The 72,089-nt window shown below is 46.2% G+C and overlaps 3 annotated features.

Moving 5' to 3' along the window:
• Positions 16,923-17,423: an enhancer, noted in NCBI's record as "H3K27ac hESC enhancer chr5:173571770-173572270 (GRCh37/hg19 assembly coordinates)". NCBI's record gives its function as "activates a minimal SCP1, AML or CMV promoter by ChIP-STARR-seq in naive H9 embryonic stem cells {active_cell/tissue: H9 hESC(naive)}" and the evidence as "EXISTENCE:reporter gene assay evidence [ECO:0000049][PMID:30033119]".
• Positions 18,028-18,228: a silencer, noted in NCBI's record as "peak5582 fragment used in MPRA reporter construct". NCBI's record gives its function as "represses an SCP1 promoter by STARR-seq MPRAs in K562 erythroleukemia cells {active_cell/tissue: K562}" and the evidence as "EXISTENCE:reporter gene assay evidence [ECO:0000049][PMID:32103011]".
• Positions 31,266-31,767: an enhancer, noted in NCBI's record as "H3K4me1 hESC enhancer chr5:173586113-173586614 (GRCh37/hg19 assembly coordinates)". NCBI's record gives its function as "activates a minimal SCP1, AML or CMV promoter by ChIP-STARR-seq in primed H9 embryonic stem cells {active_cell/tissue: H9 hESC(primed)}" and the evidence as "EXISTENCE:reporter gene assay evidence [ECO:0000049][PMID:30033119]".

The raw sequence follows: 72,089 nt of genomic DNA on the forward strand, positions 1-72,089 counted from the left end.
TCTCATATCAACAAATTACTGATACCTCTGATATATATAAAACCCCTACAAATCAATTAAAAAGAAAAGAACTCAATAAGAAATTAGGCAAAGAAGATGGACCGTTCCTTCACTGAAAGGAAAATCCAACTGGCTAAACAATATGTGAAGAGAGGCCCAAACTCACTAGTAATGAAGGGCACAAAAATGCGAACGGCAATGAGATAATCCATTTGGATCTATGAGTTTGACAAACATTAGCATGTGAACAACACCAAGTGCTGGTGGGGATGTGGGGAGACCAGAGCTCTCCTACTCTGAAGCTGGAATATAATTTGGCAGAGTCTTTCTTTTTTTTGTTTTTTTGATTTTTCTATATATATATATTTTTTTAATTATTACACTTTAAATTCTAGGGTACATGTGCAAAACATGCAGGTTTTTTACATATGTATACATGTGCCATGTTGGTGTGCTGCACCCATTAACTCATCATTTACATTAGCTATATCTCCTAATGCTATCCCTTCTAGAAGGTGACCTGTAACACTTAGCAAAATTAAGCACACCTGTGCCCTATGTCCCAGTTAGCACATTCCTAGGTATACAATCCGGATCAATTCTTTCCAATGTCTGCAAAGGAAGATGTACTACGGTAGGTGTTGCTAGGCTCTGTGTGGAAGTGGAGGAGAGCGTTGAAGTCAACCTGGGTGTCTGTCATTAGGGGCAAGGACAAGTACAATGTGGTGGATACACACTGTGTGGGATACTATGTAACAGCCAGAAACCATAAATTAGGTGTACACACAGCTGCATGGAAAGGTCTCCATTCAACAAAACTGGGAAGCAAGTAGGAAATCCAATGAAATTAACCCCATGGCACAATGTATCTAAATTAAATACATCACACACAAAGCTATATTACCTATTTCATTAGAATCAATGCATATTTAAAGATGTGTATGAGACATAGTAGGCTGGGTGCTAAGAGAGTTCAGTCTAATAAAGAATCAGGGAAGGCTGGGTGCAGCGGCTCATGCCTGTAATCCCAGCACTTTGGGAGGCCGAGGCGGGCAGATCACCTGAGGTCAGGAGTTTGAGAACAGCCTGGCCAACATAGTGAAACCCCATCTTTACTAAAAATACAAAAATTAGCCGGGTGTGGTGGCAGGCACCTGTAGCCCCAACTACTTTGGAGGCTGAGGCAGAAGAGTTGCTTAAACCCAGGAGGTGGAGGTTGCAGTGAGCTGAGATTGCACCACTGCACTCCAGCATGGGCAACAGAGTGAGATTCCATCTCAAAAAACAAAAAACAAAAAACAAAAACAAAAAAAAGAATCAGGGAGGAAGGAGAGAAATTTAAAATAAAGAAACAGAGCGTCTAGGCAGACACTTGGAAGATGTCTGACCACAAGTCTAGGTAGTAGAGACAGGAGTGGACTGGGACAGAGAACCCAGTGAGGGGCTACTAGAAAAGCCTGGGTGCAAAAAGATAAGTGGCTCACGTCTGTAATCCCAGCACTTTGGGAGGCTGAGGTGGGCAGATCGCTTGAGATCAGGAGTTCAAGACCAGCCTGGGCAACATGGTGAGATCCTGTACCTACAAAAAATACACAAAAAATTAGCCAAGCATGGTGGGGTATGCCTGTAGTCTCTGCTACTCAGGAGGCTGAGGTGGGAGGGGAGGATCGCACAAGCCTGGGAGGCGGAGGTTGCAGTGAGCCGAGATCACACCACTGCACTCCAGCCTGGGTGACAGAGTGAGACCTGTCTCAAAACAAACAAACAAACACACACAAAAGAAAAAGAAAAAGAAAAAGAAAAAGAAAAAAGATAAGACTTGAGCCAAGTCTAGAAATAACGTGATTCCAACAGATTTAAGGGACACGTGGGAGGAGGCAGAAATGACGGGATGAGTGATGGATTGAATGTGGAGGGTGAAGGAGAGGGATGCATCTAGAATACTTCTTGTGTTTCTGCACACCTAAGTGGACTGTGCCGGCATTACCAGGACCGGGAACCCATGAGGAGCACCAGATTTGGTGTGAAAATAATGAGCTTCCTTTGGATTGTCCATAGAGGATAAAATTATTGGTGTGTCCATGACGAAGTGTGTGAATGTTTTACTGCAAATAAACATTTGGGCAACACACTTGAGCAGGTTCCCTAATATTCCACATGCTGCCATGCTAAATTAGCCTTTACAAAATGGCTAAGATGACTTAATGAAATGAATTTCTGGACCCAAGAAGAAAGCGAATAATATTTATATCTCAGTGAAGGCCAGAATTCGGGCTGACCCAGACTGAATAAAAGGTTTTCGTTTGAAGTTTGAACCGAAATACGGCAGTTTATTTTTAATCTCTGAGTTATAAACTGGGATTTGTGCAAACAATTTGATTCCCTGTGGACTCCAAATCGTGATGAATATCAATACTTTAGGGCTTTCGTAATACAATACCAGAGTTTATTGAGGAAAATAAATACTCATGACAGCGACAAAGATTTCATTTCCCAAACTCTCAATTCATGTAGCAGTTGGCCACTGCAAGGACCAAGGCCTGGGAATGTATCTATTTGACCTACACAAAGGCTCAGAGAGGAATAAGACTCATCTTTAGATGTTATACTGAACTCCACAAGGTCTCACTAGAGGTCTGAGCAGAAAAGAGTGAAAATGAGATGAAAGGTGGGGCAGGGCACTGAACTCACAGCCAAAAAGCCTGGGTTCCAGTTCTGCCACAGACTCGTCGGGGGGCCTTGGACGAGTCACCTCTGTGTACCTCCCTTGGGTTCTTCTGTTGCTTCATGGATAAAAATAAGCCTGTCCAATGATAGGATCTCTGAGTTCTTTCCCTATTTGATTCCAATACTCTGCTCTGTCCCAACCCTCTGTTTCTACAACCATGTTCTAAAACAAACAGGCTCACTTATGTTCTGTTTTTTACCAAAGATGTTCCCACTCCTGATCACTATGGACCCCTCATCATTATGTCCTTCATGTTTTCCTCTTTAAATAAACTCTTTAAATAAAATAAAACTTTTTACTTAAAAAGTTTTAAGTAAACCTCTCTGGTCCATTTTAAAAAAGTATGAAGTAAATGGTAGTAGATATGCTCAATGATACGGCTGAGATAACAGTAGCGTTCGAAGGCACCGATATTACCTTTTGGTCTGGTAGTTGGGAAACAGATCAGGAAGGTGACGGGCTGTCCCAAGGAGCCTTATTTGCAATCGGCAGGCAGCACGTACAGGGCTGGGCCCCACTTTCTCAGTGAAGGAAGTGGTGCTCAGAAAGAAAGCAATTCCCGAGACTGCACAGGTAAAAATCAGTGTGATCAGCTGTCTCAGCCTGCCTGGGACTGTCCCAGTTTGAACACCGGAAGTACCACATTCCATGAAACCCTTCCCTCAGTTTGGGACCATTGGGCATCCTAGGAAGGTGCAGTCTCAGGGGTTTTACAGTCCTTGAGTAAAGATCATTGATTCATAAGAATCAGCAGGAAGGTGGCAGCTCTTTGGAGTCAGGCAACAAACCCCACCAGGTACTGTTTTGACGAGGCCTTAAAGGCGAATGCTTGTGCTTAGAATATGTCAAAAACAGCTCTCACAGGTCTTTAACTTTTCTTCCTGGCCAGCATCAAGGCTGTATCTTTTGGCCTACAGATTCCTGCTAATTTGGGTCAAAAACAACTCTGATATTAGACACACACGTCATAGGTTGAATTGTGACCCCCTCCCCAACCCTGGCCAAAAAGATTTGCAGAGGTCCTTATCCCTGGCACCTGTGAATATCATCTTATTTGACAAGAGGGTCTTTACGCATGATCAAGTTAAAATGAAGTCATTAGGATGGCCGTAATCCAAAAGGGCTGGTGTCCTTATAAGAAGGGGAAAATGCCATGGGAAGCCACAGGCCTGGGAGGGGAGAACTCCACGTGAGAATTGGGGGTGAGGATTGAAGGGTGGCAGCTGCAAGCCACTGAATGACAAAGGTTGTTAGCAATTAGCCAGGAGCTGGAAGAGGCCAGGAAGAAACTTTCTCTGCAGGTTTCAGAAGGATTTCCCCAGAGCCCTGCAGGCACCTTGATTTCTGTCTTCCAGCCTCTGGTGCTGTGAGGCAATACGTTCTTGTTTTAAACCACCCAGTTTGTGGTGCCCTGTCACGGCAGCCTTAGAAACCCACGCAGTGCTCAACTGAACAGCTGCATGGGAGAGTGGTCTTTCTAATACACTGCATCTGACTATGTCACTCCCCAAAGCAGAACCTGTCGTGGCTCCTACTGCATATGGGATAGAGCTCAAATACCGTTTCTCTCCAACATTCTCTCCTGCCTTGTTTTCTGTGTGAACTGTGCTCCAGCCACACTTATCTTCTTTCTCCTCTTTGAACTTGCCAAGTGGGTTCCCAGCTTAGGGAGGGTCTTGGAAGACTTCCTTACAGGAAGCCTTGGGCTGAGTTTTCATGCACTGCCCTGGGGTCACTGTGCCTGCCATTGACAACCTTCAAAACTCTCTGTCCCCAGTTGGTTTCTCCTCACACTCAAGGAGTTAGTTCAGATGTCACCTCTAAAGGGGCTTTGCTGTGCATGCCATACAGGCCACTCTTCCCGGGTCACTCACCACCCTGCCACCCTGTTTCATTTCTATCATGGCAATTATTGCTAGCACATATCATCTATCATGTTCGTTTATTTGTCTATATGCCTATTGCTTGTCTTCCCTCACTAGGATACAAGGTGCATAAAGGCAAGAATCTTGTCTGTTTAGGTTTTTACGATGTCTCCAGTGATCAGAACTGGGTCTGGCAGCCAGGAGAGCCTGACACAGGTATGCTAAATAAATGGATAGTCACACATAACAGGTAGAGCATTGTGCTAGGTCTGGTTTAAGTGCATTAAATATGCTAACGGTTTTCTAAATCTTTTTTGCAATTGCATGAGAAACACAGAGAGGTTTAGTGCTTGGCCAAGGTCACACAGCTGCTAAGCAGCAGAGTTAAGATTTGAATTGAGAGCCAGCACTGTTAACTGCCATGCCACCATGCCATGCTACCTCTTGGTGGAAGGAAAGAAAGCTGTTGCAGTCATTGTGTCTGCTCAGAATTCTCGCCAACTCTTCTCACATGCTCACGCAGGGTACCCTCCAGCTGCTGGGTGTACCTCGGCCACAGCCTCCTCCCACTGCCTCCCAGGTATTATTATTGCTTATCTAGGCTTCCATCTCTCTTACTATACTCCTTGACACCTGCTGCTGTCTGCTTTCCTGTCCTCCATGGGGTGTGTCTTCAAAGTCCTATCAATGATCACTTCCCAACTTGTCTGTGTATTTCTCATCCTCCCAGGTCCTGGTTGTGCCAAGTTCTCTCTTGCCTCCGGGCTGTTGCGCATACATTGCCTTTGCCTGGAATGCTTTTCCCCTCTCCTCCTCCTGGTTCAGCCCCCTTGCCATTTGAGGTACATCGCCTCCTCCAGGAAGGGTCTCTGGGTTGTGTGGTTGAGTTGGGTGCCCTTGCCACGGGTGCTCACAGCCTGTTAATAGTTCTCCCATCATGGCAGCCACGTGAGTGGGGGCCAACTGTCTGTTTACCCAGCTGCCTCTCACACTATGCTGCAGCCACATGGGGGCTCCAATCACTTCTTGGTTATCTCTCTATCTCCCACATTCAGGACCTAGAAGAGAGTGGATGCTAAGTAAGGGCTAGGTGTATAATACCACATCTTTTTATTTTTATTTTTTAGATGGAGTCTCGCTCTGTCTCCAGGCTGGAGTGCAGTAGCGCGATCTCGGCTCACTGCAACCTCCACCTCCCAGGTTCAAGTGATTCTCCTGCCTCAGCCTCCTGAGTAGCTGGGACTACAGGTGCGTGCCACCACGCCCAGCTAATTTTTGTATTTTTTAGTAGAGACGAGGTTTCACCATGTTGGCCAGGATGGTCTTGATCTCTTGACTTTGTGATCTGTCTGCCTCAGCCTCCCAAAGTGCTGGGATTACAGGTGTGAGCCACTGCGCCCAGCCAATGGCACATTTTTTTCATTTTTACTCTTGGCCAACATCTATTGGGTATCTACAGTGTGCCAGGTATCATTCTCATGCTTTCTATATGTGAACTCAATAATCCGTAAAACAACCCAATAAGGCAGGTGCTGTTATTATTCTCAATTTACAGATTCAGAAACCAAGGCATGTTGGGGGGTCATGCCACTTGCTCAAGGACACTCAGTAAGAAGCAGAGTTGACTTTCAAACCCTGACATTTGGGCTCCAGAGCCCACTCTCTCATCTACTAAACTATATCTGCAAAGGTATAACAAGCTCTCTGAGGGCCAGCCTCAAGCCCCCTGCCCCTGTGGGGCAGAGGCAGCCCTCTGGCTGTGTTGGCTATTTCCACTTTGGGGTGAGGACAGGACAGGGGGATGGAGATCATCACATCCTCATCCCTGGCCTGTGCCCTCCAAACTCCTGCTCTAGTTCTGCCCAGAGGGTAGGTATGAGGGTAAGGCTCCTTCTCAGCTCACATCTATGCTTTTAAAAAGCACTACCTCTCAGGATGCTTGGGGAGGAGGATGTGCACCCTGTCTTGCATCTAGCTGTCCTAAATTTGCTAAATCCCAAAATCTCATCAAAAATAACTATTCATTTATTATTTACCCATCATCCATCTTCCATTCATCAATTCATTCATCATATATCCATCCATCCACTCATTATCCATTCATTCACCCATCATCCATCCATCCATCCATCCATCCATTATCCACCCATCCATCATCCATCCATTCACCCATCATCCACCCACCCATCCATCCATTCATTATCCATCCATCTATTCATCATACATACATCCATTATCCATCCATCCATCCATTCATCATCCATCAATCCATCATCCATCCATCCACCCATCCATCCATCAATCCATTCATTATCCATCCATCCATCCATTCATCATACATCCATCAATATCCATCCATCCATCCATTAATCATCTATCAAGCCATCATCCATCCATCCATCCATTCATCCAGTCATCCATTCATCATCCATTTTCCATCCATCCATCAATCCATCCATTCATCATCCATCCATCCATTCATCATCCTTCCATCCATCCATCCGTCCATCCAGCCATCCATCCATCTCTTATTTATTAAGCCCTCATTCTGTACCAACCATTATTCAGAGGACTTCACAGACCTCATCTCACCTAATCCTCATAGCAACCATTGAGGTATTGTTAACTCCATTTGCAGGTACAGAAATGGGGGCTTAGGGGCTGAGCACCTTGCCCATGGTAGCAAAGCTGGGGTTCCAAACCAGGTCTGCCTGGCATTAGAATCTCCAGTGAACAGGCTACTGAGAAAAAGAATGAACTAACCAGTTACTGAGACTGGTTGTTGAGAAGGGAATGCCTGGAGAGGCAGCACCACCCTATGCAGCTGCTCATTTGCTCTGCTGGGATGATTCCCATTCATTAATTCATTCATCACACATCAAGGAGAATCTAGAGTGTTTTAAGAACTCCACTAAGATGTGTTCGCCAGGAGGGTTATGAGATACTGACCATGAGGTTCCCTGAATGGAGTGATGCAGAGGATACCTCTGAAAGGCCTTAGGCCCCCTCTGCAGAGTTCTGGCAAACTCTCTCCAGCTTTGCCTAAGCATTCTCTTCTATCTGGAATGTTCTCCTCTTCCCTCTCTGCCTTCCCCCAGCCTATTGAGCCTCTTATAATTTCAGTTACTTAACTTGCTTATGTGCTTATGCAGGCCTTTGTTCAATACATGTTTAGTGAGCACCTATGTTGTGTCAATCACTCATTCAGGTTTTGAGGATACAGTGATGAATAAGGCAGGCGGTTTCTCTGCCCCAGGGAGCTCACATTCTAGTGAAGGAGATGGGAAACACACAAACAAGATAAGGAAATGGACCAACTACTGTCCTAGGAAATAATGGAGATGGGGAGAAGGGGCTTTACTTTTGGTGGAGGTGTGAGAGAGTGATTGGAGATGAAAGGGGAGGAGCTGGCCATTTGAAAAACCAAGGACGGAGTGTCTTCAAGAGAGGGAACAGCAGGCTCAGAGGCCCTTAAAAACAAGGAGCTGGGAGAGCTGTGGTAGCTGCGGGATGTAGAATTGTTGACCCCCACCCTAAAGAGAATTAATCAGCTTTCCATCTGTGTTCCTGCAGCATTGTGCTTCCTTCTATTTGAGCTCCCACCATATGGTTATTATGGGTTATTATGGATTCATGTCTTTGTGTCCTCCATGGAACTCGGCATGCTTCAAGGTCAGGGATGGTCTGTAATGTGTGGCTAATAACAGTGAAAGCCTTACAAACCTTACAAGGTAGTTGGGAAGATTAAAGGTGATGATCTAGGAAAGGCCTTTAGTACAATTTCTGAAACTGTAAATGCTCCGCAAAGTCTAATAATTATTATTGATAGTGACCTACTGCCCACCCAGCCCAGGGGCCAACACATAGAAAGGATTGAGTCCTGTTTCCAGTGTGCAGGAAGGAGAGAAACAGGTGAGCTCGTCCAAGAGCAAGGCCATCAGGACTGTCGATGGGTCATCACCAACTGGCTGGGGGTTGTGCTTCCAGGAAAGAGCACCTGCTATGGCTCCCAGGCCACAGACAGTGCAAGAAACATAGCCTCATTTTCTATAACTTACATGACTTCTACTTCTAGCCTCCATGTTAGGGTGGTGGACACAATCAAATGTTCCCCTACTTTCTCCCAGGGTGACATCTAAGATCTAGAGGTCTCAAATACTACGCACACCTTGAGGATCTGGCTTCTCCAGTTTTTGGTAACATCCATTCAAGACTCAGGATTCCAGTCCACTGGCCCTTGGTTATCTGTCGACGTGGGCCATTTGCTCATTCAATAAAAACTCATTGATCACATCTGAAGCATCAGGTGCTGTCCTAGGTGTTTGAGATACAGACATAAAAGAAACAGACAAAATCATGCTCTTGGAGCTGCATTCTAATAGGGATGAAGATGGAGGATAGAAAATAATCCAGTAAACATCTGTCAGGTGATGAGTTATGGCGATCAGAGTGTGGAGAGTGAATGAGTGGGGGCGATGATGGACAGGACGCTAAGGTGGTGTTTAAGCCAACACCTGAAAGAATTGAAGGAGTGAGTCCCGGTTCTGCCTAGGAGCACTCCAGGGCATGTGCAAAGGCCCCAGTGTGAGCTCCGTATGTTGGAGGGACAGCCCGGAGGGTGGGGTGGCTGGAACTGAGTGAGCAAGGGGGAGACAAGGCCCGAGGGGTGGGCAGGTAGGGCCTTGTAGGTCACAGAGGGGATTGGCCTTTTGGGCTCAGTGAGACGAGGGGATGCTGGGGGATTCTGAGCAGAGGAGGAGTGACACAACCTAACCTATGTTTTGAAAGGATCACTCTGGCTGCTGTGGGAAGAAACAGCTGTAACAGGGTGAGGGTGGGAGTAAGTTAGGAGGCTGCTGTGGCAATTCAGAGGAGAGGTGGTGGCTAGGTCCAGGGTATGAGGATGGCGAGAAACATAAAAGTAGAAAGAGCTACACTAGTGGGGCATCTCCCTTGTACTTAGGTTTTGAAGGGCCAGCCTAGTATCTGCTCATTCTTCAGAGAGAATGGGTCAAGGCCGCCCTCTCAGATGTGCGGGCTGTGCTGGGTGCTGGCTGGGTGCTCGGATGCCGTTTCATTGCTTCTGCAGCCCCTGGCCACCAGCACATCTGTGTGAGCCTGTCTGGGGCCTTGTTTCCAAGACATACCATGCATTTTGGCTTTTGTGGTTTCTTTCACCCTCCTTATACTCCTGTGAGGTCTCTGCCCTGGGATCCCTCAAACCTCTTGAAGGTATTTATCCCTTCCTGGGGCTGCCTGGAGCAGAGATCAATGCACTTTCTCTAAGACTCCCCTGAAGTATCTTGATTCTCCTCTGATACCTTCTTGCTCCAAGTCTGGAGAAATCTGCTCAGACTTGAGGGGTCGAGCTATGAAGGAGGGGAAGGCCTTGTTTGTATAGCCTCATGTTTTCTCCTAAATGTTTTGTGTGCTGTAAGGGGTTTCCCTCCGCTAAGAATTTAGGTTTTTCCCTTTTCTCTGCTTTAAGCTCCAGAACAGTCCTGAGGGGGAGGGGTAAGGGGGGAGAGAGAGCAGAGAAAGTAACATGGGTGTAGAATACCAGTTGTAATTTGCAAAGATTATCCTACCTCCAAAGCAAAAGGAGCAGTTTGTTTTGGATCCAAAACACAAAAATATGCATTTCAAAAACAGCTTTATTGGGGTGTTCTTGATAAAGAATTGCACATAGTTAATGTGTATGATTTCATGAGTTTGGGGCATCTTCAAACACCTGTGATACCATCCCCACAATCAAGGTGACTGACATAGTCAGCCTACCCCCCGAAGCTTTCATGTGTTGCTTTGTTTTTGTTTGCTCTTCTTGTTTTGTGGTAAGAACACTTCACATGAGATCTACCCTCTTAACAAATTCGGAAGGGCCCAATACCATATTGCTAACTAGAGGCACAACATTGCACAGCAGAGCTCTAGAACTGTTCATCTTGCATAACTGAACCTTTTTACCCATTGAACAACTAACTCTCCATTTTCCACTCCCCCAACCCCCGGCAACCACTATGGTATTCTCCACTTCTATGAGTTTGTCTATTTTAGATATAGATATAAGTGGAATTATAAATTATTGGTCCTTCTGTGTCTGGCTTATTTCACTTAACATAATGTCCTCCAGATTCATCCATGTTGTTGCAAATGGCAGGACTTCCTTCCTTTTTATGGCTACATAATATTTCACGGTGTGTTTATACCACATCCTTCTTATCATTCATCAAATGCTCACCCTGCTCATTTCTGCCTCAAGGACTTTGTCCTTGTCATTCCCTTTATCAGGCACGTGGCCCCAGCTGGGTGCAAATGGAGTCTTCCTATGTGCCTAGCTGGGGAGAGAGATGGCTTTGATGAGCGAGCAGCCTGTCTTCTCCACGGTGGCTCTGTGCCCGCCCACCTTCATGACATCCACCCTTTGTCAATTGAGGTCTGCAGGGTTGGAATGGCCCTGTTTTGTGGGTGTAATGTTGGGGTACAATATTCAACTATTCCACCTTTCTGCACCAGTTACAACATGATTTGTCAGTCTTCTCAAAAAATTTTGATGAAATAACAATTAGGTATCATGAGCTATACTTGGAAATGAAGATACAAATAAAAAGTTGTCATTAGAGTGAAAAAGATTACACTCATCCATCTACTGCATTTTGCAAACATTTATTGAGTCCCCATATTGTGCTCAACAGTCATAGCCCGTGCCACATGAAAAGCCCACGTGAGCCGTATTTCATGATGGATGTGACAGGCTTGGTCTTCACTTACTAGTGTGATCCTGTGTGAATAATTTCACCTCTGACTCTCAGTTTTCTCATCTGTAAAATGGGAATGGTGATAAATTATGATTCAACAATGTTGCACAGAAGGTGCCTGGAAGAATAGCCTTTTCTTGGGTTTTAATATCTGAGCTCTTTCTTCCACTCCACCTCCCCGCTCCCGGTCACCTTTTTTTTTTTTTTTTTTTTTTTTTTAACAGAGACAGGTCTCACTCTGTGGTTCAGGCTGAAGTGGAGTTGTACAATCATAGGTCGCTGTAATTTTGAATTTCTGGGCTCAAGTGAACTTCCCACCTCAGTCTCCCAAGTAGCTGGGACTAAATCCATGAGTCAATGCATGTGGCTAATTTTTAAATTATTTCAGAAATGAGGTCTCACTATGTTGCCCAGGATGGTCTCAAACTCTTGGCCTCAATCAATCCTCCCACCTCAGCCTCCCGAGTTGCTGGGATTACAGGCGTGAGCCACTGTGGACAGCTTTCTCTTCCCTTTTAAGAGCTCAGACTATCTGTTCAGAAATTCTCACTTTTGAAGCCAAGGTTTGCCAACAATTGGTGCCAAAAAAAAAAAAAAAAAAAAAAGAGAGAGAAAGTAGGTCAGAGTTTAGGCCTCCACAATCTCACTTTACATGAACAAAAAGGAAAATAGTGCCTGAATCCAGGAATGGGGAAGGATTAAAAAAATTTTAATGTGAACATAATTAGCATGGAAGAAAAAGGGCAACTTGTTCTCTTTACTATTGACATTTAGACAAGACTGAGCTTGGCAATGAGAAAGGAAGAATTCCATAGAGGCCGAGTTCTGGGGCAGCACGGTTTTGTCTCTCACTACTTTCCTCTCTTCCCTTTCTTCCCATACTTGTCCCCTTGAGTTTTCTGGGAGGTAGGTGGTATAGTGTAAGGAATTTGGGTTTTGATGTCTGAAGGAACCAGATTTGATTCTCGGCTCTCTCCTTTCCTACATGTGAAAATTTGGATAGATTTTTCAACTTCTCTGAGCCTCAGTTTCTTCATCTATGAAATGGAGGTAGGAACGCCCCACTCATGGACTGAGCGAGGCAGTGGATGGTAACCGCCTGGCACATAGTAGGTATCCACATGTGATTGTTTCCTCCCCTCCCGTTTTCCCTTGGGAATCTAGGCCTGTGCTAGTATCACACAGTTGTTTTTCATTTAAATTTTTCTTAGTTCTTCTTTTTCCTAATTTCATTCTCACCTTGACTCTAGAAGCTCATTCCTGCCTCCTCATTTCCAGGTCTCCTTAGCTTCCTTCCCAGGCCCTAGTTCAGGACACTCCACCCCTCTCCTGCCCTACTCCCACCCTGATCTCCTGCCTGCATTCTCTTTCCCTCTCTCCTCCCCACTGCCCCAAAGTGATCTTCCCAACTGTAAATCTGACCTCACCACACTCCTGCTCAGAAGCTCTCAGAACTTCCTGCTGCTCTTGAGATGAGGGCCACTCATCCTGAATTTGCATTTCAGGGCCAGCTCTCACTCAGCAGATTCCCAGTAAACCCTATGCTCCAGCCATAAGGAATGACGTGTCCAATTGCAAACACATCTCCTTGTTTGACCCCCTGGCTGTTTATATGCACAACGTCCTCCTCCACCTGGCTAACCCCTATTCATCCCTCAAAGCCCAACTCGAGTCTCTCCCGAGGGAAGCCTTCTTGGCCACTGCTGAGACAGAGTTCCTCCCTTGTCTTGTTTTGTCTCTATTTTTTCTTATTCAGCTGGTCTCATGGCATTAATCTTACTGAATCCATATCGCCTGTGTGCTTGTCAGTTGTTCTACACCATACAGAGGTTCTCAGGGTGCAGAGGCTGCACCTTGTTATAATTTATTTATAAATTCATTCTACAGGCATGTATTCAGGATCTCTTCTGCCAGGCCCCTGCTGGCACTGGCAACTCAGTGGAGAACAAGACAGACAAAGTCTCTGCTTGGAAGGGACTCACACTGTAGCAGGACAGTACAGATAGGCAAACAAAGAGGTGAATGAGAAACTATCCATTGGTGATGAGTGCTATAGAAAGAAGGAAATCAGCAGGGACAGAGTGCTGGGGGTGTGTGCTGGATGCATGTTGGGTGGTCTGAGGAGGTCTCTCTGTATCTGTCGTAGAAGACACTAGAATGCCTGTCAACAGAAAGGAGGAGGGGAAGTGTACTTCCTTCTCCTTGATGCATGTGACCTCGTGACTGGTAGCAAGGTCATAAGTGAGTACCCCTGGGTTTATGTTTTCCAGAATGGCCATTCTCAGATTGGATTCAAGTCTTAACAAAGCTGACAAATGCTTATCTTTCTCATCACAACCACTGTAATTACCCTATGGGTGGAGAGACCTGGTGAGTAGGTGCCAGAGGGGAGCAAATGTGGGTTCAATATCAGGGGAAGCTCCGGAACAATGAGTGCCGTGTGACATCCTCATAATAACAGTAATTATGACAAAAATAACCCTCGCCTTCCCTTTTGCTGCTTTACCTTTTGCCATTTCTAAAGCATATTAGTAGCCAATGCCGTATTTGAGTCTCTGCAGCACTGTGAGATCACGAGCCCTGTCTGTAGGAAGGGCAACTGGAACCCACGGAGTGCAGTGGCTTTCCGGGGTCACACAACTGAACCCAATATCCAACCCCAGGTTCTCATTCCCAAATCTAGGTTCCAGAAAGGGCTGTCTTGGGAAGTAGTAAGCTCTATCAGCAGATAGGCGAGGAGAGGATGAGCATCTCGCCTCCCTTGCAAGGAGACAGAGGAGACTGAGGGATGGGAGGGAGGATGTGGGGCTCTGCTGTCCCCTCTTAGGTTCTGGACTCCTCATTGTAACACCGTGGGAACAAGATATTTTTTAGGTGCATGGGAGACCTTTCATTTCTTCACTTCCTCAACATCGGCAAGAAAGCTCCACCTTCTTCTCGGTGAGAGCTCTGCAAGCCTGCTTGCCAGGTTGAAAGGTGTGTGAAAGCTGGCCCATGCTTTGCTGCGTGAACTTTAAAATCTAACATGCTGAGCCTCACGTGAGTGCCCGAGCCTTTCCTCCACGTTCTGTCATCCCTACACTGATAAGACCTAGGACAAAGGGCTATAAAAGATGATGGAGTTTTCTGGCCGGGCGCGGTGGCTCACGCCTGTAATCCCAGCACTTTGGGAGGCTGAGGCGGGTGGATTACAAGGTCAAAAGATCGAGACCATCCTGGCCAACATGGTGAAACCACGTCTCTACTAAAAATACAAAAGTTAGCTGGGTGTGGTGGCGGACGCCTGTAGTCCCAGCTACTCAGGAGGCTGAGGCAGGAGAATTGCTTGAACCCGGGAGGCAGAGTTTGCAGTGAGGCAAGATTGCGCCACTGCACTCCAGCCTGGCGACAGAGCGAGACTCGTTCTCAAACAAACAAACAAACAAACAAGATGATGGGGTTTTTGATAACCATTTGAAAGGTCACTATTTGGTTTCCAGGCTCAGACAGCCACCCCTAGGGGGGTCTCCCAGGTGGGGAAGTGAAGTTGGAATTGGCCAATGAGCGTGTTCCGGGAAGGTGTTTGTGGCAGCACTCTGCATTGGAAGTGCTTTCTTGTACCATGGGCCTTTGTGACACCTCAGGGAGGGGAGCACCAGAGGACCTGGAGATGATGCTACGGAGCTTCATTCTCTCCAGGGCCTTTGGTCTTGCTCAGCTCTGGAGGCCTCAGTACAGAAATGGGGCCTCGGATGGAGAGCAGGCTGAGGAGTTTGCTCCTCACAGCAAAACAGGGCCACCGGCTTCTGAAAGCCCCTGGAGGCTCCAAGTCCCTGGAGTGCAGGCAGGAGGGTGTTCAAAAGGTGTGGCATCTCCAAAAACCAGTGCCTTTGACTTCAGAGCTGGCATTCAGTTCCTGCCACAGTCAACACTTGCCTTTCTGGGAGTTCTCGAGGTTGGAGGTAAGAACAGGGTCTGCTCTTGAAGTTCCTCTTAGCAGTGGCTTTGAGGTCAGACAGAGCAGGTTTGGGTCCTGGCTCTGTGGCTTACTCACTGCGGGACCTTGGACATAGCCCTCCGTCCTTTGCACTTCAAGTCCCTCATCTGTCACTGGACCCAGTACTCCCACATGGGAGGATTTATCTATGTAAGACACTTAGAGGAAGAGCTTGGTATGTGATAGCGGCTACCTCTTTTGTTATGATTGCTGTTATTGTTATTGAGGCAAGCATCACGCTCTTGGTAAAGGCTAGGAACCATTAGACTAAAATTCTTTCTCAAAGAAGTAGTGGGCTGGGAGCGGTGGCTCATGCCTGTAATCCCAGCACTTTGGGAGGCCGAGACGGGTGGATCCTCTGAGGTCAGGAGTTCGAGACCAGCCTAGCCAACATGGTGAAACCCCGTATCTACTAAAAATACAAAAATTAGCCAGGCATAGTGGTGCACACCTGTAATCTCAGCTACTCGGGAGGCTGAGGCAGGAGACTCGCTGGAACCCCGGAGGTGGAGGTTGCAGTGAGCCGAGATGGTGCCGAGCACTAACAGCCTGGGCAACAGAGCGAGACTCCGTCTCAAGAAAAAAAAAAAGAGAGAGAGAGAGAAGAAATAATGGCAACGGCTTTCAGCAATCACAGTATCAGTATCTAGGCTTCTGGTGGCAGATGCAACAACCCGTGAACACCTTTTTGGATAGGGGACCAGCCTCTTGAGTTTGGCCTTATTTGGGGTCTATGGAAACAAATAATAAACCCTTTATAATAAATAATAGTAAACAAAATGAAGGCTGATATTTTTTGAAAGTTTAATATACACCAGGCACTGTGCTAAGTGCTTCCTAATTACTAATTCTTTTAATCTTTTGAACAGCAGTATACATATGTTCTTATTAACTCTGTTTTACAGGTGAGGAAATGGAGGCATGGTGAGGTGAAGTGATGTGCTCCAGGATACTGTTTAGTCATCTGTTGCTGTGTATTAAATTTATAGCAACTTGGCAACTTACAACAACAAACACTTATTATCTCATAGTTTCTGTGGGTCAGGAATTGGAGAATGGAACCGCTGGGTGGCTCTGGGCCAGGGGCTGCCATGAGGCTGTCGTCAGGATGTCGGCTGGTGCCACAGGCATCTGGAGGCTTGGTGGAGCTGAAGACCTGTGTCCAGGATGGTTCACTCACACGGCTGCTGGCAAGAGGCCTCAGGGCTTTGTTTTCTGTCGACGGGACCCTCTCCTTGGGCTTGCTTGAGCATCCTCATGACATGGCAACTCTTTCCCCAGAGTGCGTGATCCAAGACAGACAGCAAAGTCAAAGCTTTGGACCTAGTCTTGGGAGTCACATGCCATCATTTCCACTTTATTCTGTTTGCTAGAAGTGGATCACTAAATCCAGCAGACACCCAAAGGAAGGAGAACTAAGTTTTAACTTTTGAAGGAAGTGTTAAAGAATGCATGGACACATTTTAACACCACCGTAGTCATGGACCTAGTAAGATTTCTTGCTAGGATTTAAAGCTAAGTCATCTTGGTCCAGAAGCCTGGGGTCCTCCTGCTGCCTCGACAGGCCACCTTATACCCTCAGGAGTGATGTGACATTGTTGGTCAGTCTCAGATGTAAACAGGCATCACCTGAGGGTGACTGGAGCATCCAGAATCAGGGATGAGCTGCACCTGACCTAGAACTTAGGATGTGTTTTTACTGGAAAACTGATGGGTCAGAGAGGGGCCTGAGTGGCTAAGGTTATCAGCTGTCCTCTGCTCACCTGTTGTCAGGGAACACTGAGGACCACCATCACTCAGAGTGTCAGGAGTGAAGGGTGGGGGGTCCCAGTGTGTGTGTGTGTGTGTGTGTGTGTGTGTGTGTGTGTGTGTTGTAGGCAGCAGGCATAGGGACTGTGCAGGACCTTGAAGGCTTTGGTAAGGAGTATGGGTTTCAAACTGTGGGCAGGTGGAGCCAGCATAGGGATTCAAGCAAAGGAGTGACGAGGTCAGAGGCAACCTCTAGACAGGGCTGCAGGGTGGAGAGAGGTGAGCAGCTGAGGCTGGGCACCAGGTGGTGGGTCCAGGACACCATGGCCAGGTCTGGTCCTGAGAATGGAGAGGAGGCCTATGGAGAAGACTGTTGCTGGGATTTGGGGTCAAATTGGCCTTGAGGTAGACGAGGAAGAGAAGCATCCAGGGTGACACCTGCTTCATTAGGTGCAAGTCATGGCCAGGTGCTGGTGCCCTTGTGAGAAGAGGACTTAGAAGCAGAAGGAGCTGGATGGGGGAGGATGAAGAGTCCAGCTTTGAGGCTCCTAAGTGAGCTGCCTGGAGTTCATTCATGGGAGAGGACCAGAGCACTTGACTATTTGTGTCTCGAGCTCAGTAGAGTCAGGGCTGGGGAGCAAGTCTGGGGAGGCATTGGTACCCTTGTGGACTAGGGAACTGAGCAAGGTCTGTGGGGAAAGAGAGACTTGAACTTTAAATCTTCTCTGAGCCTCATCTTTCTCAGCTGTAAGTTGGGGATAAGCATTATTCTGAAAACCATGAATGTATAGTGTATGCAGAGGGCTGTAGCATACCACTCAGATCCATTCTGAGTCCTCTCCTCATACCAGAACGCCCAGGGAATTGGGAGGAATGTGGGTTCCCCTAGGGAAGCAGAGGAAGCTAGAATTAGGGGGCTTCCCTCCAGAACTAGATTATGGGTGTATCTGATTCTTGCCAAAAACAAGGCCCTGCTCCCACCAGTTCCCAGAGCCTGGCTGTGACTCATTTCTTCTGCCTTTGTTTTGACTGGTGCCTGATGCAACCTGGCTCTGCAATGATGCAGATGCTGATGCTGTTGCTAGGCAACCGAGCTACAGCACGAATCCTGAGAGGCCTCTGTTCCGCTCACCCCCAACCCAGGGCTGCTGACAGTGGTTGATTTGGAACTGGCTGGAAAAATTGGAGACATTCTTATGAGAGTCCACGGGTATGTTAGGGCAAGGAGTGCATATGTGTGTGATGGTGAGAGAAAGGCAGCAACGATAACAACTTCCACTTACTGGGGGCTTGTTCTGTGCCAGTCACTGCATGAATTAACACATTTCATTTTGTATAACATATAGCAGCCTCAGGAGGCATGTTCTAAACTCTTCCCATTTTACAGACAAGAAACCCAGGACTTAGAGAGGAAAGGGGGCTTATCCAAGTCCACTTAAATATGAAGTGGTAAGGCTGAGAGGGAAACCTAGGCCTGTCTGATTCCAGGGCTCCAGAGAGCACAAGGAATTTGGCTTTGATTTCTTCTCTGCTCCATCCATTGTCCACTGCAACACGTTCTCTGCAACACAACCAGGGGTTTGTTTGGAAAACATGAAGCAAATCATGTTGTCCTCCAGCCATGGCTCACCCTCGGGCATCACACTCCTTCCTCTCCATGCCCTCATTCCTTCTTTGCTGTTTCTCCTTCCTTTTCTCTGAGTGTCATGATCTTCTTGCTTCAGAGCAGGTGACTTCCTCACCTTGACCTTGGTCGTTCTCCCCCCTCCTTCAGGTGTCAGTTCAGATCCCCCTCATCCCCGCAGCCCACCTTCCTACCCTGAAGCCATGGGGTATTTCTTCTCCCAGGACCCCATCCACCACCCTCTGCCATTCACAGGGCTTTCCTCTATCAGGCGCTGGGTTCCAGTCTTGTTCGCCCCATTATCTACCCCAACACCTGGCCCAGGATCTGGCACACAGGAGAGGGGAGAGGCCGTTTAGTACTTTTTCAATGAATGAGGATCTGAAAAGTGAACGTTAGAATTTGTGAAGTGAGCCTTCTGGGGTCTTTGGTCTTACATTGATTTGAGAGGAAGCAGCTCACTAATATTTCTCTGTCTCTATTCTGGGCCAGACATTTAGCTGAGGGTTTATTGCATGTTACTAAATAAGTGCTCTGGCCTTGCAAACAGCCCATCCTGCAGGTGAGGAATCTGTGCAAACAGCCCATCCTGCAGGTGAGGAATCTGTGCAAACAGCCCATCCTGCCAGTGAGGAATCTGTGCAAACAGCCCAACCTGCAGGTGAGGAGTCTGTGCAAACAGCCCATCCTGCAGGTGAGGAGTCTGTGCAAACAGCCCATCCTGCAGGTGAGGAGTCTGTGCAAACAGCCCATCCTGCAGGTTAGGATCCTGTGCAAACAGCCCATCCTGCAGGTGAGGAACCTGAGGCTCAGAGACCGGAAGTGACTTGCCCCAGGTGGCACAGCTTGTGATCATGGTGCCAGGATCCAAGCCCGAGTCCACCAGTGCCATGGCTCTGCTAGGAAGCCCCAGGTCTCTTTGAAGGGCAGTTAAAATAAAACTGCACAGAAATAAGAGCCTTGACATATTCTCATTTCCACAGTGTTCACAGACACCTTCAGTTTGGAGACAACACCTGCCAGAGAATGAAAAGGCCAACCAGATGAGAGGGTGGGTGCAGGGGTGTGTGGAGAACCATGGGGGAGAGGAGTTATGGGAAAAGCAGGTAGAGTGAGCTGTAGCCCTGCCCAGCATGGGTCTGGCCTCTGCCCAGGACACCAGGAGCCTCCTCCTCCCTGCACCATGCTCAGCAGGACCACCGACCCCAAACCAAGCCCCTACCAAAATACATTGCTCCTTCATAGGTCAAGGAACTGGCACCACTGCCTTCACCTCTGCACCCTCAGCAGGCTGGCCACTCTGACCCTGCACCCCGAGGAGCTGGGCAGAGTGTCCCAAGGCTGAGAGGAGCTGTGGCCCCTCTGGACTGCAGTAGCTCTTCTCAGGAAGAGGGGCAGGAGACACTTGAAGAAGGAAGGCAGAGAGCTCTAAACACAGACTGGAGGGTGGGCAGGGAGGGCAGGGGCAGGCATTGGGGCAGGGCAGGGCACCTCAGGGGCAGGCAGGGGAGACCACCTCTCCCTCTCCAGGGTAGCAACAGAGTGACTTCCTCCACCTATGACCTCTGCAGTCTTATTTTCTTTTCACAAAAGTGAGGCTTATTACCTCCACATTACAGAGGACCTGGAGTCTCATTCATTCATTTATTCATTCATCCAACAGGTTTTATTGAGCACCAGTTAAGCACTAGGCATCTCCACTTGGATGCCTAACTGGCACTGAAACCTCCCTAACCTCTTCCTTTCTCAGTCTTCCCATCTCCCTCGGTAACTCCCTGTTCACCCCTGAGGACAGCCCTTCGCTATTCTCTTCCACATCTTACACTTCCGTGCCTTCCTACTTCCTCCACTTCTGACATATGGACAGACCAGATTCACTTCTTCCCAACTCTACTACCCCCTCCCTGGTCTCAGTGGCCCTTCTGTGCCAGGGTGTGGGCATTAGTCTCCTGATTGGTTCCCTGCTCCCCTTCTCCCCTTTATAAATCACACATTGGATCATGTCCAGCTTCTGATTCAAAATTTCCATGGCTTCCTGGAGGACCTTGAAGGACGTGCTGTTCCTACCCAATACTACTTGCCTGAGATGAATTGCCCTCTGCCCACCTCTCTCCACCCTCATACCTGTCACAGGCCCTTTGCTTTTGTGTCCTTTGTGTTCCCCATTTTTGCATGGCTGACATTCATGCCTCAGCTCATGTCACTATCTATGTGGGGTTCACCCCTCTCCTAGTCACTCTCTGTCACATCACCCTATTTTATTAATTGGTAACATTTATTTTCCTGTTTATTATTTTTCCTCCCCATGATACTGTAATCTCTATGAAAGCAGGAATTAGTCCTGTTTATAGCACCTGGAACAATGCCAGGCACTGTGCTGGCAGGGCTGATACACTGCAAACCCCAGGGAGCACAATTCATCCCAAAGTTTGCATGAAGGATGCTCTGGAATAGAGCAGCGCACAACTTACGTAGCTGTACATGGAAGACCTGAGGACACAGTTGTGAGCAAGATAGAAACAGTTCCTGATCTCACAGAGGTTTCAAGGGCTTAGCTCAACAATTTGAGCCTTTTATAAGAGTAAGTGCCAGATACTGTCATACAATTCACATTTTTCCTAACAAAAGCCACCATTTTACAGATTATGAAATTTTACATTTTACAGAATATGAAACTGAGGCTCAAAGAAGTAAAATGATCTACCTTAAGCTTACCCACCTGGTAAGAGGCAGAACCAGGACACAGACACACTTCAATCTGGTAGCAAAGTCTAGGTCCTCAGAGATGCATGATACAGATGGTCCCTGTCCCATGGAGCTCTCTGTCTTCTTGGGACAAGGACCTAGTATTTATTGTGCACTTAGCATGTGCCTATCATGATGACAAACAGTTATGTGTATTTTTTCTTCTCATGTTTAAAATCTCACATCAATTGGAGATAGAGACTCAAAGAGGAAAAGAGGCTTCCCCAGAGTCGCAGATGTGGAGTCAGAGCCTGGGACGGGGACCAAAAATCGTCTGAGTCTCAAGTTCTTTCCACTTCATGGCACTGACCAGGAATGATGGTAGTTGAATGTGGCAGCTGCTGTAATTGAGGAATGAACTGGATGCTGAGGAGGGGAGAGGAGAATGTTTTGCTCTGTTCAGAGAGGGACAAGGGTCACCAAGAATGGCCTGGAAGCAGAAGCAGGAAGAGTTCCCAGCAAGCCAGGGCATCTCAGAGGGTGGGCCTGGAGAACTGAACTCCATACTTGGGGCCATCACCAGAAGTGGCCCTGGGGCCATAACCCTGGCCTCTTGACCCTTTCCCTAGCCCAGAACCCTGGATGATTTTGACTTTCTTCTCTCCCACCCTGACGACCAACGGAGACATTCGCTAGACATCAGATAGAATTCAAAGGGAGGGTGATTTTCCCGTTGAACTTAGCCACACTAAAAATTGCTGGTGAACTAAAAGAAATGCAAAAATGGACCCAGTTTTTCTAGATGTTCCATCATCTAAATGAAGATCCCTGAAATGTCAGTGGCTTGAGAGAAAGGGGTTACTTGGAAGACTCAGCCTCCAAAGGTCTTAACTGCATGTCAAGATTGCTCTCCTGAGAGATTGTAGGTTTCATGCTGGGATTCCTCCCCTAATGAGATTTTTAATCATCCCCTCCACAGAAGCCCCAGCTGCCTTCCTCCATCCGTCTCAACAAATGGCACCATCTTCCCCCTTTTGCTTATAACCGGGAGCTGGGAGTATTCACGTCTCTTTCATCCAGCATATTCCCCGCATCCGCCTAATCACCAAGTTCTGTTAATTCTGTCTCCCCATAAATCCCAGGCCTGTGCACGGCCCTCCACTTCCCAGGTGTGCCTACCCACAAGGTTTTTTCCAGCATGTGATGCAGCTGATACACAGCTAGCTGTAATTCCAGGAGGGCACTTCTGTAAGGGAGCTGTGGGTGTGAGGAGGAGAGAACCACTAGCTCTTTCTGGACTGGGACAAAAGGGTGACATTGGAGCTGAGCCTAGAAGGCTGGCTGAGGAGGTGGTCACAAAGCCTACAAAAGAACTGCTGACCAAGGGCCTCAGGAAGTTCTGGAATGTGCTCAGGGGCTCTGGAAGGGCAGTTTTCCAACGGACCTTTTAGTGTTCAGTTCTACAAACAGAACCGACCCCATCCCAGGTGCCATCTACCCCAACTCAATGCCTTTGCCCTGGGCAGGCAGAGATGGCACAGTCTGAATAGGGCTTGACAAAAGGGAAGAGGGGATGAGGGATGCTCCAATTTTTGCATCTGTACAGTGGATGGAATCACCCTCCCCATCAGATCTGTGAGAGGGTTAATTAGGGTCATGGCTGACTGCAGCCTGCCATGGGAGGGGAGGACAGGGAGGGGACAGAGCTAGAACTCAGGGCCAGGGTGTATGTATAGCAGGCTTTCCCTACCGTGGGGGGGGTGGTGGGCTTGGGAGTCTGACTGCTGGGACTCGAATCCCTCCCACCATTGACTAGTGGGGCCCTCAGGTGAATTGATTATCCTGATGTGCCCCACCATTTGTCAAGTCATATACAGCAAATGATCAAATTTATTAGTCACCCTAGGGAAAGAAGATGAGTTTGCTCATAGTTGGGGACTGACTATGTCCAGTGCTGAGGGCATCAAGGCTATCTCAGCACACACCTCATCCAATAGGAGCACCTTGCGGGGAAGCATAACATAACCTCTGTGAGCCCCAATTTTCTTATCTGTATAATGGAGATGATGATAAAAATAGCACTATTCTAGAGTTGTGGTGGGGATAAAATGAGAAAATCAGGCCTGGCATGGTGGCTTATGCCTATAATCCCAGCACTCTGGGAGGTCGAGGTGGGTGGATCACGAGGTCAGCAGTTCGAGACCAGCCTGACCAACATAGTGAAACCCCGTCTCTACTAAAAATACAAAAATTAGCCAGGCGTGGTGAAACACAACTATAATTCCAGCTACTCAGGAGGCTGAGGCAGGAGAATTGTTTGCACCCAGGAGGTGGAGGTTGCAGTGAGCAGAGATCGTGCTACTGCACTCCAGCCTGGGTTACAGAGCAAGAATCTGTCTCAAAAAAAAAAAAAAAAAAAAAAGAAAGAAAGAGAGAGAGAGAGAAAATTGATGCCAAGTGCTTCCTCCATAAGAAGAACTCAATGCACATTCACTATTCTTCTTGTCTATTCTCTCCCCTTGCTTTGCTACTGAAACCAGTCCATTTCCTGCCCTGCTCTGCCTTCAGTCAGCTGCTGATGACTCCCAAGAGTGCCCTCACCAAATGACCCAGCCTCTCTCTGTTTCAGGGAATGACAGAATGTGACTTCTGGTTCATGCATCCATCTCTGGCAAGTCTGACAGATTCTGAGCCCAGTCAACTCCAGGGGCCCTCGCCAAGTTGTATTTCTGGTCTGGCCAAGCTGAGGCATAGCTCTTGACCACGGTGGTTACATCAAGCATGGAGGGAGATACACACGTGCACCCACATACACATGTGTACATACACACATGGGAATGGCAGAGAGAAATACACACATGCTTACATACAGTGGGGAGAGAGAAAAGTGAGATTATTTACTAAGTGGTAGACTCTGTACATGATCTTACTTGATTCTTACAATAATCATGTGGGGTTGCTACTATTATTAACACTGTTTTATTAATAGATGTGGAAGCTGAAACTGTGCTAGGGAAAGCTACTTGCCTTTAATCACACAGCTGCCAAGAGACAAAGAGAGTTGACACCCACATCTGTGTGGCTTCTGAATTGCGGGGTTATCCATCTATCTATCCATATGTCCATCCATCCATCCATCCACCCTTCCATCCATCCATCCATCCATCCATCCATCCATCCATCCATCCATCCTCCATCCATCCAACATTAACCAAAGCCATGCCAGTGCCCATAAACCCTTGGTGAAGGGGCCTCTGTTTCTCCCTCACCTCCTCCACTCGTACCTTTCCTTCTTGGGCTAAAGCTGCTCAGCTTCTTTCTGGTTCCTCCAAGGGGCCCCTCAATTCCCTGTCTCAGAGACTTCATCTAGGCTGTGCTGCCTGACAGAAGCACACTTCACCTAGCTGATGGCTTCTCCTATTTCAGGTTCCAGCTTCCGTGTCCACTCTCAGAGAGGCCACCCTGATTACCCTTTCTAAAGTAGGTGCTTTCTCATTATTTCTGTCACCAAATCAGGTTAACTTTCTTCCCAGCTATTGTCACAGCAGCAATTAAGTTTAATAATTTAATATTCAGTAATAACAATATGAATGAACACTTACTGAGTGCTTGCTGTGTGTCAGACACTGTTGGTTACTCCATGTAGACCTCATAACAGCCTGATGGTTATTATCATCTCCATTTTATAGAGGAAGAAATGAGGCTCTGAGAACTTACCTTCATTCATTTGTTTACGAGATTATTATTCTTCTTTCCAGCTATACTGTAATCTTCATGAAGGCACAGCTGTTGACTAGCCCACAATAGGTGCAGATCACATATTTGTTGAAAGAATGAATTCCAGGCTCTGTGGGAGAGTTGGAGAAAAATGAGACATGACAGGCTTAGGAAGAGAGAAAAATGGTCTCAGAACCACACAGCCAGTACTGTAAAAGGAACCTGTATAACATATCAATGGAGTCCAGAGAGGGAAAGATTCACGATGTCAGGGGGGATCTTGCAGGGCCTTACAGAAGACAAAAAATTTGAGCTGGATTACAAAAAAACTTTAGTGAGTTATAATTTATGTACAATACATTGCACCCATTAAAAAATGTAAAATTCAATGAGTTTTGACAGAATTATACAGCCATGAATATACATACAGTAACATTCACCTGTTTTAGTACACAGTTCTGCAAATTTTAACAAATGTATATAATTATATAATGCTGCTAAGATTATCAAGATAGACAAGCAAGATATAGAACAGTTCCATTAATCACTCCTCAAATTCCTCCATCCTTCTTGTAGTCAATCTGTGTCCCACCCTCAGCCCCTGGAAACTATGAATGTGTTTTCTGTCCTTATAGGTTTTGTATTTTCCAGGATAACATGTAAATAGAATTATACGGTATATAGCCTTATGAGTCTAGCTTCTTTCAGTTAGCATTATAAATTTAAGATTCATTCATGCTGTGGAATCTCAACCATCTATCAATAGTTAGCTGTTTTTTATTTCTGAGTAGTATTTCACTGTATGGACATCTCAGAGTTTGTTCATTCACTCACCAGTTGAAGAATATTTAGGGTTGTGTCTAGATTTTGTTGATTGAAAATAAAGCCACTAAGGCATTTACACACACATTTCATTTCACTTATGTAAATACCTAGAAATAAATTGGCTGGGTCCTGTGATGAGTGTATGTTTGACTTTATAGGAAGCTACCGACCTATTTTCACAGTGACTGTGACATTTCACATTCTTATCAGTAATATGTAAGAATTCCAGTTGTTCCTCATCTGCACCAATATTTAGTATTATTGTAAGTTCACAATATTTTTAATGTTATATTCTAATAGGTGTGTGGTGGTATCTCATTTTGGCTTTAATTTGCATTCCCCTTATGTAAATTCTTACATGCTTTTTCTTGGATTATTTGTTTTCTTATCAGTGAATTTTGAGAGTTGTTTAGATATTCTGAATACAAGTTCCTCATCAGATATGTGATTTGCAAATAATTTTTTCCAATCTGTGGCTTGTCTTTTAATTCTTTTAATAGTTTTAAAGAGTAGAAGTATCTATCTTCTAAAATTATGTTGCTCAATTCTCAATATTAAATTGTTTGTAGTAGAAGGACCTTACTACAGTATACTCCCAATTCTTCTCTCCCATCCTTTGTGCTACTGTTGCTGTAAATTTTACTTTTATACATATTATAAACACACAATACATTGCTACTCTTGTTGCTCTAGTCAGTTGTCATTTGATGCAGGTAAAAATAAAAAAAAAACCTGATTTTTATATTTAACTTTGTTTCTACTTCCAGTGTTTGTTCATTTTGTTTTGTTGTAGCTCCAAATTTCTGTCTGGTATCGTATTTCTTCTGCCTGATGAAGTTCTTTTAACTATTTTTTGGTAATGTAAGTCACCCAGCTGTGAGTTCTCTCTCCTTTTGTTTGTCTGAAAAACCTTATTTTTCTTTCATTTTTGAAAAATATATTTGCTGGGTATAAAATTCTGTGTTGACAGCATTTTTATTTCAGCTCTTTTTAACACCACCCCATTATCTTCTGGATTGCATAGTTTCTATTGAGAAGTCTGCAATGAGTTATTCTTATCTCTTTCCTCTCTAGCTACCATACATAAATTGCCTTTTTCTTGTTCATTTGTTTAGTTTTGTTTACTTGTTTAATTTGGTTACTCAGGTTTTTCTCAGAATACACATTGTCTTTTTCTTAAGTTTTTAGCAGTTTGAATACAGTATGCCTAGTGTCTGGATGTGATAAATTCAAGAAAAACATTTTTTTTTCAGGTTGCCTAAAATTTTGTTGTTTTTATAAAGGTGAGAGAAATGTTCTTTCTAGCTTTATGAATTCTAAGCTAAAGCTATAAGTTCATCATTACCTAACAAGTGTATTTTAGATTTCAGACATGCTATTTTTCAGGTGTTGATTTTCCATTTGGTAAACACGCACATACAGACACATCTATTTCTCTGATCGTGTTCCCTATCTTTTTATTCATTGGTATATTTTCTTCACCTCCCTGAGCAAAATTAGAATTTTAAAAAATAATGAAAACATCAGAGTCATCTTGTGGTTTACCATTGTTGATTTTTCTTTTCTATTGCAAAAGAGTCAAATTTTCCTAGTTCTTCATATGGTGAGTTATTTTGATTTTATCCTGAACATTTTGATTATTATGGAATAATAAACTCTGGAATATAACAGGAACTCTGGCTTTCTTTTATACTCCCCCCAAGAATGTTAATGTTTTTGTTTTAGCAGACAGTTAGATTCCAACTGTGGTCTCTCGCTTGCATGCAGTGGATGGTAGCTGGATTCCCAAGATAAATTCCCAGATAAATTCCCAGATCTGGATTTAATCCTTATTTGGGCTACTTTGAGTGTGTCCCATGCATACATGGTTCAGGGGGTTGGCCAGATACTTGGACAAAGTTTATACATTGAACCTGGGTCTCCCCATTCTCTATGTCTTTCCTTTCCTGGATCCTCAATCCCTTCCTTAGTTTCTGGTGGCTGTGGCCATGCTAACCTCTATCCTCTTTTACTGCAGAAAGATTATATGTTTCCTATCAGAGCTTCAGCGCCTTACACCACTCTGAGATTACAGCCCTCCCTCAGACAAAGCTGCAAAACTGGGAACTCACCCGATTCCAGTCCTTTCAGCATTTTGGCTTCCCTCCAAAATTTGCCTGCTTTTAATTACTCTCTAGAGTCTTTAATGTAGTTGCTTTTTATATTCTGTCCATAGTTTATAGTTATTATTTCTGGGAGGATTGATGTCTGCTAGGACTTAACTCACCATACTGTAAGCAAAATTCCACGCTCATTCTTAAAGAAAAAGTAGTTCTTTTTGCAGAAAGTATGGGCAAGGGCCTCTAAGGCAAAAAGATCAGCATGACAAAGGCATGAAAACAGTGTGATAAGCTCAGGCTTCTCTTATGATATCTTTCCTTCAAATAAATATACAAGAGAAAATGCTTGCAAACAGATACAGCTACAGTTTCTGGCATCTCAACAGCCTGCCTTTTCCCCTTGAGAGAAGAACTGAGATAATGAGGGCTTTAAATTCATCTTTCTGAATATAGACCAAATCTTACTGCCTATGTTGTCTTCCACACAGTCCCTCAGCTAGAAGCCCTGAAGGGCAATGACACACTTTGGACCCATTGTTGGAGATGAGGTCAGGAAACTTATTTCTGGCATTTGGATATTGTCAAAAGGAATATATCTTTTCCTGTCTCTTTAAAATGCCTTGCCGATTTTTGTGACACATCCATAAATTTATCTAGAAACAGATTGGCAGCAAGCTCAGTGTCAATTATTTAGAATGTGTGCCCCTTTGGACCCCTCTTTTGCTCATCTCTTCGCCCACCCCGGCATGGCACATGTGTCAGGAAAGCAATCTGCACGTGAATCAATGCTGTGGGCCGGGACTGTCTACACTGTGGTCAAAGGCTACTACATTTGATTCCTAGGAAGCTCATAAATGTGCCATTGCGGAGTGAAAAGAAGAAATACACGATAATGTATTCCATCTGAGCCATGCATTTTTTTTCTGACATCAGTTAAAATAATTTCTGAAAACTACATTTTTAATGGGCAAAAACTTAACTATTATTTATGCTCACTTAAAAAAGTAAAAGAATAAGTAAACCTAGATGGTTTTTCCCCGCTACACACATCTACCCGCAGTATTGGCAAAGAGTGAAATCAGAATGGATTCACAAAAGATGAATATGATGCTTTATTTATGGAAGAATTGCCTGATATTGCTTTTACCAATTAGGATTGACCAGGAAACAAATGTTTCTTTGTGAGTTGCTTCTTTTAAAGGAAGCTCTTTTCCTTCTTTAACCTCTTTCTGGGACAGCTGACGCTGAGGCTGCAGTGGCCTGTGTGGGTGAGAAGCTCCGCTTTTGCCCCTGCTCCTTCAGTGGGAGGGAGGAGGTGGTCTCTAGTCCTGAGGGCAGGACACTCAGACCTGCCTTTCCTCTGCTTTGGGCCTCTGTGGAGGTTGCTCCACTCAGGAAAGCGCACCCTATGGGCAGTGGAGGGATGAGCATGGGGATACTGGGGCCACTCGCATTCTCAGCTGTGCCCATCTGAGCCAGCAGGTCCTTGGACAGGATGCCAGGGCCCCTCCACAATCTGGCTCCCAGCGACCTTCTAGAGCTCTTGTATCACTACTCTTGCTCCTACATCACCCAAACACACCTGGACCTCAGGACCTTTGCATGTGCTGTTTTCTCTGGCTGGACCACATGTCTCACTCCCTCGTTTCCTTCCATCTACTGTCGGGTCCTTAGAGAAGTCCTCTCTGGCCACAGTCTCTGCCCTTCCCAGCTTTATTTACCTCTGAGCATCTCCTGACATTTTATATTTTTGTTTGTTCGTTGTGTATCCCTCCCCACGGGAATGCCAGCTACCTGAGAATAGGGACTTTGTTTTGTTCACTGCTATATCCCTTGCCTTTTGAACAGTGCCTGGTACATGACAAGCATTCAAAAAATTTGTTGAATGAATGAATAAAGTGTGACTTGCCATGTGTCTTGATTGCTCTCGTTCTTAGTTTCCTCATCTTTAAAATGGGAACAGTGTAAATTAGTTCAACCATTGTAGAAAGCAGTATGGCAGTTCCTCAAGGAGCTAAAAGCAGAACTACCATTCAACCCAGCATTCCCATTACTGGGTAGATACCCAAAAGAATATACATCATTCCACCATAAAGACACTTGCACACAAATGGTCACTGCAGCACTATTCACAATAGAAAAGACATGAAATTAACCTAAATGCCCATCGGTGGCAGACTGGATAAAGAAATTGTGGTAAATATACACCATGGAATACTATGCAGTTGTTAAAAAGAATGAGATCATGTCTTTTGCAGGAACATGGATGGAGCTGGAGGATATTATTCTTAGCCAACTAACGCAGGAACAGAAAACCAAATATGACATGTTCTCACTTATAAGTGGTAGCTAAATGATGAGAACACATGGACACAAAGAAGGGAACAACAGAGATTGGAGTCTACTTGAGGGTTGAGGGTGGAGGGTGGGAGAAGAGAGAGGAGAAAAAAAGATAACTATTGGGTACTGGGCTTAATACCTGGGTGATGAAATAATCTATACAACAAACCCTTGTGACATGAGTTTACCTATGTAACAGACCTTCACATGTACCCCCAAACCTAAAAAAAAGTTAAAAAAATAAAATGGGATTAGTGGCACTTACCTCACAAGTTGTTATGGGAATATGAGTTATGTTACTATATAGAATGGGGAGAATTCCATAAAACAAATAATATGAGTAAAACAGCTTTAACTCTTTGAGTGAATATATGTGCTGGGCATCGCTGTGTTACAGATGCATTTTACTGTGCACTCGCCGTGCAATGGAAAGGGTGCTGGCATCTTATGTGGATGGTCTTATCTGTGAGCAACACTGGCCCTCAGCTGGCCTACTCAGGGCCAGTTCCGATCGGCCCAACAGCCATCCTGATTAGTTGAAGGTCCTACTGAAAATGAGCTGTGAAGTATTTATCTCCAGTCCTGTGAAGGAGCTAAATGCTATTAACCCCTGAGTTTGATAATTGAGGAGACTCAGAGGTGAACTGCCTCACTCTCTGTTACATAGTAAATCCGGTGTGGAGTCAGGGTTTAAAGCAGCTCCATCACACTCCATCCATCCATCCATCCATCCATCCACCCACCCACCCACCCATCCATCCGTCCATCCACCCAACCATCCATCCATCCACCCACCGACCCATCCATCCATCCACCCAACCATCCATCCATCCAACCATCCATCCACCCAACCATCCATCCATCCATCCATCCATCCATCCATCCATCCATCCATCCATCTACCCATCCATCCTTCATTCAACAAATATTTTTTGAATACCTACCATGTACCAGGCAGTATTTAAAGAATATAGCAGAGAACAAAATGAAGTTTCTTCCCTCATGGAGCTCACATTCTTCTTGAGAAACACATGATGAACAAGTAAAAACATATTACGTCAGGTGGTGACAAGTGCTCTGTCTTGGAGGCCAGAGCAGGGCAGGAGGGTGGGTCCCAGAGCGGCAGCTGGTGGCAGCAGCCAGATGGGTGTGAAGCTTCAACACAGGGACTGGAGACCCCATGCAATGTTGCCCAGGGCCAACTCCAGGCCTGGGCTAACCGACAAGGCAGCCGTTTGTTCAGTGAGGTTGTACTGGCTCCGGGGATTGTTACCTCCCTCAAAATTTGTCTCTTGGAGTGGGAGTCCCCTGGAGAGGAATTGTCCTCAGCCACATGACCCCAGGGATGCTAATGTCCTCTGCCCATAAAGTCTGCAGAATGGGGCTTTCTGGTTTGTGGAGGGCTCCCAGTCCTGGGGCCTCAGTGACCAAGAGGCTGGGTGGCAGCTGGGGGCGGAGCATGGGCTGGAACGTACTGAAAAGTAGAGGATCACAGTGAGAGTGAGTGTCCAAGCTGCGATGCTTTTAGGAAGGTGGGAGGGGCAGGGCGTGGACAGGAATTTGAAGAGTCCTGCCCCATTAGTCACACATCCTGTGTGTCCTTTGGTGAGGCAACTGGCCAGCAACTCAGCAGGCTTTCTAGAACCTTCTCCAGGGCACCAGGGAGACAAAGTGGACAAAACCCAGGCCCTGCCCTCAGGCTCTCCCAGTTTAGCTGGGCTTCCTCCTGTCAATGGTGGCTTTGTCCAGGGGCCAGAAGGGAGGTGTGGGGGGCTCCCCTGCCTGCTCTCCCTCCCCAGCCTCTGAAAGCTGTCTCGCCTCCTGCTTCCTGCCTGGGAAAGTTCAATAAAAACTTGAAGTTTCAGCTTAAGAATCACCACCTTGATTAGTGACCTGCTCCAGCCAAGTGACCTGGTTAGAGACCTCCCTCCTTTGCGCCTCCATAGAGAGGCGGCATTTCAGAGCGTGAGCTTTGGAGTCAGACACACCTGTTCAAATCAGTGAACACTGATCACTGCCATGTGGTTCAGGTAAATCTTGTCACTCTGATTTTTCTCTTCTGTAAATGCCGATAGAGAATACCATCTTCAAAGTGTTGTTGGAAAGATACATGAAATGACTTAGGTACAGGGTCTGGTACAGAGTAGGTGCTTGACATGCCACGAACTACTAATTACCATTATCATCGTGCCTTTATCTTCTTCTGATGCCAGTGCGGGCTCCTTGTCTATCTTCATTTCCAGACTCTGACCTCCATGAGGAAGGGGCCTGGGCCCTGTTTTCTTTTGTGTCCTGGAGTTTACAGAGAGGTGAGCAAGCTGCAGCCCACCTTCTGTTTTTATGAACAACTTTGTGCTAGAACACGGCCACCCCACTTGTTTCCATGTTGTCTATGTCACAAGAGCAGCCTTGAGTTGTTGCAATAGACGCTGTAGAGCTCTCAAGCCTTAAATATTCAGTCTCTTGTCATTTACAGAAGAAGAACAATCTAACACCTAATAGATGTTCATAAATACTTCTTCCAAGAACCAGCAGATGAATAGGTGCCGCACAACTGTGTCATGGACTGTGGTAATGCGTTAGCTCAATTGGAATATTCCTCTTGTTAGTTTTTTTTGGGGGGTGGGGAGGGGGAGTAGGTTGGCTCTCTCCCCCTTGAGCTAACTTATATTTAAAGCTGACACCCTGATTATTAACTTCATCTGATTGTGGCTGGCTGTGTGGGTGGGTGGTGAAGCCCTGGAGAAAAGAAATGAGAGGGAGAATAAGCAGGGAAGAGGGGAGAGGAGGCACAGAAAGAAGAGACAGAAGCTGCCTCCTTAGCTTTTTCTGGTGCCACTGGCCTTGGTCAGGCCCTCATTAAGTCAAGCCTGGACCTTTGCAGTAGCCCAGCTGACAGCTTGGCATGTGGGAAGCACTCAGCAGATTTGTGTTGAGTGAATGCATGAGATGGCTGTGGACCATCAGAAGGAGTACAGGAGTGGAACCACAGGAGTGGAGCCCAAGGCGGAGTTTAGATTCCAGCTTTATCCAGCAGAGTGACCTCATAGAGGTCAGCTCACCTCTGCTCCAACAGGGACAGGGTTCTTGCTGGCACAGAAGGCACCAAAAGGAAGAAAACTGTCATTTATAGGGCAACAACAATGTGCTGGGCACGGAGGAGGACGTTTTACATCCCTGAACCAATATTCACAACAAGCCAGTGAGGTAGAGACCAGCCAGTTTTACAGCTGAGAAACAGGCCCAGGAAGTTATGCTGATGGCCTTTTCATGTCTCTTTGAGCTTTATGATCTGGGCTTCTCCCAAGATGAAGGGGGAAGAGGAGGTGAATTCCTCAAGTCTAAGAAGTGAACTTCTTAGCTGGACAATCAGTTATAACATAAGGAGAGGAGCTTACAATTTACTAAGAGCATTCTCAATCCATCATCCTCATTCAATAAAATAATCTAAATATATTAAATGTGAATAACGCTACCATTTAGTGAGTGCTTCTTTTGTGCCAGACACCCTGGGACTTGCTTTGACATGTGTTATTTTGCTAACTTCACATGGCCGTGTGAGGGAAATCATTTTAACCCCATTTTACAGATGAGGAAACTAAGACTCTGAAATGTTGAGTGACTTGCCCAAGGTCACACAGCTAGTCAGGGCAAAATGGGGAACTCTCATCTGTATGACTCAGACCACTAAATTAACTGGCTCCCATCCTGCTACTTATTTGTCATTGAAAAGGGCTTCACCAATGAGAACACATGGACACAGGGAGGGGAACAACACACACTGGGGCCTGTTGGGTGGGAGAGAGCATTGGGAAAAATTGCTAATGCATGCAGGGCTTAATACCTATAGGTACTGGATTGACAGGTGCAGCAAACCACCATGGCACATGTTTACCTGTGTAACAAACCTACACATCCTGCACATGTACCCTGGAACTTAAAAAATAAAATAAAAAAGAAAAGGGGTTTACTTTGTTTTGTTTCCAGAAGAAAGGTCACCATTTAGTACTGCGAGGATAGCATGATTGATTACAATAATTATAATACTGTGCAATAGAGTTTTTACCGCTGTTGGGTGCAATGCCACAAACATAGCCCAAGCGTCCTGACTCTTTTGAAAGAGCTGATAATTAGGTTCTTATAATTACACACCCCATTTTCTCAGAGATAGAAAGAAAAAATTGGTTTTGTGAGTTAGAGAGAGAGTTCTTTACCAATGGTCAGAAGTGGCTATTTTAGCAGAACTGGGGAAAATGTGAAATGTAAAAACATGCCTTTGGGAGCTGGGGCATATGGAGTGTATGGCCAATGACTTTGCATCTAGAAGAGTTTTTACGTTTCATGACTCTATAACCAAAATGAGAAAAGATTTAGGCAAGGCTTAATTTTAGATTGGATTTCATTGAATGCAGCTGATGCTAAAGGCAAGTGTTTGATTACAGCATGTACCTGGAGGTGCCCTGGGGTGTGGACTTGGGTGTTGATCTCCCCAACATTGACTCCCCCTTCTTTAGCCAATAGACGGATCTTCATGTGGGACACACCCCCCTTGGACATAAAGAGGGGAACCTGGGACATAACCAACTATTGAGCTCTTCTGTTGCTCCTGGATATCTGGGCAAGTGACCTGACATTTCTAAGCCTCGGGTTCCTAATCTGTACAATAGGCATAGAGATCGTACCTGTACAATAAGATTGCTGTGAGCCTTAAATAAGATAAAAGCTGTCAGTGTTTTATAGAAGTGCTTGGAAATGTTAGCTATTGTCATAACTGTAACTGCTCGTCACGGTTTAGGAAGTTACAGTCTCTGAAAGTGGAAAAACTCAAACTTTGGCAGGGTACTGTGGCTCGTCTATAATCCCAGCACTTTGGGAGGCTGAGGAAGGCAGATCACCTGAGGTCAGGAATTCGAGACCAGCCTGGCCAACATGGTGAAACCCTGTCTCTACTAAAAATACAAAAATTAGCCAGGAGTGGTGGCACATGCCTGTAGTCCCAGCTACTCGGGAGGCTGAGGCAGGAGAATTGCTTGACCTCAGGAGGTGAAGGCCGCAGTGAGCTGATATAGCACCACTGCACTCCAGCCTGGACAACAGAGCAAGACTCTGTCTCAAATAATAATATTAATAATTATAAACCCTCAAACTTTCTCCTCTGCTCTCACACCAAAATGATTATCAACACAGAAGACCTCTGAGACCCAGTGTGTGTGTGTGTGTATTTCTCCCCATCAGCGAACAAGCAATCAGTTCTGCTGCAGACACCAGCTGGGTGTCCTCTAATTCAATTCCGACACTATCAACCTGGAGACAGCATCAGATCCCACGGGTTGAGGGCTCAGTCTCCAAGACTGTCCCCCTACAGACACCAGCTGCAAGTCTGGGCCTCTGGAACTTCCGACAGACTGGCTTCAAGTTGGGTTCCCACAACCCCCTCTTTGGGTTCCATTAACTTGCTAGAACTGCTCACAGAACTCAGGGGAAATCTTACATTTACCAGTTTATCACAAAAGATAATTTAAAGGATATGAATAAACAGCTAAATGAGGAGATACATAGGGCAAAATCTGGAAGGGTCCCAAGTACAGGAGCTTCTGTCCCCATGGAGCTGGGGTGCACCAACTTCCTGGCACATGGATGAGTTCTTGTTCAATGTCCTGTCAGCCTCCACATGTCTATCTATCCAGAAGTTCTCAAAACCCAGTCCTTTTGGATTTTTATGGAGGCTTCATTATGTGGGCAGGATTGATTAAACCAATGGTCATTGTGGAGGATGGAGGGTGGGGCTGAAAGTCCCAACCCTCTAGTCTTGCCTTGGTTTTTCTGGTGACCAGCTCCATCCTGAAGTTACCTAGGGGTGCCCAGCCAAGAGTCAACTCATTAGCAAACAAAACATACCACTTTGGAGTTTCTAAGGATTTTAGGAGTTGTATACCAGGAAACTGGGTCGAAGCCCAAATATATATTTCACGGCATCACAGTCATATTCTTTTTCTGTTTTGCTTGTTGTTGTTGTTGTTGTTGTCGTTTGGTTTGTTTGTTTTGTTTTTTGAGACAGAGTCTTGCTCTGTCACCCAGGCTGGAGTGCGGTGGCGCGATCTTGGCTCACTGCAACTTCCGCCTCCCGGGTTCAAGCAATTCTTCTGCCTCAGCCTCCCAAGTAGCTGGGACTACAGGTGCACGCCACCATGCCTGGCTAATTTTTGTATTTTTAGTAGAGACAGTGTTTCACCATATTGGCCAAGCTGGTCTCGAACTCCTGACCTTGTGATCCACATACCTCAGCCTCCCAAAGTGCTGGGATTACAGGCGTGAGCCACCACGCCCGGCCCACAGTCACATTCTTTAAACTGTGAAGTTAAGCACATGTGAGTTATTACAAATCCCTCTGAGGATTTCAACCATCAGTCCCTCCTTGCCTGGCAGCTGGGCACATGCCTCAGTTTTCTTGCCCTGTCCTCTAATCTTCATGCCTGTCCTCTAGTGTTTATGCCCTGCCTTCTTCTGAGCTTCTCAGTTTTCTTCCAGACTCTCATGAGTTGGGCTGAATGGCAAGTGTCTCTTCCAGCATCTCTTCTCTTGGTGACAGTGCTGTGCCTATTTCACTGATTTGGAAAATGTCTGTGCAACACCACCAGCAACGCATGATGCTAGGGTTGTGTAGGGCTATGGAGGTGGTTGACCAGCTGTCCCACAAGCAAATGCCCATGCCTTGAGCTCCTCTCTGAGTCATGGCTCAGGATCTGTGAAAAGCTTTCCTTGGGACTTTGCTCTCTTCTCCAGGACCCTCCAATGCTCCCCTTGCTTCTCCTGCATTGTCTTCTTGGCCGAGCCCAGCTTCTCTGTGTGCCATTGCTGCTACTGCAATCGTGCCTTTGGAGTGACTGGCTGTTCCAGCTTGCCAGGGACTGAGGGATTTCTGGGATGCTCCCGGATCCCGTTTCTCTTTTTCCTCTTCTTAGTGTGATGCTGATTCCCACTTCCAGACCCCTTCACATGGCATGTGTGAGCGTCTTTCATCTCGCTTGCTTCCTTCCCTCCCCTGCTTCTCTTCCCTGCCCCTCCCCAGCACCCCAGGGAACTCCCATTTCTAAGGAGGAACAGAACTGGCATTCTCACCATGTGGCTGGGGACTGGAGCTCTCCCGACAAAATTAGCTGCCATCTCTGGATCCCCATTGCATTCTAGTCTTACACATCCTACATGATTTCATCCTTGACACCACCCTGTGATGAAGGGACTGTCATTATTGGCGTCTTATAGACAAGGAAGGTGTAGAGATGGAGAAGGTCAGCCACCAGCCAAGGTCACACCGCAGGCTGCTTGTGAAACTGGATTTAGAACCCAAATGTCTCTAGCTCCCTGCACACCTCCATTGGCCTAACTGCGCTCCCTGCCTCCTGGCCGTGGAGGAATCTAGGACAGTTGTAAAAGCCAAGGTGAATGGAGACGTGAGGACGGTGCAGCAGTGGCCGGGTTTCTCAGCATTTCACATTCGCTTCCCTCCAGTACGGCTCCACTGTATGTTGACTGTGGGGGCACATAATTATTCCCTGATTATCAATGGTCATAAATTTCAAAAAGCAAAAGTGTGTGTTTGCCCCACGCCCAGCACATTATTAAATGTTTCACCAACATCATTTTATGGATGCTTTTTTAAAGTCACATGACGATCCAAGAGGGTGGATGTTAAAATGCCTTTTCTACGGATACAGGACCAGGCATTGTGAGGTTGTTATCAGCCATATGACATGGCTGGTGGTAGGCAGCACTGGACTCTGTTCCCAGGGCTTCTGAGTAAAAGCTGCCTTGATCGAACACTTATCGCTGGCAAATACTCACTTTTATGTCCTCAAGCAAATTGTAAACTCTGACAAGGCAGCAAACATCTCTTAGGTTTCTTTATCATCTCCCAAGCTGCTTTGGCCCAGTGCTAAGCACACAGTCTGTGCTCAAAATTGACCTTTGAATGGACACTTTCCAAGGATTACCAAAAAAGAAAAAAAAAAAACCTCCAAAAACCAAAAAGCAAAACAAACAACCAAAGCTGTGTGTGAGGCTCATTTTCTTGGTGGAGGGATGAGTGTCCGGGTTATAGGAAAAGTCTAGAGGGAAAAGAAGTAGTTCTGAGGCTCCCTGTCTGTGCTGGTCACACTCATGATTATTATTGTCTTAGATGATAGGCCCAGAACTTCACGACAGAAGGGTGATTATGCCCATTGCATAGATGGGATGACTGAGGCCCAGTGGAGTTTGTTCTCTTTCCCCAAGTCTTAGATTTCAAAGTGACTGCTTTTCTCCTCCCTACACAAGCTTGCTGGCTTTTCCACGCTGCAGGCTGCCCTGCTTAGAGCTTTTGACTCAGAGCCAGGTGGGCCAGTTCCTGAGGTGCCTGTCAGACTCTCCCCCGGGGGGTTGTGTTTGGCTGTGTCCTCTGACAAAGTCCTTCTGGACTCCTACTGAGACTCAGATGACAGTGGCTCCGGCTGGCAGGCACTCTCCTCATTAAGACCTCTGGAAAGGCTGGATCTATTGTGGTTTTTTCCTCTAGGAATCAATACTTTTGGTGACACAAAACTCTGGGAAAGAAAGCCATGGAGCACAGGGGATGGGCAGAAAATTAGAAATTCTCCTTGAGTTTGGTTGTGGAAAGGAGATACAGAAAATCTTTTTAGTCTGATGAATCCTTGGCCAGGGTGTACAGGGGAAATTTATGAGATGAAGCTTGCAAAAAAAATGCAAATCCTGTGACTGCTGTCCTGGAAGCCATTCACGGCGCTGGCTGCCCTACTCCTGACTTGTCTTGACGTGAGAATTTGGGGATTACATTATTCGGGAAGTGGAAACTATGGCTTAGAGGCCCGAAGCCCACAAGATAGGTTGTTCTGGAGAGAAGAAGCGAGACAGGGCCTACCATGAGTGAGAAGGGCATCCTGTACCCAGCCCTGAGGAGTCAGAAATCAGAGAGGTGTGTCCACAGCGGGGCCCTACACATGAGGGGTTCAGCCCCTCTGGGGCACAGTTACTCAGAGCTGGGCTGGGCCGAGGAAGCTGCTTTCCTTCTATTTACTCCATACCAACATTCCCAAAAGAGAATAAAATTGACCCCATTTTGGTGAATGTAAAATAGGTCATGTGACTTCCTGAACTCAGCCTGTAACTATTTACTGAGCGCCTACCAGGGGCCAGGCACACTTCTAGGGGCCGGAGATAGAACAAACCAAAAACAAAAATCAATTCCCTGCTCTTCTTCATTCTAGTGGCAAACAGACAGCTTGATGTGCGAAGATAATTACGACACAGAAGGCCAGGGAATGATGAGGAAAGATGACAGAAGCTGGTGGTCGGGAGGTGGCCACGTGGCATCTTGCCTTCTGGGGAGGAAGGCTCCTTGCTCAGGGGCACTGACACAGGGGCCCTGGCATCCGATTTCTGCGCGTTTCAGATGGGAGGGCCTGAACCCCCCTTGGCCTGGTTGAGCCAGCACTCAGAGTAGGAGTGGGACAGATGCAGCTAAGGGATGTCCAGGAGAGAAGGCAGGCTTGTTAACTGCATGGGCGTCCGAGGCCACTTCCAGCGGGGACAGCCAGAGAGGCAGAACTGGCTTTAGAGAGGAAGGACTGTGCCTCTGCACAGCCGGACAGGTGAGGAGGAGGAAGAGGGTCAGCTCAGAAAACTTCCTGGGCCCTCACAGCTCCAGCCCTGTTCTGTAGGCACCGGGGTCTTTCCCACTTTCCCATCGTATATGATGGAATTGTTGTTCTTTTTTTTTCTTTTCCTGAAAAATTGTTACTTAATGCATAATATAAACAAATCATGACTGAATTCATTTTCAGTGTGAGAGGTTAAAATAATCTAAAAGAATACAAAGCAGAGTGAGATTTTTTTTTTACATCTCCCTTTCCATCCCAATTTCCACCCCAAATGTATCCACTGTAAACAGTTTCGCATCCATCTTCTGGACTCTTTTCTATGCATTTACGTTCAAACCTGTGCAAATATGCTTGCATCTTAAATCAGAAATGGAATTACAGTATGCACCTTGCTCCATGATTTTCCTTTTTTTCATTTTACAATTTGTATTGGAAATCTATCTATGTCACTAACCATTTCATTATTTTTCACATGATATAGCCATACATTTTTTATTATCACCCTCATTTTTTTCTGCTGAGAAATATTGTTGATTGAGTAGGCCATATCTTATCATAAAATAAATTCTTAAATGTATTTATCTGTTTCTATACTATTTTGTTCTTTTAATCAGTTGTCTATTTCTGAGTCAGTAAACACACTTTTAATTACTACAGCTTTGTAGTATGTTTTTTGTTTGTTTGTTTGTTTTTTGTTGTTTTTTAATGTAGTTTCATTCTTGTTGCCCAGGCTGGAGTGCAATGGTGAGATCTCAGCTCACCACAACCTCCGCCTCTTGGGTTCAAGCGATTCTCCTGCCTCAGCCCCCTGAGTAGCTGGGATTACAGGCAAGCGCCACCATGCCTAGCTAATTTTGTATTTTTAGTATAGACGAGGTTCCTCCATGTTGATCAGGGTGGTCTGGAACTCCTGACCTCAGGTGATCTGCCTGCCTCAGTGTCTGAAATTGCTGGGATTACAGGCTTGAGACACTGTGCTCGGCCTGTAGTATGGTTTTATATGTTGGTATAGCAAGTTCCATGTCATTGTTCCTTTTGACAATTTCCCTAATAATTTGTATGCATCTTATGGTAAGTTTAGAATCAACTTCTTAAGTTTATTAAAAATCATGCTCAAATTATGATTAGGGTTACATTGAATGTGAAGATTATGTGGAGATAATTTTTACATTTTTACAACTTGTCTTCTCATCTAGGATTATGCCATGAATCTTCATTATTTAAGGTTTTTAAAATGGTTGTGACATTTGTTTCATAAGGCTTAATAATTTTCTTCTTGCATAGTTCTTATTAGGTTTATTCCTAGATACTATATGTATGTTTCTTTATTTTTATTATGAATGGAAAATTTAATTTGATTTTCTAATTGATTATTATGTAGTAATAGAAACTACTGATTTTTGAATGTTGTGCATGTATCTACTCCCTGTTTACTGATTTCTCTTATTAGTCTTGTTATTTTGTTAGCTGATTTTCTGGGGAGATAATACTATTGCCTACAAATAATGACAATTTTCCATGTTTGAAGTTTTATTACTTTTATTTTTTCTTGCTTTATTGCATTGGCTGAGATACTGATAACAATGTTGTATAGCAAGAATGATACAGAAAGCATCATTACTTGTTCAAGTCCTAAGAGAGAATGCTTCTATATTTCACCAGTACATCTGATGTTTGTTAAGCATTAACTACTAGGTTATGGTTTTTATTTAGGTGTTTAATTTGACCAAGTGTTTTTGGGTATTTTCTTCTCTAATCTATTAAGCTGGCAATTTGTATTAATATTAATATTATTTGTATTAATATTTGTGTTAATATTAATTGTATTAATATTTGTATTAATATTAATATTTGTATTAATATTAATATTTGTATTATTTGTATTAATATTAATATTTGTATTAATATTAATTGTATTAATATCGATATCAATTGTATTAATATTGATATTAATTGTATTAATATTAATATTAATGGTATTAGTATTAATTTATTATATATTAACTATATAATTAATATATAATATTAATACTCAAATTAATAAAAATATTAATATTTTTATTAATATAATAGTATTAATATTAATATTAATATTTTTATTAATTTGGGTATTTTCTAAGCTAGTATGTTAGGAATTTGTATTAATATTAACATTTGTGTTAATATTAATATTTTAAAAGTATTACATAGTAAAATATCCTTGGCATTATTATTTTAATATATTGCTAGGTTTAATTTGCTAATATTTGATTGGTCATGTTATATCTATGTTTCTTGGTGAATATAGCCTACTATTTCCTTTTCCAGTTTTGATGTCAAGAGTTTTTCTCAGAGATGAAGGAGAAATGATTTCACCTTATTTGATGTTCAGTTTATGTATCATAAATTACAAGTTTTTTTGAAAATTTGGTAAGACTTGCCATAAATTATCTTAGTTTACTTCCTTTTTAAGGAGTAGATCTTTGGCTAACTTTCTAATTTCTTCTATGTTTATTAATCTATTTAGGTTTTCTAACTCTTCTTGAAATTATTTTAATAATTTATATTTTCCTAAGAAATAATTCATTTTATCTAGATGCTCACATTTATTGACAGTAAGTTGTACCAAGCATTCTTACATATATTTCTAATATCACCTTTATCTGTAAGGGTTCCTTTCCTTCTGTCATTTCTAAGCTACTTTTTAATATGGTCTTTCTGGGTTTTTTTTTATAAGAATTGCCAGAAATTTGTTTATTATATTAATCTTTTTAGAGAATCATCATTGGTTGTATTGATCAAATCTACTGACTTTGTTTTGCTTGTGTTCTATTTTATTAATTTCTGCTTTCATCCTTTTAAATTGCTTCCTTTAGAGCAGTGGTCCCCAACCTTTTTGGCACCAGGGACCAGTTTCATGGAAGACAATTTTTCCATAGATAGGGTGGGGAGTGGGGGGAAGAATGGTTTTGGGATGAAACTGTTTCACCTCAGATCATCAAGCATTAGATTCTGGTAAGGAGTGTGCAACCTGGATCCCTCACAAGCACAGTTCATAATAGGGTTTGCACCCCTATAAGAATCTAATACTGCTGCTGATCTCACAAGAGGTAGAGATCAGGCTGTAACGCTTGTTCACCTGCCACTCACTTCCTGCTCTGCGGCCTCGTTCCTAGTGGACCCAGCGTTGGGGACCCCTGCTTTAGACAGTGGGTTATTTTGTTCTTTCTGCCTTTTTTTAAAAAGATGCATGCTAAGGCCCCTTCTTGTCAACCTCTGTGGTTTTCTAATAAATGCATTTAAGGCCATAGATTTTTCTCTAAGTGGGTAGACTATCCAGAGATGTTAATGGTGCTTAACAAGATAAGACAAGATGCCTCCAGTCCTTGAGCATGCCTAGATAGCCATGCTATGAGCCTGGTCACTGGTGCAACAACAGATCAGACTTGTTTATATCATGCAAATCGTGTTCCAAAAACTCCAAAGAGATTTTCAAATAGAAAAATAACTCATCCCAGTACCATCTCTCATTGGCTTAGCTTTAAACAACTTTTGCTCACATTTGCATGCTTTCTTTTTCTCACTGTCCATCTGCATGTGTGTGGGTGCATGTGCCAGTCAACCATTCACAAATTCCCGAGCACCTGCTACATGCTTGAATCACAGTAGTGAACCAGATGCAGTCTCTGCCCTCAGAGCATTCCCAGTCTAGTGGAGGACAAATATGTTAGTAAATAATTTCAGTAAATGAGGTAAGTGCTATAAGTCTAAATATTTTAAAGGCTGAGAGGAGGGTGCTCTTACATCTGCATGGAGGTGGAGAGGAAAGACCTCACAAGGGAAGTGGCACAGGCTGAAGGTTTGCATCAGCACCACAGCCTGAGGATGGAAAGTGAACAAGGCATCCAGCACCCCTTCCCTTCTCCCCACCTGGGTCCTGAATCAGGTGCTTATGACATGGCCACCGTCTCCTGTAAGCGCCATGCTGGTGAGTGTACCATAGTGCTGAGCAGGCTCTGAGGATGAAACTCAGTGTTAGAAAGAGACTGCAAATCCCTATGCCCTGCACATTGATCTGTGACCTTAGACAGGTTGCTTTGCGTCTCATAAACTCAGTTTTCTCATCCATAGAATAGGTGGTTGGGAGGGTTTAATGTGACAAAGCAAGCAGGATCGTTATTGTTATTATCGTGTCTATGTTGAAACATGAGCATATATTTTCCAATCCCTTAACTGGCATTGAGGCACATGTTATTAGTTTTGTTGCTTTTTTCCTTAGAAAAACAGAAGCTTTAGTTGGTTTGATGTAATGGAATGGTTTATGTATTTTATTTTAAAGAAAAAAAAAAATACCTGCCACGAAAAGGGCTTCTGCCCCCCAGTGCTGCCCTCCTCAGCATCTGCTGCAGCCTGACACATCGTGGCTTTGTTTGCAGCCTCCCCCTCGCAGCCTAATGACATTCCTGAAGATGGCGAAGGAGAGTTTCAGGTTGCCATGGAAACTGGGTGCCAGCAAGAATCCAAGAGAATTCTAACCCTTGAAGGCTGTGTATTTATTCCCCGTTGCTCAGGGAGCAGAGCTGGCTGCAAAGATTAGGGTGTGGGGATGGTGGAGACCCTGCTTTAGGTGTTACCATGGGCCCTGTCTGGAGGCAGAGGAGGTGATAGGAAGCCATGAGGTGCATAGTCTACAGGGCTATTGTCTGGGAGCATCTAGGGCCCTCTTTGGGGCAATCTCTCTTCCCCTTTTTTTGAATCACGTCCAAATCCAAATATGGGCAAGAGATGGGAGAGGAGCAGGAAGGAGTGAAGGAAAGAGAGAACTCTCTCTATAGCTACTGGCAGCCTGCATCCACACCCGATGTCCTGAGCTGTCCCAGCTGTCCTGGGTGCCCAATTCTTTGCAGGGAGTTTGCCAGCATCTTGCCTGAGTCACCAACATCCATGCAGTTCCCCATTATCCTGTCACTACTCGAGCTTCTTTGCAGATGACCATGCCCTTCCAAGTGTGTTAATTCTCCAGCTTCTCACAACAACCCTGCCAAGGGAGGCGTGATGAGTCTTGTGCCCACTGCACAGATGCAGATGTGAAGGCTCAGAGGGGCTATGTTTGGAAGAGCAGAGGTGAACTTTAGTTCCTAGTTCTGTCATTCAAAAATCTGTCAGTAGCCAGGGTAGAAAGAGAGTCACAGGGGAGACTGAGGAAAGACCTGTAGGGCAGTGAATGGCTACCACAGCAGTGTCCACAAGTGAGAGAGGCTTAGAAGGAGGCAGATCATCTCAAGCGGCCCCAGTGGGAATTAAGTCAAGTTCAGAACCTTCTTCCTTCTGAAATGGCCTCCAGGAAGCCAGCCAGGTGCCAGGAAGCCTCCATACCTTACTGTGAAGGGCCTCACAAAACCACCTTGCAGTGAAGGCATTGCTACACTCACTTTGCAGATATGGAAACTGAGGCTCAGAAAGAAGTAACTTGGCTCGTCACATGTGAGTAAAGAGCAAGCTCAGGGGTTGATCTCATGATTCTGTCTGACTCCAAAGCCTCCCACTGTGCTCTGGGGCCAGGCCACCACCTGAGGGGTAATTAAGGGAGGGCATATTTTCCTGAAGATGTCACACCTGTGGTGGGAGGGAGTGCCGCCATCATATGTGTCATCCCTATGCAGACACACACACTCACATGTACACACATGCACTTACACTGTCACATGCATACTCACACATTTACACACCCACACACATAACGCATACATGCACAGATACATACGTGCACACGTGTGCACAGACACACACACACACACACACACACAGCCCTTCTTTGTGTTGAGGGTTTGCCAGTCCTCTTGAGGGTAGTGCTGAGACACTGGCCACCCCTGAGGCTGATGTGCTCACACACCTCCCTTCTACACCTCTGGTCCTACCCGTCACCTCAGCAAACCCTCTTTTCCAAAGATGCCGGCCAAGCGTCCATCAGCAAGTTCCCCCAGGAGGGCACACAGTTACCTGCAGCCTGGCCTAGGACTCCCTCACATTGCTCAGCCAAACCCTTAGAAAGAGACAGCTATTTGCCGCACTTGAGTTCCTGCCAATCCCCGGGCCTACCCCTGCTCACAGGATGTCACTCTGGGATCTGCCTTCCGTAACCACTGCACTGTGCCAGGCTCGCCTCCCTTGGGCTGGCCCCACTGCCCTCAGTCCATGGTCTCTTTGGCTTCCTCCCTGGCTCAGAGTCCACCCAAAGGACTCTTCAGTCCTTTAAAGCTTTAGCACTCAGTTCCATGGCCAGCAGCAGTGATTTTTCCAATTCTGGGTGATAACCCATAGTTATAGTGAAATCCACTTAGTGAAGATCAGCATTTAAAAATATGGAGTGTGGATTAGAATAGAAAATGCCAAACTGGTTGTTTTCTAATGATAGGAGCCTGTGCCATTTATTGAGACTGCTGTTTCTCTTCTATTAAGACACGAATGGGTGTGCGCTGGATTGTGATGTACAATGTGTTTCTTTCTATGAGGTGTGAGCTCAAAGGTTCAACAGTTGGTGGATTAAGTGAAAATTCATCTGAGCTTTCAGGACGCTCGAGGTCCAGCTTCTCCAACTTTCTCCAGCTGCATTTCTTGGTATTACCTCTCCCTGAACATGGCCACATAATCTGCCCTACTGTTCTCAGAACACACAGGGTCCTCCACTCCTTCCTGCCCCTGTCTGAGACACGTCCTTTGCTGGAATGCGATCTTATCCGTGCGATGTTATCCACACGCCTTCCCACGCTTGCTCTGCCCCACTGAAACTCCAGTTTCTCTTCTCAAACTCTGATTGGGGATCATTTCCTTGCTGAGGTTTTCTGCTCTTCTTTTCTTCCCCTCAAAGACAGTGGTCCCCAAGCTCACAACCTGGTCATTTTATGTCACAGTGAGTAGCCATTGCCTGCTTCCCTGACCATTTCTCGAACCAGAAGGAATATCCCATCCAGAAATATGGAAGGAGGCCTTTCTAGGCATTAGGCCATTTGCTGTGCACTGGCCTAGCAGCAGTTAACAAATAGGAGTGCCCCCCAACTTTGTAAAACTTACTACTTAGTGGCAGAGGCAGAAAATAAGTAGGTAACCGAATCAAAAACATTATTATAAATTGTGATAAATGCTATGAAAGGAAATAAGGGCTGGCCACTTTAAACAGGATTGTCAGAAAAATCCCCAGGTCTCAGTGGCTTACTGAATAGAAGTCCATGTCTGTTATTTGAATCCAGTTGGTATTGGGGGTGGGTGGCTCTGCTCCATGCAGTCACGCAGAGACCCAGGCTGATGGAGGCCATGGCCTCTTCAACATATGGCTTCCACGTCACCTAAACTGGATGTCTTAAACAACAGAAATTTATTGTCTCATGGTTCTGGAGGCTAGAGAGTTCAGGATCAGGGTGTTGGCAAGATTGGTTCCTCGTGAGGGTGCTGGGGTAGAATCTGTCCCATGCCTCTCCCCCAGTGTCAGGTGGTTTGCCAGTGATCTTAGGCGTGGTTTGGCTTGGAGAAACATCACCCCATCTCTGCCTTCATATTCACATGGCATTCTCTGGGTGTATAAAAAGCTTCCCCTTTTTATAAGGATACCAGTCATATTGGTTCAGGGGCCCACTCTCCTCCAGTTTGACCTCATTTTAGCTAATTACATCTACAAAGACTCTATTTCCACTTAAGTCACATTCTGAAGTCCTGAGGGTTAAGACTTCAACATATAAATTTTTGTGGCCCAGAATGTAATCCTATAACACAGGGTCATGCCTAATTGTGAAGGAGGCTGGGGATATGTCTCAGCTGTGTGCCTGGAGGAGGAGGACACGTTTGATGAGCAGCTAGCTGTCTCCATCACACCATGGAAGGTTGAAAGCAGAGTGACCAGGTGTGACCTGCACGAGACTGCGTTTCTCAGGTGCAGGGACTCATCTGGAACTGTCCCTGAGTCTCCCTGCAGCAGCTCCAGGCCTGGGTCTGGAAACTCACTCATTTAGTGAATATCTGTCGAACGGAACTGGATTTGGGTTTCCTTGTGGGTAAGAAGAGGGCAGGTGGTGCGAAGTTAGAGGATGTGGAATGTATAAGCAGAGTGGCTGAAACGATTTAGAAACAAAGCCGGGTGTGTGTGTTCATGTGTGATAACTGCCTTGTGATTCTGGCTGGAAACCTACGGCAATTCTGCCAACTCTGACCAAAGCCAAAAATAAACAGCTACAGGATGAAAAGAAAATGTGTGTTTTCCTCAGTAAGGCAATTCCCAATTGAGCAGAGAAAGTTTCGGTTTAAGGAAGACGAGAACAGAGACGCGTTCAGTTTCCTTTTCCCACATGGAACAGCCCAGCCCCTCATCCACTCCCCATCACTCAAACAGAGTCACAAGGAAGGAAAGACTTCATGGCTGAGGGACAGGAAGCCATTGGTAGAGGATGGATCGGTTTGATATTCCTCTAAGGTTGTGAAAGATGGAGTGAGTGTTAGTGAAATTGCTGGAGGCTGATATCCTGGTGGGGAAACCTGGATTTATATCAGATGGGCAATTCTGACGACCCTGGAGGCCTTCCAGTTTCTGGCTGAAAGGCTACAGTGGAAGCCATCACAACACAAAGCAATAGTGACAATGACTGCCACTTTCTGAGTGCTCCATATGTGCCAGAAACTGGACTAACTACATATCAACTGACTAAGTCTTTAAAACAGTGCACAGAGTTGCTGTTCCTTTCTGCAAGGAATCGGAACATCAGAGAAGCACAGTGGCTTGTTCAAGGTCCCACGCCAGGGATTCAGCCCCAGATCTGGCTGACGCCAGAGCCAACACCATCCCCACAGTGCAGTGCCTCCCGTGACCACTCCCGTCTTCTACTGCCTGGGAGTTTGTAAAATGCAGTGGCTGAAGGCAGGCACTATTGCATCAGACCTCCTGGCTTTGTATCCTGGCCCCTTGACTTTCTAGTGGGGTGGTTGCTTCACCTCTTTATGCCATGTCTTAGTTGGTTCAGGCTGCTATAACTGAATACCACAGACTGGGTGGCTTATACCACAGATATTTCTCACAGTTCTGGAGGCTGAGAAGTCCAAGGTCAAGGGGCCAGAAGAGTCAGTGTCTGTTGAGGGCCTGCTTTCTGGCTCATGGATGGCGGTCTTCTCATTGCATCCTCACGTGGTGGAAGGGGCAAAGGGGCTCTCTGGAGCCTCTTTTCAAAAAGGCACTAACCCCATTCATGAGGGCTCCACCCTTGTGACCTAATCACCTCCCGGAAGTCCATCTCTGAATACCCTCACTTTGGGGGTTAGGATTTCAACATACAAATTTGGGAGAAACACAAACATTCAGTCTATAGCAAGCCTCAATTCCCTTATGTAGAAAATAGACATAATAAAAGTAATTACTTCAAAGGCTGTTGTAAGCATTAGTTTAACTTAGCACGGTATTCAGCACACATAAATGGTAAAAAGATAGTCTTCTCTCATTGCGAGTTCATTCACACACTTATTTCAATTTTCAACTGACATGCCACCTCTTCAGAGAAGCCTTTCTTGATCACCCTGTCTCAATTGGCCTTGCCAGACCTTCTGGCAACCAGACTGTTTATTTCTTTCCTGGCACTCCTCCTCTGCCGCGTGTTAGCTGTCCTAGCCCCTCACTGACTTAGTTTACTCTTCTGAAAAATGGGAGAACCGTGGCACCAGTTTCATGGACTTACTGTGAGGATAAAGTGTCCAGTGCTTAGCACAGCCCCATCCCTCAAAAGTTGTGTCAACTGCCACCTTTTCTCTACCCAGGTCTGCTCATCAACCAGTGCTTCTCAAAGTGAGGGCTCCAACCAGCCGCTTGGCAGCCCTGGGGAACTTACCAGAAACACCAATTCTTGGGACCCAGCCCAAACTTGCTGAATCAGAAATTCTGGGGGCGGAGCCCAGCGATCTGCATTCTAAGAGCCCTCAAGGTGATTCTGACACGCGTTCAGGTTTGGGAACACTGCTTTTCCTGCCTGAGTAGAAGAACAAATACATCACTGATTATGAGACACACCATTATTTCATATTCCGCTAAGACAGGAAGAACACTGTCAACTAAATTATAATGCAGTCCTGTCTTATCATCATGATTCTAAAGACATTCTTATTTCAGAGATGCTAAAATGTGAAAAGAAAATTGCATCTTGGCATCAATGAAATTTAACATTAGGAATAGTTAGAGGATGAGAAACTGAGGTCTCGCTCATCTCTCCTCTCTAGTGGTTCGCAGCCCTGACTGCACGGGAGACTCACCAGGCTGTGCATTAGAGTTAAAAAACCCTCATGTGCCATCTGCACCCAGATGGACCACAGCAGGATCTCTGGGGCTGGACCCAGGCATCAGTAGTGCTTAAAACTCCCTGCTCCAAGTCAAATTTCTACCCTTTCCTACCATATGCAGAGATGAAATCAAGCTTCCTGGCTTCTAAACAAATAAAACCCTGTCCCAACAGGTGCCAATCAATGTTTCTCATGGGCCTTTGGCATCTCAGTGACAATGGCATGCAGGACGCACCCAGGCTGGTTTCTACTTCTTGACTTTCTGCCAGGGCTGAAGGTGTTTCCCCGCTCCACCGCAGTGGCTTAGAGGAAGTCAGTTTCATTTGCACCCTTCTAAATCCTGACCTGGGAGCCTTTTTGCTGATATAAACCTCCTTCCCTGATGGTGCAAGCTGAGCTCCAGCAAGATCTGAGAATCAAGAAGGTGGGGTTGAACTATTGATGAAGTCTGGGGATTAAGGTATTCTCCCCTGGGACCTGGGATACGAGGAAATATTTATTGTGCGTTTACTAAGAGCTAGATCTACGTGTGACCTCATTTCATGCTTGTTCTAGGAGGTAGATTTCATTCCTATTTTATAGAAAAAGAAACTGAGGGTCAGAGAGGTGAAGGGACTTGTCCAGGGCCACAGTGAATAGTAGAGCCAGAATTTGGATCCAGGACTCTGATTCTATCCTCTATACAAATGCTTGTCTCCTTCCTTGGGTCATGAGCCTTAGGTTTCAGAACATGGGAGTTAGATGCAGGCATTCTGAATAACTCATTCTATTTTCAGTAAAAATGAAGAGAGCTCCTTAGTAAAGGCTGATATTTGTATGCTACTCTGAGTTGGTACTTTACATACAGTGCCTTATTTAGTCCTCACAACAACCCTGCCAATGAGATGACATTGTCCCCAATGCACAGATGAGGAAACTGAGGCAGATAACATTGTCCCCAATGTACAGATGAGGAAACTGAGGCAGGGAAACAAGGATGACTACTCTGTGTTCCCACCTGGGACCCTGCCTAGGAGGAAGAGAGATCCTGATGATACCACTGGTGGGAGTGGCTCTGCGGCTCTCTTGGTGGGACATGAGCTCCCTGGGGGCAGTGATGTGTGTGATTTGTCTCTGCACCCCCAGCCCCAGCACTGGGCTTGGCCCAGAGCAGACGTTTAGTAAAATTAAAAGCCAAATTGTCAGCGAGGGAAGTGTTTTGTAATCTGAGGATTATCAGACTAGTGCTAGCTATTCTTATTCTTTATTCAAATAACAATACAATTGTCTGAGACCAGTTTGGAAAATGGGTGGCCTGAAGATGTTGTTGGCCTGCCTGAAACTCAGAGAATTTTGTGTAAAATTGCTTATTTCTAGTTTCTCTAGAATACTTGAAAGCCCTAGCAACACTAGAATCACTTACGCATGTCGCAGGAAGAGCAACCAGCTGGAGCCGAGGAGACACTCTCCATGAGAAAAGGTGCAGGCCCAGCAGTTTACCACAGGCCCTACCATGCCCTGTCATCTTGCACCCAGCAAGCGTCACTGTTCACTTTTCCCAGTAGGCACCTGTAGGAAATGGAGTTTGCAACAATTGCTTTAGGGCTTAAATTGCAAGAACAATAATAGATGCATTTTGAAACAGGCATCGTAAATGGGCATAGCTGGCAAAATACAGCAGCTCCTTGGGAGGTCAAAGCCATATCGACTGGCAACCTTTTGATCAGGAAAAAACCCTAGTGCAAATTGGTGACGATTTCCAACCAGATAAGCAGCAACCCCTGTGGCCTGGACCATCCATGACCTTGAGCTCCCGGGAACAGCACTCTGTGGGCTGTCAGAGCAAATATGAACACCGTACAAAAACAGGGGAGAGGACTGAGGTGTCAGGGGAAGTCGCCTCGGTCATCTGTTCAGTTCTGTTTATGGTCCAAGTGATTTTGTGCAGAGCCTTGCAAAGAAGATTTAAAAGAACTCGATGGGCCGGGCGCGGTGGCTCACGCCTGTAATCCCAGCACTTTGGGAGGCCGAGGCAGGTGGATCATGAGGTCAGGAGATCGAGACCATCCTGGCTAACAAGGTGAAACCCCGTCTCTACTAAAAATACAAAAAATTAGCCGGGCGCGGTGGCGGGGGCCTGTAGTCCCAGCTACTCGGGAGGCTGAGGCAGGAGAATGGCGTGAACCCGGGAAGCGGAGCTTGCAGTGAGCGGAGATTGCGCCACTGCAGTCCGCAGTCCGGCCTGGGCAACAGAGCGAGACTCCATCTCAAAAAAAAAAAAAAAAAAAAAAGAACTCGATGAAAACGTTTTTGCACCATAAAACACCTTTCCTGTCGGAGTGGCAAAAGGAATGAGGCCATAAAAATGCTGTTCCAGCCAGGTCTGCAGGTGAATTTCAGTCCCTGAATAAACATTCTCTCTTTCATCAGGGACAATGGTGAGAAAAATACAAAACAAAACAAAACAAAACCTCTTTAAAGAGCTGTGAATGTACTAGGTGCTCATCTCTTCCTTACAACCCTGCGGTTGTGGGGGATCTGATTCCCATTTTGCAGATGAATAAACTGAGGCTGAGGGAGGGGAAGTCTCTTGTTCAAGATCACACAGCTGGGACGTAGCAAAACCAGGATGGAACTTTACCAGTTACTGGGAGGGATGGAGCCTTTGACTTGCCCACTGGTCCCCAGGGGAGGGTACCCCAGGTTCCTTCCCCATCCTGTACTCTGGGAGTCTGGGGGTGATGTGTGACGAATGTGAAAACACACTCGCTTTGTTGGCCTCCCAGAATTCTCCCCACAGCCCTGACCCTCCTTCCTGAGTTCCAGCTGCTCACCGAGGGATCAGTGGACAAGCAAGCCCCACCTGACATCTTCCTCCCCAGGCTCAAAGCACTGCCAGGAGGGCGCCCTCGCTGCTGCCTGATTCTGCCTCTGCCTGACTTCCCAGTGTCTGAAAAATGGGCCTGCTCTTTGTCCTGTAAATAACTCCAAACTTTGAGAACTTCCTGATTCCACTCTCCAATTCTATCAGTTGTCAGGTTATACTGATGTATGTGTGCGCGTGTGTTTTGTACTTTCTTCCCCTTTATCTCTCCACTTGCATCCTCTTTGCCCTGCCCTATCTGGGTCTCATGATTTCTCTCCTGGGCCCAGGCATAAGCTTCCACACTGGTCTTCCTGCCTTGCTCCACCCAGCCATCCTCCACCCAGCAAGCTCCCCAAAGTCAGAAGTTACAGGCAGATGCTTCAAGGAGGCACTCAAGGCGTTGCTGCCTGTCTTCCCATTCTCCTCTTCCACCTCATCCCTACATCATCTGATCTGGACGATGTGCTGTTTTCTAAATTCATCCTCAGGGTTCCCACTACTGCGCTGGCTAGTGTTGTTCCCTCTGCTTAGTATGCCCTTCCTAACCCATCTTGGCTTGTTAGGAATACGTTTGTCTTTCCTGCCCATCCTCAAAAGACCCTTCTTTTACAGGATCTGCCTCTTTAATCAATGGAGGAAAACGCATGGGTTTTGAGCCTCAGATTTGCAACCCAGCTCTGGAAATCACTTCTTGGAGCAGCAGTACCTCCATCAGTTATGCCAAGATAATAACCTCTAGCTCCTAGGGTTTTGGAGTGGGGAGGTTAGAGATGATCCTGGTGAAGGCTTGAGAAACCATAACACTTCAGTAAATAGTAATTTCAGTAAAGAGTAATTTCTCTCTAGTGTTCTTAACCTCTGAACACATCACAAGCTGCTCAATAGCTAAGCCAAAGTGAGGAGTGGGTCTATCAATCAGAACTTTTTGGGTGGCAAGTGACAGCAACCCAACACAAACTGACTCAGAAATAAGGAGATGTATTGACTCATGTCAATGAAAAGCACAGGGGTAGGGCTAACTTCAGGCTCAGCTGGATCCAGGACCACAAATGACATCACTGGATTGTTTTCTTTCTCCTGCTTGTCCTTTTTCTCTATCTCTCCCTATTGTTTTCTTCCGTTTTAGCTTTTTGGTTTCTCATTTAGACTCTTCCCATATGGGGACTCTGCACAGTCCCTACTCACATCCTGATAGCTTAGCAACCCTGATGGAAAAAGAGAGCCGGCTTTTCCAAAGTTCCAGCACACAGGCCCCCAGCTGACTGACTGCATTGGCTGGTCACATGCATGTCAGTGACCCAAACCTGTCAATGTCCACTCTTGAATCAGAGGGCTGTGGGCAGTCCCACCGGAACCACATGGGCTGTGGATGGGGAAGGGCTGGTTCCTGAGGAAACTCAGGGTGCTTTAACTGGAAGAGTAGGGAATGAATGTTGAGCAGACAGAAAAATATCCACACAGCGGATGGAAGCAGAACGAATGTGCAGTTAGTTATGCTTGCAGACAATTGTACGAGAGTGTCCTGGTATGTTCTGCCCACTGGCTCTGCAAGGGCAGGGCCTACCTTCCAAACTCACATAACACGTGATCCTCCAGACACACCTATGGGATAGAAGGTCCCCTCTCCTCTTCCAGTCTCTAGTGACAGCCTCACAGCTGCCCATTGCCCGTCCTATTTCTCCCTAGCCATCCCTTTCTGCTTGCTGGTGCCTTCTGAGTAGCAGGGTGATTCCAGTGCTGCTGGCCACTCATTCACAGCACTATCTTGAACAGATTACTGGGCCTCTCTAAAATGCCGCTTGTTTTGTCTACACATTGAGTGCTCCAATAAGAAAATGGCCAGTTACCCAACACTGCGGAAATGATAACAGTGGTTAACATTTATGAAGGGCTCACTTACTGCCAGGGCTGAGCCTTTATTAAGTGCTTTTTGTGCATAATCTCATTGAATCCTCTCAATGACCCTACTGGGAAGGTACCATCATATCCATCCCTGTTTAATAGATGAGAAAGCTGAGCTCAAAGAGGTCAAGCACCTTGATTCAGGCCATACAACTAGTAGATGCTACAGCTAGAATTTGAGCACAAACTACCACCTGTTACCCCCAAAACCCATAGAAATAAAAATTTAAAAAGGCATAATCTTGTCCCCTCCTCTCAAAATGTCCCTTCCTCTTTGAGACCCTCTCTAGCCTCTGAATGGTGAGCTGCCATGCTGTGTGTTCCCACAGCATGATATAGGAATGACCCCGCACACCCTGTATTCACCAGGGATCTTTCAGTTGCGAGTGTCAGAAACCCGACCCTTACAGCAGGATGATGTAGTTAAGAACAAATAATATCTACTCGAAAATTGCTAAGAGTGTAGATCTTAAATGTTCTCACCACAAATAAGCAAGTATATGCGGTGATAGATATGTTAATTAGCTTGATTTAATCATTTCACAATGTATATTACACATATATCATGTGTATAATATACATAATATATGTATACAGCCATATGATCTATGTATACATATATCAAAACATCATGTTGTTTGATGTAAATATATGCAATTTTATTTGGCATTAAAAAATATCAATAATAAAAAACCCAACTCTGGCAGGTCTTAACCAAAAAGAAACTTTAAGGCTCACAAAACTCAAGTGTCTAAGGCTCATAAAACTCAGACACATCTTGATCCAGGTACTAATAAAAGATCAATGAGAAACTGCCTTATCTTTGTGTTGGGCTCATTTTAATATAGCCGCTGGTAACTTTGAACTTACATTCCACCAGATAAGTAACACCATGGAAAAAGAAAGCATTTCCCCCGAAAAGTTCCTGCAAAAAATATCAGGACTGATGCTTGCTGGCCTGGCTTGGGCAGGTGCCTGCGTTGACCCCAGCACTGTGACGTGAAGAGGCCCGGCAAGGGCTGTGTTTCCCTGCAGGTGGATGTGCACAGCCCCTTTAATCACACGGACTGAGCATGGGATGGGTGAGGGAGGATTCCCTGAAGAAAATCAAGGGCTGTGACCAAAGAAAGGAGAGTTGGATGCTGGACAGAAAACAGTAACAACCAGTTGGGTGCGGTGGTGCACGCCTTTAATCCCAGCGCTTTGGGAGGCCAAGGCAGGTGGATCACCTGAGGTCAGGAGTTCAAGATCAGCCTGGCCGACATGGCAAAACCCCATCTCTACTAAAAATACAAAAAATTAGCCAGGCATGGTGGCAGGCACCTGTAATCCCAGCTACCTGGGAGGCTGAAGCAGGAGAATCGCTTGAACCCTGGAGGTGGAGGTTGTAGTGAGCTGAGATCACACCACTGCACTCCAGCCTGGGCAACAGAGTGAGATTCCATCTCAAAAGAAAAAGAAAAAAGAAAAGAAAAGAAAACGATAACAATCACAACAACTAGGTATTCACTGGAATCTGTTTTTCTCATCAAGATGTGAACTTAGGGCAGGGCCTGAGTCTAGGCACCCAGCATGGGATTTGACATCACTGAATGTGAAATAGCTGAGAAAATAATCAACAATAAACTTTTTGCAGGAAAAAAGGACAGATATCAATGTTCTTAAAGAGGGAGACACTGCACAGAGTATCTCCAGACAGATTTCCCTAGGAGCCTGGGTTCACCATGCCTGGGCTGTGTGCCTCCAGGCAAGTCACACAGTGTCTCTGTAGCCTCTGTTCCCTCCTCGGTGAAAATGATGAGGACACCAGCTATCATGCAAGTTTGCTGTAAAAAAAAGGTAATAATAAGATAATGTATATTCAAAAGATAAATTCTTTTTTTTTTTCTAGATGGAGTTTTGCTGTCACCCAGGCCGGAGTGCAATGACACAATCTCGGCTCACTGCAACCTCAACCTCCCAGGTTCAAGTGATTCTCCTGCCTCAGCCTCCCAAGCAGTTGGGATCACAGGCACACAGCACCACACCTGGCTAATTTTATGTATTTTTTTAGTAGAGATGGAGTTTCACCATGTTGGCCAGGCTGGTCTGGAACTCCTGACCTTAGGTGATCCTCTCGCCTCGGCCTCCCAAAGTGCTAGGATTACAGGGGTGAGCCACCACACCCGGCCTCAAATGATAAATTCTGAGGAGATATTCTAATTTTCATTCCCCTCCAGAATGTCTGGGTGTGCTATCACCAGCTGTGCAACATTCTTGAAGAGAGAAACGAATGTGGCCTGGTAGATAAAAGTGTTCAAACATTAATAAATTTTGGTTTGTACAAAAAGGTGGCAAAGCATTGGAGGGATCCTTTTCATTCACTCTTTTACACGTTCACTTGGGAATTTCTTCATCCAAATATGAGTTGGGCGTCTTCCCTGTGTTCAGACAGCATTGTAGGTATTGGGAATGTGGCAGTGGGGAAAATGGCATGGTACTGCCCTCACGAAGCTGATCACCCAGCCAGGAGACGGGCAAGTAAATAACAGAAGAGAATCAGTTCAGATGATGAGCAGCACCACGTGAGGAAAGGAAAAATGAGCCGTAGCCCGGGACAGATGGGCCAGGTGTATGTGGGGGTGGTGGGTGGGGGCCACTTTGGCTGGACGGTCAAAGAAAGCCTCTGCAGAGGAGACACTCGAGCTGAGGATCAAGACAGAACCAGCCAAGGAGGGTTTGGGAGCAGAGCCTCACATGGTGGGTACAGCAGGGTCTGAGCCGTGGCAGCTCAGGTTTGGGGTGTTCAAGGAACAGAGAGAAGGCCAGGGTGTGGGGTGTGTGGGGGGTTGGAGTGCACAATGAGTGAGAGAGAGGAGATGGGGGGAATCAGGTGCATCCAGGGGGTGGGCAGGAGCTGGGGCTTATCAGAGCAGACACACCATACATGAAGGAAGCTTGGCCAACTAGGAGGATCTTGCAAACCCCACCCTCTTGCCACTGTCCTGGGCTTGGGGCCCAGCTAAGAAGGGCCCGAACAGTGAGAATGGGTCAAGGGATGCACACAGCCACTGTCCACACCCTGGCCTCCTAGGGGTGATCCTTTCTTGTTTAGGTGACAAGGATGTGTGAGGGCTGCTGTGATTTTTGAGAGACCTACAAGCCCTGGAGAGGAGGAAGGGATCAGAGAGCCAGACCTGCTCCCTTCAGCGGACACATGCCTGGAAGGTTAGAAGGTTAGTTTGCTGGTAAGCGGGTGAGATCAAGCTGGGGTTGTGTGTATTTGCAGAGAGAACCACTAGGAGTTTGGAGTTTTAAAACCATGATATGAGGGCTGGCAGGGAGCCTGCAGGAGGGTCTGCTGAGACGACACTGTGGCTGGGGCACAATCCAGGATCATTATTGAAGAAAGAGGCTGCCCCGAGGACCCCCCGGCTCCTCCTGCTCCCTCTGGTTTCCTGGTTAAATTTGCAGCTGCCCTGCACTTGAGCCAAGCCCATGCACTTTAAAGGAAGCATGAAGAGCCCCCAGCTCTGCAGGGCTGCTGTCATGGAGGAGCTCCTGCTGGTGGATGGCCTTTCAGTGCGAAGGGTGAGAAGACAGCTTCCTGTGGTGCCCAGAAGGAAATGTCACCAGTGGTTTCCACAGTGGAAGCCATGGAAAGCCAAATCCAGGCAAATAAATCCCGCTTGGGCATTAATAGCATGGGGACAACAGACGCCCCTTTTGTACCTGGGACAGTGATCACTATAAGGGAACACTGCGGTTGTCAGGCCCGCCTGGGATCTAGATGGGCATGCTATTGATTGGTTTCCCCACTCCCCGGCCACACACACAGAACCAAAGCTGCTTTTTAAATCAGGAGCATTCTATGAAGCGGGGGGCTTTTTGTTCTGCTGAGACTATGATGGGTTTGAAGTTTGGGGAACAGGACTGTGGGTAAATTACTCTAACAGAGGGAGGGAGAAATGCTAGAAATCCCTGAGAATTTGGGCAGGGAGGGGATAATAAACAGGTAGTGGGAAATGGGAGGAGAGAAAGAAGACATGAAAACAGCAAGAGGTTGTTCGGGGGTGTGATGTGACTCCTCTTTATCCCTCACAAGTGGTCAGTAAAAGCCACCAAATGCATAAAATAGGAGCGGACTTTCCAGCTGGGACAGGTGAATCCCAGCGGGATTGCATGAGGCTGTTTTCCTCACATCGTGGGAGACTGGAGGAGGCAGTTGCTGGTGTCGGCTTGGAGGTTCCAGGATGGCAGGGGGTCTGTGCAGCTTAAAGGCTACTGGGAACTGCGGTGTTCTAGCTGGTGCTTTGCGGGATGCCATAGGCAGGGCTCTAGTCCTGGAAGGAAGCGGAGCATGGAGGTGGGAGGAACACAGCAGTCTCTGTGGTGTGGGGCAGTTTCAGGTCTGGGGACATGCAGCAGCATGTGGGCATGCCATGGGGGAAGCTAGAGCCCAGGAAGGGCAAGAGGCCAGACAAGGGGGGCTCCCAGAGAATTTGCAGAAATCTAGGGGAAGACTTTGGACTTGGATTCAAGTCAGTTTTAGCCAGAATTTGAGCCGCATGAAGACCACCATGACATTATAACCAAGATGTGGCTTTGCGCAAATCACTTTTCCTCTCTCTAAACCTCAGTTTTTCCATCTCTAAAGTGAGGGTGATAGTCCTTACCCAACAAGATTGTTGCGAGGCTGCAATGGGGACATGAATGCCAGTCTTGGCCCAGTGCCTGGCGACTAGTAAACAGTTGTTTCCCATCCCTAGACTTGGCTTTCCAGGCTGGGCGTATATCCATTGTTGCCTCTACTTATCCTAAACAAGAGAAAGGCCTGTCACAGTGTGGGCTTCCTGAGGGCTCCAGCTCCAGCTGCTCAACGGGTAGAAAGATCTGATCTCCTGTGCTAACTGAGGTTGTGGTTGCTGTGAAATGCCTTCAAGAGGAGCTTGCTGCTGCCTTTGGTTGCTGCACTACGGGACCTTCATGGGTGCTGCGCCTCAGGCCTAGACACCTTTCCAAAGCGGTCTGAGAAACACTCAACTTTTCAGATGCCAATAACACTTCACCTCCTCTGGGAAGCCCTCCTTGACCACACTCTCTTTCCTCACAGAACTGATTGGATGCATCTCCTCTGCCCTCTGTCTGACCCTGCATTAGTGACCTTCAGATTTTGCTGTAATTATCTGCTAAGTTGGAAACTTAGAACACTCCTCCTCCCTCTGACCTCCCCTCTCCCTTCTCCCCCTCCCCCATTTTTTAGAAAGACAAACTTCAACAGTTATAGCAGATATAGTGCAGGTGTCTGTGTCCAAATCCCACCATCTGCCTCTTGCTTCTCCCCCATTCCTTCACTCACTCACTGTCTTTCTCCCAAAAAGTAGCACCAGCGAGATTTCCTGGAAAATATGGCCACAAAAACTGATCTTGAAGCCTTGTAAACAAATCCCAAACTCAGCAAGTCCTTGGCAACAGGCCTGAACTCATTTGAAAAAACCAGTGGTCATCATCTTTAAAGTCAATTTCATCACACCAAGAAGACTTAAGTTACCATTTACAGATGAGGGCAGCTGTTCCTGGGACCTGGCCACACTCTGTGTCATAGTCCCTGAGACACGCCCAGGGCTCTGTTCCTACATCTGAATGAATCAACATAAGCAAGACTTGCTAGCTCTATAGCAAATCACACCCATTCTCACAGGCCTTTCAGGAGGGATGTCCTCTCCCTCACTCCACTATGGAATAGGGTGGTCCTGCCTCATTCCAGACCCAGGGTCCTCCCAGTCCCTCTAGAGCCATCCTGATCCTCCCTCACCCTGAGATCTCACACTCTAAAGCCTAAAGACAGTGGAGCAGCCTCAATACCCTCCAGTTTACTCCCATGAGGCACTGGGCGCACCATGGTCAATTATGTAAATGAACTTCCCCAAGGGGTAGATTTTAGGCCTTACTGTGTGCCAGGCAATTATGTTGATGACTGCCATTTATTGAGAGTTAATTATACTTTCTGAAAAACTTACTTTATTTTTGATATGAAAAACGGACAATGAAGGATCTCTCCAAGGTCCTCCGTCCAGAAATGTTACAGAGACTCGAGCCCAAGTGACTGGGCTCCAGAATGTGGGAACTAACAATTGTGCTATGACACCGTCTCAACTTTGGTTCCTTTAATATTCATAAGAGTTGTAGGAGGTGAGACATGGTCAGAGAGGTTCATAGCTTCCAAGAGGGGTCAGAGCTAGGAAGTGGCAGAACGAGGCGTTGAGCTCAGGGCTGGCTGAGTCCAGGTCCACAGCTCCCTCCTGGCCCATGTGCCTTGGTCCCAGCCTCTGTCATCTGCCTGCCAGTGGTGACGGGCTTACCCATGAATGCATCTGCTCTTCCGTCTGTGAACAGCACAAACAGTTAATTTCCCCCAGACTGATCACTTTTGTCTAACATCTGGTGCTTGGCGAGCAACACTTGTGTCTCCTTCAAGGGCAACCTACTCTGGTAAAGGTTTTCAGCTCTTCCTCAAAGCTGGTTGAAGGATCTTCATATGAGAGAGGGGAGCTGGGACTGGGCTAGAAAGGGACTTGGCCAAGAGGAAACCCCAAATCTCCAACTTCCATCCAGGACTCTTTGCTTGAACCATCAAATGTCTTTGTTTGCTTACTTGTTCATTGGCCACCAAATCAGACAAACCCTGAGTCTAGAGCAGAGCACAGTGCACTGTAGTTGTAGAATATTTATCAAATGAAAGAATGAAACCAGCATCCATCCATCAAACATTTGAGGCACACCTATTCTGCATTTGACCTTGTGCAAGGCATGGAGAGGAATACCGCGTGGTCTCTGCCCTCCAGAAACACTCAGGAGCTCACATTCCAGGAAAGGAAGGTAAGTAGACACTTGTCGCCCAGTGCAATAAATTAGTAGGCGTGAGGGAAGTCAGTGCGGGTCACAGTGAGTTAACAAATGGTCCAGAGTACAGGCTACATGCCTGGCCTGCTGAATGGAAGGGAGATTAATTAATTACTCAGACTCTGCCTGCCAAGTTGTATGGAACTCTGCTTGATCTCTGACCCTCTCGCTTTAAATACTGCCCTTAAGTCATATATTCTGAGAAAGAAAGAGTCATCTCCCCAACTTCAGACGAGGAAATAGAACAGAGCCCCAAGATCTGTCTTGGTTCTTTCCTTGCTAACAGGCCCTCTGAGTAAATCCGAGTAAAAAATTAATCAGACCTCACTAATAGGGGCTGTGTTTTTGGCTGGGTAATAGAATGTGCTGAGTGCTGCGGCCGCCGCCGCGCCCCCTCCGCAGCTGCATCCCCAGTAGGTCTGTAATGGGGCTTGAAGGAGAAAGTCTCAGACATCTGCCGTCAGGCTGCAAATTTGTTTTCTTTGGTAACCTTGACTCCAGACTGATGGGTTGATTTGGCAGTTCCTGCCTCTGGGGGACAGAGGCTGCTCTCAGGAAGCTGGTGGGGGGCTCTAGGATGTGGGACTGAGACAGGGCTGAGCTGTTAGGGACCAAGACACACCCAGCTTAGCACACGGCGTGCCTGGCTCCTCCAAACTCATCACAGCCCCCTTGTTGCCATGCAACGGAGGCTTCTTCCACTCCAGGCCACTGTGCACCCACAACCCGTCTTGAGGGCTGGCAGACCTGGGTTCAGAGCCTGTCTCTACCACTCCACCAGTCAGGTGATCTTGACCGGTCCCTTCCCTTCTAAGTTGAGGTGAAATCATTTACAGAATGGGCATGACAATAACATATTTTTTATAAAGCAAAATATCAGAAGCTATCCAAATTTGATTTAAGAATTTCATACTCCAAAACCACATATACACGTGCACACACACACACACACACACACACACACAAACACACACACACACGCACACACACAAACACACACACGCACACACACACACACACAGGACCATGCAAAGATATTCACCGAATCTTTGTCTTATAATGGCAAGGAATGGAAAAAAATGTAATGTTCACCAATAGACGGTGACTAAAAATTTTGGGGTGTCCAAGTTATGGATTATTTTGCTGCTGTTCAAAAGTACAAGGTAGTCCTATGTGTTCTGACAAGGAAATATTTCTACAGTGTATCATGAACTTGGGAAAAGCACGTCTCAGATCGATATCTGTACTTTGACTTTCTTATGAAAACAAAACAAAATCTCCCAAACCCAACATATCAGAAAACTGGATGTAAAATGACCAGTGAAGGGGAGACCTCGGGCTGGTTCTGCTCAGTCCCACCTGCCTGTTGATGGAGGGCCTTTTGGTCTCTCCCACAGCCTCCCTGCCGTCTTTCAGTTCCTGCAAGAAGTGGGAGAGGTGCTCATGAGGGTCCAAGGAGGTTGAGGGGGTGGTGGTCTGCCCAGGTAAGTCAGATGGGAGCTAAGCAGTGCTGGGGCTGGTGCGATGTTGATGGATGCCATGTGAGCTGGCAGGGATGGGTGCTCCTGTTTCACCCACAGCAAGCACAGCTGGCCCCCCCCCACTCCTTGGCACTGCTGATAAACAGCACCCCCTGTTATAGAAACTGGACTGTCCAGGGGGCCACACCAGGTCCAGGTGAAGGCACCACTCATGCGGGTGGAAGAGGGTGGCCTCCAAGGCCAGTGCCCCTGGGTCTGGCTTCTTGTCCTGGGCTCTCTCTGAGCCTCCGCTTTGCTATCCTTCTTGTCACCTCTTTTGTCCTTTCTCCTTTCCCTCCTTCCCTGTATCCTCCTTGATACAGCAACTTCAGGAAGGGGAAAATTGGCTGTGACAATGCATCTTTATCTTTTGTACCTTTGCAATCGGATCTAGGATTTGGAAATTTGAAAGCTAAGATCTGAATACATTTATTCCCTGTTCTTTTGTGAGGATCTACCCTGCAGTTAAGGGATGTTTCAAATTAAATCGTGTGAAAGGAGGATGGCCACTCAATAACATAAAGGGAAGGGGGATACATTCTGATTAGAAAACCAGAATGTTATAACTACTGCTACTGCTGCTTATTGAGATTTACCACACACAGACTAAGGTGCACACCTCTTTTGCCCCTTCTTGGTGACCCCAACAAAGCGATTCCCTTGCCTGCTTCCTGCATCTTTCATCTCGTAGACACTTGAGTTTCATAATCCATTCATGGTCATTATCACGTATTGTCAGCTCTCAGCGTTCAAACAAAACCCTCAGCTCTACTTTCTCTAATTAAGATAAATTGCTGGATATTTGGACGCTATCAGAAAATGTGGCTCCCCACTGCCTGCTTATGAGAAAGAGGGGCAGGGTGAACCCTGGAGCTTACAGCTGTGATTTCTTCCTCCCTAGCTCCTGGATCCCTTCATGTCATCCTCCTAGTATCCTATTCCTGCACCCACACTCTGCATCTCCCTCCTCCACAACCCTCACCTGGCAATTCTTCCCAGAGCAGCCGGAGACTTCTTTTCCAGGCAGACACCAGATCATGTGACTTCCATGAAAACCCTTCCATCTCCCTAGCAGCTTAGGATAAAGGTCAGAATCCTCAGCTGTCTTCTCCCACCCGCGACCCGTGCCACAAGCACCCCCTGCCCCATAACCCCCTACCAAATGACTTCCTCTCTGTCTGCAATCGCCAGGCTGTCTCCCACTCAGGGTTTCTTGGTAAGGGATCCAAGGGACATCATCCCACTTTGGGACCCAATGCTCCCACTCCCCAGCCAAGTGCCACCTTACAGTGACACTTTCTGCAATTGCCAGGCTATCCCTAATGCAGTTGAAGCCCTGAGACCTCAAGGGGTGGAGGCAGCTGGAATTGGTAGCACAGCAGTTTGGATGCAGGCACCTGAACTAGCTTTTGAGTGTGTGTTGTTGTGATAGTGGAAGCTTATTTGTGCTCCAGCAACCACCTAACCTCTCTAAATAAGAGAAAATATTCTCTGGGTGGCCCCCAAGAGGGAGGCCTGATGGCACCTCTCACTCACAGCCCAAGGAAGCTGGACACACACCTTCTGCTGGTTGGACCTCCAAATCAGCAAGGAAGGGCCCGATCCCCTAAGGGTCCTAAGGCTGCTGTGGAGACCGCGCACTGTCTGCAGAGTGAGAGATGCACCTCTTTGGCTGGGGAGCCTCTTCTTTGTTCCCCAGAATATGTGGCAAGCTGGGAGGCTGCACGGAAGCTTGTTTATGCTTCCTCCGTACTCCATCTGTCTATGGACAAAGGCCACACTGTCCATCTTGGAAACCAGAATATTTGTCCTGGAGCAGACAGGACTCTCGTGCCTGCCAAAGTCCCCTTGACCTTGAAAATTTCTCCCCACCAGAGCCCTTGCCCCGGCTTCGTGGACTTTTCTTTCACCGTGCTTATCGTGGATTGCAGCCACGCACGTGTCTGTGTGATGATTCGATACCCGTCTGTCTCTCTCACTAGGCCATAGTGTCGTAAGAGCACTTGGTACACTTGTCTTTAGCTTGGAGCCTTGCACATAGGAGGTCTCATTAAGCATTTGTTAATTAAATGAGTGAGTGAGTTACTGACCAAAGAGGCTGCTGATGGCTGAGTGACTCCACCTCTTGAAGTTTCAGCCCCTTCATCTGTCAAATGGACAAGGTAATGGTTCCTGCCTCACTGGTTATTGTGAGCACCAAATCCTAAACTTCCAGACAGATTGGCCAAATTAAGCATTAAACAAGTCATGTTGAGCCTGTGCTATGCCCCCTTGTGCTGGGCATAATTTTATTTCTTCCCCTTCCTGCTCTCCTTCAGCCCTAGGCTGCACTTCTTACCCCATGGGAGTTTGTAACCAAGAATCTACATTTCTGCTCCCATGCAACAGATGAAGCTCTCTAAAACGTGACATTGTTAGGCTGACTTCGCCAGGACAGCACATCTTTTTAATAACGACAAGATGGGCCACCATTTATTAAGCACTGACTGTATTCTGGGGCTCTATGTACACCATCTCATTTAATCCTCACGTCAACCCAAGAGGATAAGGAAATCATTATTTCTAGTGTCAGTAGGGAAACATGGACTGGAAGGGATAAAGGAATCTTCCCAGGGTTGCATGGCTGGCAAGTGCCCAAGGTGGGAGTCAGCTCCAGGTCTGCCCACCAGTCATCGGAGGGCCAAGGCTGTGTCTTATTCTTCTCTGTACTCTATCTTCCTAGACTAACAGGCAAAGAGAATTTCTGGGCACAACTGGATGCCAGAATGTGGTTTGCTTAGGAAGGATGGGGCAGCTCTCACTTCGAGGCAAGCTCTGCAGCATGGTCTGAATACACAGTAGGGACAGGGCTCCTCATGTCCCTCCTGGGGGACAAGCCTGACCTTCAGCAGCTCATGTGGCCCCTCTACCGAGCCTCCACTTCCTCCCTGGGGACTATGGTAATTAATAATATACTCTGTGTCCCTGAGCTCTGGTATTCTCGCGTCTAAAATGCGAGTAACATTACTTTGGGTTAATCAAGGGAAGCTTTTAAGGCACTGAATAAATCACAGGACTTGAAAATGCTGACTCCTTTTCTTGATCTTCAACCTGGCCGCTTTTCTTTTTCTCACACATAAATGAAAAGCTACATTAATATTAAAGCTCACATTACTTTGTCCAACATCTGTGAATATGGACCAGCCAGCTGTGCTGCTAGCACCCCGTCACCCCCACATGGAGGATTTCGGAGGCGGGCACACAGGTTTGCTCTGCGGCAAACCTCACCCGCTTGCCTTGGGAGCCCACTGAGCCCCCAGGTGACCTCAGCATCTCAGTTCTGGCTTGGAGGCATTTTAGGGTATGGGAGGGAACTCTTAATTATAGAATTATAGACATCTGAGATTTCCTAAAATGGCCAAGAACCCCCAAATGACCAAGCAGAGCATCCCTGTGTCCCCATCGACCCAGCCAGCTCTTTTCCTTTTGGCCTCAGGGATGTGGTGTCCCAGCAGTCCCACCAGAGCAGGTGCCCTGATGCTCTCTGAGAGGAGCCACCTACATTACAGCCCCAACTGTGGATGACATAGGGCCTTCCAGAGTGCTCCGAACCCGGGGCTCCTCAGGCTTCTCAGGTGGGATGGGGATAGGCTGCCAATCTTTTTGCAAGAAGCTGCCACAACAGGCCCATGACCTTGAGGCCTCCTGTTCCCACTGCCCTACTGGGGGTGTGAAGGGGAGCTAGCTGGGGTCTCATCTACATTGTCATTTTCCAGCCCCGAGAGGAGGTGTCCCACATGCTCATCACTGCCGTGCTGAGCAGGCCTTTCTGAGTGGGATCCTGTGCTGGTCTAGAGCAGGTGCTAGAAACCTGAACCAGAGTTGCATGCACTGCCAGACCAGGGCCTCGTCCTTTGTCCAGCCCTTTCTATGTGTTAGAGGCTATGATGCACATCTGAAAGCATGATGGCAATCAGAACCACCATGAGACTGGAACGCGTGCTCCCTGAGCGCTGGGACTCGCCTTATTCCCTGGTGTCTCCCAGGATCCTCCTCAGTGCTTTGCACACTGTAGGCGCTCATGAATGTGGAGCCCTTGAGCAGAAATGGTGCTGATGAAGTGCTGGGATGGTGAAGGCATTGTGCTGCGCTCCTCACTGCCCCAGTTCATCGAACCCACCCGACAACAACCACACCAGGCAAGCAATATTTCCCACCATGTTACAGAGGGGAAACAGAGCCATAGAGAGGTTGGTCCAGCTGCCAGGGGCACACAGCATGTGCATGGCCAGACCAGGATTCAAAGCTGCCTCTGTCAACACCAAAGCCTGACTGCTGAGCCACACTCCCTCCCAGGCTCATCCCTCCTCCCAGAATGGATGCCTGGCACTCACTACGGCTTGAGTTACAACAGGCCCAAGTTGTGGTGGGAATGCAGGAGAGGAAAGGGTTAATTCTGCCTAGTGCAGGGAGAAGTCAGAGACCTGGAAAGCCAGGAAGTGACATTTGATCTGTGTGGCTTCTCTGTCATTAGCTTCCTTCCATGCTGGCATTGGTTTAATTCGAATTCATTAAATGAGAATAAAAGTTAATTGAAATCATTTGAGCAAGTGTTAAAAGGCTCAAGTCTTGCCTGGAGTAATAAAGTACAAAATGCATCTATAGCCTGCTGGCAAGAATTTTCTTTGTAATTGTATATACTTTAAATAGGCAATTTCTGCATATAGAACAGACTTTAAAATATGCCTTTCTTGCCCCATTCCCTGCGCTCACCTGCTCCCTAGCCATCCAGTTTTCTTCTCAGAAGGTAAGGACTATTACCAGTTTATTTGTGGGACCATCCTTAGGTACTCCATGTTTGTAAGCATATAAATATTTATCATGTTTATACACAAATGACAGCATGTTTTGTACTCTGTTCCACATTGTGGTTTTCTTTTCCACTTCTTTGTTCATATCGGTTTATAAATAATTATTTTATTCTTTTTAAGAATTGTATTCCATTGTATGGCTCTTAACACAATTTATTTAAGCAGTCTCCTATTAATGGGCACTTAGGTTTTTAATCTTTTGATATCATTATACTGTAATACAAAACTCTGAAAAAAAAAAAAAAAAAGGCAGGGCATGGTGGCTCACGCCTATAATTCCAGCACTTTGGGAGGCCGAGGCAGGCAGATCACTTGAGGCCAGGAGTTTGAGACCACCCTGGCCAACACGGTGAAGCCCCGTCTTTACTAAAAATCCAAAAATTAGCCAGGCATGGTGGTGCGTGCCTGTAGTCCCAGCTGAGGCAGGAGAACCGCTTGAACCTGGGAAGTGGAGGTTACAGTGAGCTGAGATTGCACCACTGCACCCCAGCCTGGGCGACACAGTGAGACCCTGTCTCAAAAATAAATAAATAAATAAGAATAAAATAAAGATAAAATAAAATAAACTAGAACTCCATACCCACATCAATTTGCATGAGCCTGACAGTAGAGCTGTGAGATAAATACTCAGAAGTGTAATTTCTGGACACATCCGGGCTGTGCGTTTGTGACTGCGGGAGGTATAACCGCAAGGGTTCCCTAGAGTGCGTTGCATCTTACACCCCCACCAGCAATAGATGAGTGTGACTGTTTCCCTGTAGTCTTATCAACACAGGGCACTATCTAACTTTTTGATTTTTGTCAATTTGGTAGTTGAACAATAGCTTTCCCAACCAGCTTTAATTTTCCTGTCTGTTACTGTAAGTTCTAAGGTTTAGGACGTCTTCACCTGTCTCAGAGTTATTGAAGCTTCTTATTCTGTGAATTTCTCTATTATTTGATGGTGATACTCTGGAGAAGCTGCAGCTAGAGATGGAGTACCTCTGCCATCTGGATGGTTCTGGGGAAAGCCACTGGGTTCTGTTCACAACTCATCAGTGGATTCCCTGAAAACCAGCAACTGGCCTAGACTTTGCCAGGCAGGTAGAGGCTGTGGAGGGGAGAGCCCAGACATTCACAGTTCACACACCTGCCCTCCAATCTCAGCTCCTCCACTGTTATGGGCTGAATCATGTTCCCCAAAACTCATATGTTGGGGTCCTAACCCCCACACCTCAGAATGGAACTATATTTGGAGATAGGGTCTTAAAGAAGGTAACTGAGCTAAAGAAAGTGGGCCCTTGTCCAATAGGACTGAGTCCTTATATAGAAGGAAAATCTGGACACAGAGACAGACAGAGGAAAGACCATGAGAAGACCCAGAAAAGATAGCCAGCCACAAGCCAAGGCGAGACGCCAGGAACACATTTTTCTTCACGACCTTGAAAAGGAACCAACCCAATGACATCTTGATCATGGACATCTGGCCTCAGAACAGCGAGACAGTAAATTTCTGTTGTTCTTTGTCTGACAGCCCTAGGAAACCAATACCGCCACTGAGTGGACAGCGCCCTGGGCAAGGTGCTTCACCTGTGGAGGCTGTTTTCTCATCTGCAGAAGGGGGATATTGACCCCTTCCTCACAGAAGACTGCAAGAGCCTGGCTCATGCCCGCAGTTTAAGGCTTTAAGCATGAGAGGTAGCCCCCACCCACTCCATGGTGGACCCAAAGGATCTCAGTTCAGATCCTGAGAAGGAATTTGCTTCAATCACCTGAGAGATTTGCTCAGTGTCTCACACATCCACAGCCAAGGCCACGCAGCAGAGTGAACGCTGGATGCCTGGGCTCCCACTTACTTCTGCCATCAAATGAAGGCTTATTAGCCTTTCTGAGCTTTAGTTTTCTCATCTGTGCAATGAGGAAGAGAGTGGATGCAATGATCTCTAAGGATGCTCTGACTAATATTCTATCATTTGCTTTGAGGAAGGTAATCAGATGAATATATTCATTCTCTGCAAATGAGGGCAATGCCCATACATGAGATCACAGTTTTTTTCCTAATGCTGCTGCTTCCTTGGAAAGTGGTTCCTAGAAGAACAGCTTGGAAGGGGAAACCATAAACTGATCTATGAAGATAGTAAACCAGTCTTTCTAAAGAAATCAGTGATTTACCTGTAGCTAGCTGCCGTACTTACTACAATTGTCCCTGAATTCTATTATCTGGAGGTGGGCTAAGAAATGGCAATATTTCTCTCAAGCCTATCATGGACAAAAAATATCGAGTTCACTACTACAAACATATACCAGGCACCTACTGAGTGTCAGGGGTGGCACTGGGCCCAGGACCATTCTGCCCCAGCACAACGTCCCAGCCCTGCCCTATGCCAACCATCAGGCTTTGGCTGAGTTGCTCCACGTTTCTAAGTGTCAGTTTCTTTGTTTGCTAAATACCTTTTATAATAACATCTACTTCACAGGACTGGAGAGACCCAAGGGGGTAGGGTTTGTAAAGGCTCTAGCCTGGATCCAAGCTCCAGAGAGGGTCGCTCTGTTATTGGCATGACGTCATGTCTTCGCCAGTGACCATCCTAAGGACCAGGCTCGAGCACATCCTTTTGGGAGTGCTAGGATCTAATTAGTGTCTGGGGCCTGCTGCTGCCATTTCTGGCTTGGTCTGAGTCATCATCAATTATCCGGCAGCCGGGGGCCAGAGCAGAGCCTGGCAAGGAAGGACGGAGCATCTAAGGATGGGGACCGCCTGACTGCCACCTGGGCACCTTGTCACAGTGCAAGGGCAGGAGTGAAAATGGCCCAGGTCTGAACAAAGTATCTGTCCCCTTGGACAGGCCAGGTTTCCCTTCTGGAAATGGGAATGGGGTGATCTCTTCAGCCCCTGCCTGGGCTATCATGCTGGGACTCTAGCTAGCTTGTCTCCATGAAAGGTTTAGAAATTAGGTGTAAAAAATATTTTCATCGTGATAAAATACACGTTAACGTAAAATTTTCCTTTTAAATCATTTTAGTTGTTGTTGGAAAAAATACTGTATTTTCTTGAAGACACAATATACATATTTCATAAGTTAATGTTTGAACAGGTAGGACTGCTCTTTCAAAGAATGTCTCCATTTTAATGTGATATTGTTTCTTGTTATCTTTATTTAGGTTTTATTTTCTTTTTTCAACCTTCATTTTAGATAGAGGGGGTGCATATGCAAGTTTGTTACGTGGATATATTGCACCAGCTTGTGAACACAGGACTCAATAGGTACTGTTGACCCATGCTCCCTTCCTCCCTCCCGCCTCTAGAGTCCTCAGTGTCTACTGTTCCTGTGTTATGTCCATGGGTGCTGAATGTTTAGCTCCCACTTATAAGTGAGAACAGGCAGTATTTGGTTTTCTGTTCCTGCATTAATTTGCTTATAATTATAGCCTCCAGCTGCATCCATGTTGCTGCAAAGGACATGATTTCCTTCTTTTTTAAGGCTGCGTAGTATTCCATGGTATATATGGACCACATTTTATTTATCCGGTCCACCATTGATGGGCACGTAGTTTGATTCCATGTCTTTGCTATTGTGAATAGTGCAGCAATGAGCATGAGTGCATGAACAGGAGTCTTTTGATAGAATGATTTATTTTCCTTTGGGTATATACCCAGTAATGGGATTGCTGGGTTGAATGGTAGCTATGTTTTAACCTCTCTGAGAAATCTCCAAACTGCTTTCCACAGTGGTTGAACTAATTTACCTTCCAACCCACAGTGTATAAGCATTCCCTTTCCTCTGCAGTCTCACCAGCATCTTTTGGTTTT

This window comes from Homo sapiens, chromosome 5 (genome assembly GCF_000001405.40).
Source record: "Homo sapiens chromosome 5, GRCh38.p14 Primary Assembly".
In the NCBI taxonomy this organism is placed as follows: Eukaryota; Metazoa; Chordata; class Mammalia; order Primates; family Hominidae; genus Homo; species Homo sapiens.